The following is a 71,831-nucleotide window of genomic DNA, read 5'->3' as shown; positions in this document are numbered from 1 at the left end:
CCACCAATGCCTCAGGATGATGTCCCACCTAGGGACCCTGAGACGCAGCCTCCATCCCAGGCTGGTCAAGGCAATCCCCCGCGTCCCAGGAAGAATAGGGCCGAGCAACAGCCCCGAAGCCCTAGACGCCCAGGGGGTGAAGAGCCGCACTCACCGAGCAGGGGGCAACGTCCTTCTGCCAACAGAAGGAATTCGAAGACAGGCTCTGTGGTTAGGGACCCTCCACGGCATGACAATGCATGGGGACCCATCGACCAGCACAAGCCTCCCCATAACGCTCGGGAAGTTCCAGCCCAAGGAGGCAACAGAGGAAACAGTCGGTCCCACCATAGCCAGTTAAGGTTTAGAGATGGCCACGGCTACAATGAGGCCGACTCAGGCAGAGGGAATGCTGGTCGGAGAAACGAGGAGAGAGGTGGAGGCAGAAGCACACCACCTAGAGAAGACCAACAAGCATGACGTAATGTTGGGGGGCAGCCCAGACAAAACAACGTCTTTAGCCGGCTCGGAGACAGCGAGCAGCGGCTAAGAGGAGACGACTTGAAGGATGTACTCAACGACCGCCGAGAAAGGCACGATGAGTACATTCCCCCAGCACCAGAGGCCCCAGCAATTCCTGAAGCCGTTCAAGCTCAAATCGATGCCCTGAACCAGGCTGTGCAGCAGCAGGTCGGGGGGCAAACATCGCATATCGAGTACGATCGGAGGAGAGGTATTCCTTTCATACAAAGGATTGCTATGGCAGAAACCCCTAGTAAGTTCAAGATGCTGACTCTTCCAAACTTTGACGGGTACGGAGACCCGGTATCTCATGTAAAAAAAATTTGAGATACAAATGGATATTCAGAAAGTCTCTGAAGACGCTCGCTGCAAGATCTTCCCAGCGACTCTTTCTGATGCCGCTCAGGAGTGGTTCTTTAAGTTCCCTCCTGCAAGTATAATATCCTGGGAAATATTCGTGAATGAGTTTTACGAACAGTTCTATGCAGGTCGTGTGCACCCCACTTAGGCAAACCAACTGGTCGAGATACGCCAAAAAGAAGGAGAGCCTTTGAAGGAGTATGTTCAGCACTTCATGCGAGTCGCAACAGGAGCCAAGACTGTGGGCGATGGAGGCAAGATGATGGCCCTAACCGCTGGGGTTAGGCGCCATCTCCTCTTTGGAGTGGCCTCAGGAAGCATGGGGTTAATACTACCCAAGAGTTTTTAGATTGAGCTGATCGGTACATCAAGCTCGAGGACGCGATTGCCAACGAAGGCAAGTCACCAGCAAAGGACAAGGGGCCCAAGGAAGATCCCGCCAAAGCCGCTAATGGGTCTAAGCCCAATGGCAACGGCAAAGGCAACGGGAATGGCAACGGTAAAAATGGTGGAAATCGGGCGAATGGCGAACCCTCGACCTCCGAGAGTGAACGCCCCAAAATAATCGGTATGAACCGAAATTCACCAATTACACCGCCCTTGTCGAAAGCTGAGCAGAGGTGTTCCAAGCAACCAGCTCGAGCGTGCCCTATAGACGACCTACGCCTAGAAGAAAGGATATCTCCAAGAGAGATTCGACAAAGTTCTGTCGTTATCATAATGACTATGGGCACGACACCAATGAGTGTAACTTAAGAAGATATGTACGAGCCGCGGGAGGTTCTCAGTGAGAGGCTCAAGGTGGCAACGAGTCATCGCCTACACGCCAGTGCTCGCCACCTTTACAGCCAGCTCCCGTGGCAGGTACCCTACTCAGCATCTGCGGAGGCCCACATCTCGCAGGAGATAGTGGAAAAGTGAGGGAACGATACGCTCGAACCCTACGCCATGACCAGGACATCGAGATGATGAGTGTTGACGATCGTGCACCCAAAAAGGCTCGAACAGAGGAGGAACCGATCACCTTCTCTGATGACGACGCCCAGCATGTCCGATTCCCACACTCTGATCCGCTGGTCGTGGATGTCCAAATCGCAAATATGATGGTGAAAAGGGTGTTGGTCGATACAGGAAGTTCGGTCAGCATCCTATATAAGTCCTCGCTGGAAAGGATGAAACTGTCTATCAAGGACCTAGAGCCATGCAACTAAACTATCTATGGTTTTTCCGGAGAAGGGCTCGCCCCAGTAAGGTCAATTAGAATCCCAGTCACAGCAGGTACCGCGCCTGTTAACAGGACATTACTCACCACTTTTATAGTGGTTGATTATCCTTCGGCATATAATGCCGTGATAGGGAGACCTATTCTGGTTGACCTTCGAGCCGTCACTTCTGTATGACACCTCGCCATGAAATTCCCTACAGATGCAGGAGTGGGATGCGTACTGGGAAACCAATGAGAAGCAAGAGAGTGCTAAAATGCCTCGATCACCAAGGCAAAAAAGGGTGTATCGAGGGATGCCACCGGAAAAGAGTTGCAAATGGCGTCTGATGTTCAAGCCCGCTCAGGTGATGATCTCACCAAATAGGGCGTTGCCCAAAGTGAGGATAAAGACTTAGATCCTCGCTTTGGGGATTTCGAAGAAGAAGTAGGCCCCATCGAGGACCTTGAAGAAGTCCAACTCGATGAGAGGAATCCGACCAGAGTTGTGAAAGTCGGTAAAAACTTAGAGACAACAACAAAACAAGAACTGGTGGAGTTCTTAAAAAGGAACCGGGACGTCTTTGCCTGGTCGCATAAAGACATGGTTGGGATAGATCCTACAATCATCAGCCATGTCCTGAACATTGGCAAAAGCTTTCCACCTGTGCAGCAGAAAAGGAGGTTGCTCGACAAAGACCGATCGAAAGCTTTGAAGGAAGAAGTCGAGAAGCTGAAGGAGAATGGGTTCATCATGATGGCATTTTATCCATCATGAGTCTCCAATCCCGTACTCGTGCCCAAGCCGAATGGCAAGTGGCGTACGTGCGTGGATTTTACAGACCTCAATAAAGCCTGCCCTAAAGACTGTTTCCCACTCCCGAGGATCGACCAGCTGGTCGATGCCACTGGAGGACACGAGATCCTCTAATTTATGGATGCATACTCTGGGTATAACCAGATTAGTATGCATCCCCCTGATGAGGAACACACTAGCTTTCGAATTGATATAGGGCTCTACTGTTACAAGGTGATGCCCTTTGGTTTGAAAAACGCTAGTGCGACTTACCAGAGACTCGTCAACCACATGTTTAAGGAGCTGATCGGGGCAAACATGGAGGTTTACATCGACGACATGCTGGTTAAGTTGAAGAAAGCAGAAGGACATGTAAGGGATTTGCAGGAATGCTTCAATGTCCCTAATAAATATAGGATGAAGTTGAATCCCCTCAAATGTTCCTTCAGAGTTGGATCAGGGAAATTCTTGGGATTCATAGTTAACTCGAGAGGAATTGAAGCTAATCCCGAGAAGATAATAGCCCTGATCGAGATGAAGTCGCCAGTGAAGATTAAAGATGTCCAAAGTCTGACTGGGAGAATTGCTGTCCTTAGTAGATTTATTTCAAAATCAACGGATAAGTGTATCCCATTTTTCAATCTACTCAGAGGCAACAAGAAGTTTGAATGGACAAATGAGTGCGAACATGCCTTTCAAGCACTAAAAGCACATATGGCACAGCCACCCATTCTGTAAAAGCCAGTTGATAAAGAGACTTTGTTCATCTACCTGGCAATCACGGATTATGCTGCTAGTGTTGTTCTCGTGAGAGAAGAAGGTGTGCAGAAGGCTGTCTATTACGTAAGCAAAAGGCTGATCGGAGCAGAATTGAGATATCCCCCCATTGAAAGGTTAGCCTACTGCTTAGTATTGGCCTCTAGGAAGTTGCGGCCTTACTTCAAAGCCCATCCAATTATGGTATTAACCGACCAGCCTCTTTGGCAAGTTCTACAAAAGCCAGAGGCTGCTGGAAGATTACTAAAGTGGGCAGTCGAACTCGAACAGTTCGACATATCTTACCTACCGCGAGCAGCGATAAAGGGACAAGCCTTAGCTGACTTCATTGTCGAGTTCACAGAGCCCGCAGGTAGCGAGCAGATCGAGAATCCTAGCGAGCCTGAATGTCAAACCCAAGCACCCTCATGGAAATTGTTCACCGACGGATCATCTAACGAATCCCACGCAGGAGCAGGAGAGATATTGATAACACCAGAAGGGCATCGATTTCACTGTGCAATAAGATTTGACTTCACTGCCTCTAACAATGAGGTTGAATATGAAGCACTGCTTGCTGGACTGCGATTAGCCAAGGATATGAACATAAAAGCGCTCGACATTTACAGTGATTCTTAGCTAGTCGTGAATCAAATCTTGGGAGAGTATCAAGCGCGAGGATTAAAAATGGTCGCCTATCTGAACAAAGCAAAGGATCTGTTAGCCCAGTTTGGCAGTTACACTCTACAGCAAGTGCCTCGTGATCAGAATTCCAATGCAGATGCTTTGGCAAAGTTGGCAAGTGCAAAAGATGCTGATACTCTGACCATAGTACCAGTCGAGTGACTGCCCGCACCCAGCATCCGAGCAACAGAAACCTCCCTAGTCATTCAAATGGTGGATACATGGATGGCGCCATATGTAGAGTATCTATCAAGCGGCATGCTACCAGTGGACAGAAACAAAGCTAGGACCCTTCAGCGGTAGGCTGCTAGGTATATCCAAGTCGATGGAATTCTGTACCGAAGGGGATACTCACTGCCACTTCTCAGGTGTATTACAAAGGAGAAAGCCAAAGAGTTGATGAAGGAGGTGCACGAAGGTTTTGTTGGGGTTTTATGCCCTAATTAAAACCCAAATTTTTTGTAGTCTCATTTTATTATCAATAAAAGAATAGAAATCATTTTTTGACTTGGTCAATCACTTTGCTCACATGTTTTATTTTCATGATTATTTGTTTAATATAAACTTCTATTAAATCTCGAGCATATAGCTAATCTTATTTATAGTGACGTAATCACAGTGGAATATAAATATGATTATATGTTCAAAATAAGTTAGTCCTAAGATTAGTCAGTGCCCAAGATTTACACTGACTTTCCAATCTACGATATGATCTACTTACACATTATAGTGTTATGTTCTTTCCAGAACATTAGCAAAGTAGATAAAATCGGATGTATTTGTTACATCGGACAAGACCGATATTGACAGTTGATAAGATAAGTAAACATACCGTTATTATCTATTCTAGTCATATCATATAGTTAACCATAGGTCAATTCAATCTCAATTCTGAGTGGTTAGTATTCTAACTGATTGTATTATTTGAGTTCTTTGACTTGTTCGTTACCAGCTTACCCTACGGACTAGCCCATACTTACATCTTGGGAACTCAGTAGTATAATTGAGTGGGAGTGTTAATCATAGATATGAACATCTATAGCTTTTGATGAAGAAGTGAAACGATGGTTTCCTTTTAGTTTGGTTCAAGGTGATAAATGATAGAGAGCTCATTTCAGTAATTAAATTAGTTTACTGAAATATCATTTACAAGGAACTAAGTGTTTTAAAGATAAAATACAATGAGGGGTAAAACGGTATTTTAGTCCTATCTCATTGTAGACCGTCTATAGAGGATTGAGTGACAATTATGATTGTAACAATGGATAATTAATAGTGTATCTATATTTGTTATAGAGCGTTCTATGAATTCAAGAGTGCAATTCTAAGTCTATAGTGGAGTCACGAGGAATTAATAAGTTAGTAAATTTATTTGTTAGATTTATGATAACTTATTGGAGCTTGATTTCATAGGCCCATGGTCCCCATTGTACCTTGGATAAAATCATCTAGATAGTCTCAATTAATTGATTTAATTATCAATTAGAATTATCAAAGTTGGCCAGTTCAATTTTGGATAGTTTCACAGAGTTGTGTAATTTTGAGAAGAAAAGAGAAATTATGGCAGATTTATTAATTAAGATAAATTGGTATCTAAATTAATAAATAAATTTAAATCAAGGTTCAAATTATAAATAATTAATTTGATAAAGGATTTAAATAATTATTTAATTAATTAAATCAATAGAAAATAATACAGGCCTTGATTTTAAGTCCAATGGGCTTATAATCAAATGGGAAATTTCACGGGCCTATAGCCCATGATAATTTCGACCTAGGGCTTCAAAATGGCTGTTATTTTATTGATTTTTTAATTAAATTAAATGGCCTAATTGAGTCTATAAAAGGAGTGCTTAGAGAGAAGTCAAAAGACAAGTTTGATAAGTCACAAGTCAGATTTTCTGATAGTTTTAGACTCTCTCTAAACACAAGTCTTTTTCTAAACATCTTTGTTATTTTCTCTTCTTCTCTCTATATCGATCTCATGTGTTGAGAGTTGCCCACACTAGTCTAGGTGGTTCTAAGGATACATTGGAAGATCATGAAGAAAATAGAAGATCGGTTCAGTTTCTTGATAATACTCTGCGACAGAGAGGATACAAGAGTTAGAGAAACTGAAGGAAGGACTCTTAATTCCGCTGCGTATACTGTAAGTATTATATTATTTGTTTCTCTTTGAATTCAATTTTAGAAACATGTTTTAGGCTATCTTGTATTAATTTGTTTAATATTAGACATACATGAAAATAAATAAAGATCCTGTATAAGTTAATCCAACAGGTTTTTGTAGGGACCACGTTGGGGGGCAAAGCCTGTCGAAAAAGACCCTAAGGCAAGGATATTTCTGGCCAACAATGAATGAAGACTCCATGGAGTTCGTGCAAAAATGTGACAAGTGTCAAAGGTTTTCTAAGATCCCGCGAGTAGCTCCCAATGACTTAAAGCAGATGTAGAGTCCATGGCCCTTTGCGGTTTGAGGAATAGATCTAATCGAATCTTTGCCTATGGGGAAAGGTGGTGTAAAGTAGGCAGTGGTTACCGTTGACTACTTCACCAAATGGGCCAAATCTGAGCCACTCGTGACCATAACAACGAAGAAAGTGCTTGACTTCATGGTCAAAAACATCATCTATCGCTATGGATTGCCGAAAAAGACAGTCTCAGATAATGGCATCCAGTTCGACAGTGATCTATTCACAGACTTCTGCAAACACCACGACATTATTAAAAGCTTTTCTTCAGTTGCTCATCCCCAGGCGAATGGACAAGTCGAGGCAGTCAACAAAATGCTGAAGGATACACTGAAGAAAAGACTTGAATAAGCTAAGGAAGCATGGCCAGAACAGCTGCCTGAAGTCCTCTTGTCGTACAGAACTTCCCATCGAACAGCAACAGGTCATATCCCATATTCCTTGGCATACGGGTATGAATCCATGTTGCCTGTTGAGTTGGATCCGCCCTCTCACCGCAGATTAACATACAACCAGGAATCTAACAGCCAGTTACTCATGGAATCCTTGGACTCGATTGATGAAAGGCATGAACAAGCCCAGCTCCGAGTAGCTGCATACCAGCAGAAGGTCGCCCGGTATTTCAACTCCAAAGTTCGAGAAAGAAAATTCAGTGTTGGAGACCTTGTGCTTCGAAGAGTTTTTCTTAACACCCGCGACCAAGCTACTGGAGTACTCGGGCCAAATTGGGAAGGGCCTTACCAGATTGATGAAGTCCTTCACCCAGGCACTTATAAACTTGCCCGCTTAAACGGAGATCTCGTTCCTCGATATTGGAATGGAGAACACCTGCGCAAGTATTATCAATGAACAATTCTTCTTAAAGAATTGGCTTGTATAAATTTTAATTTTTACAAGTTTTGTGTAAGATCTTATTGATCACTCGTAAAGACATGCTTAGTCCATTTACTACGAGAATAAAAGGGACTGTGCTCAGCCAGTCATTTCTTGCAAACTATTGTATTTATTACAAGTATTTGCTCATTACGTGTGTTGTTTTGATGTATTATAATTCTAATCACATTGCTACGAGCAGTAACGTTCGGGCAGGTTCTAGTCAAGGCAAGTGACCAAGGACCTAAAGCTCCCCGATCACTTGGGGGGCATACGAGGTACAAGTAAGCAAAGCATATCATTAAAAGGCATGTAAACACATGAGCAAAATAAGGGAAAGCATGCTACGACACTTAGAGTATTTTTCAAAATTTTAATATTGTGTTAAATCAAACCAAAGTGTTGTGCTAAGTTCGGTCATGCGAACAATTAGATGTTATAATATGCAAATATATTATAATATCAAAGCGATCCTTTTACACGGCAAGCAGTAACTGCTTGGATGTAATTGTTTAAAATAAAAGTAAAAGTTGTTCGTGCAGCAAACCAAAAAAAATATATTGTCTTTACATCACGACCCGTAGGTCGTGTAATTAAAAAAGAAAAAATTATGGGGCTTGAGGAGCTGGAGGATCCTGGGGAGGGTTCTGGTCGATGGCTTCATTATCTGCACCCTCCATCCCAGCGGCCAGCGAGATTTCGGGGGAAGCAGGGACCCTCGATCCTTCTTCTTCAGCCAGTTGAGCCGCGCAACGAGCCAGCTCAGCTTCCCTTGCGTTCTCAGGAAGATAATCAAAATTGGCATCCTAATTGTGCTTCCAGAAATCATAGAAGCACCTCAGAGTGGCATTTTTTTACCTCTCTAAGTTGGCCGCATTAGTCTTCTCCAAGTCCTTAACTCGGTCCTCCATGTCTCTGGTTTCTAGCCTGCTCGCGATCAAGTCCAGCTCGAGCTGCTTAGCCACCTTATAGTTAGAGCAGTTGGACTCCTTATATTGGTCCCTCAGCTCGCGGGATTTTTCCAAAGACTTCAGCTTCTCCTCCAACTCCTTGGCCAGCTGGGCCTTTTCCGCAGTCACCACCGCCAGCTGATCAGCATGTCTGGCCTCGGCAGCTTTGAGTTCGTCCTCGTGCCATTGATCCGAGGTCCTGGCCTCCTCGGTGACAGCACCCAGGTGGATGCGGCCGGCAGTGAGGGTTAGCATGGCCTGCATTCATAACAAATATTAAACAAACAGTAAATTACTGACGACCTGATTTCACAAAGGAGACAACTTACAATGGTGAACTCATTCAGGGCTCGGTTCAAAATTGGGTCAACGCCCATCATCTCCATAGCTGCCATTGCCGCTCGGAAACAATCGTGCTTGGAAATTTTGGTAAGCCTCTCCTTGATCAGTCAAAAGGAACGGCCAACCATCAGGTTCCCGATTGAAGCAGGACCTTCCTACTGGGTTTGGTCAGATGGGGCGGCAGGAGAAGGAGTTGACCCGGCCGCAGCAGATGGAGTCTGCTGCTCGCGGGGGGAATACAGAGTCGCGGTGGTAGAAGGTCCTTCCTCCGGAGGGCCTGCATTCCGGGCCTTCTTCGCCGCAGGCGCCTTGCTGCTCTCCCCAGCATTTCTCTTGCTGGCTTTCTTTTTGCTCGGAAGGGCAGCAGCAGCCTCTGGGGTGTTGTAAAGGTTGAAGACATTGGTGGAGTCCATACCTGAAAAGCAAGAACAAAGTCGAACCATGAGATAGCATGAGTAGCCGAACACATTACATCATAAAAAGAAACAAAAAAGGATTGCAAAGTCCAATACCCGAGCTATTATTACTGGTCGCTACACTACAGACTCTACTAGTCTTACACTCATTCTTTGACATGAAGAAGTCTGGCCCTAAGTGTGGAGCATATTTAAAATTGTCGTCCCCGTCGAATAGATGACAGGGAATTGGCAAATTATTTAAAAGCAAAATTACTATACCGTTGTCATTCGACGAGTCGTCAGAGAGTTTGGCAGGCTCGGTGGCCTTCTGCTTTCCTTTCCCCTTGGGGGCCGAGGGCCTCTCTGCTCGAGGAATGCTAGCAGGTTCCCTGATCGTGACCCCAGTTGGTCTCCTCTGTGGAGGAGATGCTTGAGGTTGCTGCTCGGATTCCTCTTCGGTGCGAGCACTCTCTGCCAAAGGCCCTCTCATATCCTATTGAGGGGCCCAGAGGCCAGCCAACCTAAGGTTAGCCTCTGTAACCAAATTTTTGACACTCTTCTCAGCATCGGACATGCTGGCTAAGAGTGCTGATCTTGACTCCATTCCCGGAGTTGGGTTTGGTCGCAGCCACGGGCCTGGAAGACAGCAAAAGTTTAAGACATTGTGGAGGAAAACACTAAGTGAAGAAGTCAGCCAGCGATACGAAAGTTTTACCTCCTCGTGCGAACGCCAGGTTGTCCGCGACCAGGTCAGGCGTAAGGAAGTACTTCTGGTAGTACCTCCCCACGTTTGAGATGTGGGTCGTGTCAGTCAGGAAAGTGCGCCCGGTTTCCTGATGACAAAGATGGAAGAACCCCGTGCCTTCATGATTTGGGTTAGATTTGAGGTCGAACAAGTAATTCACCTCATGAGGCGATGGCACGGGCCATTTTTTCTGGCTGTATAGGATATAGAGTGCAGCAAGCATCCTATATCCGTTTGGGGTAATTTGGAAAGGGGCAACTCCGAAATAGTTGGCCACCCCCTGAAAGAATGGATGAAGAGGCAAGGTGGCCCCTGCCTCAACATGAAACCGCGACCAGGCGCTATAGGCGCCTCCAGGAAGATTAGCCCTTTGGTCTGGGTTGGGCTTGACTAGGGTCACCCCTGTCAGACTGTATTTTCTTAAGTAGTTGGTGATCATTCTGACCGTCACCCTACTCTCAGAGACTACATGTCACTCGACATCCGGCTGAGTAGCGTGTCGAGGGTGGGCGTGTCTTTGGATGTTTGGATCAGGGACATTTTCCTGACTACTAGTCGAGGGAGCATCAACAGCAGGCTGATGAGAAGTGTTGGAGGTTTTTCTTTTCTGAGCGTTAGTTTTGGTGCGAGCCATGTTTCAGGTCAAAACTGGGGAAGTGTTTGGACTAATGCGAGAAAAAGGAATATCGGGTATCAATATCGAGGGTTGTTCTTCGTCCTCGAGCAGTTGAGCCAACAGATCGTCGTCAATGGGTCTTTCTCCTCCCCACGGGTCTTGCATAAAAACTGCAAACAGACAAAGGAGGAGATAAGACGCACAGCTTGGGAGCTTATGTTGAAAGTTGGAATAACGTTGCTCGCGTCCATCGAACAGCAGCATTCTAATCGAAACACTAAGTTTTATGCGAGCAGTTTGAAAAATGAATCAAAAAGTGAAAGTAAAAAGTTTTTTCTGAAAAAGGCCTTTTCAACTCCGAAGGGGTGGGAAAAACCCAGTTTTTCAGCTAGCCTAAAAATCAAATTTTTACTTCGATTTTACGCCCTAAACCCATGATCCTGACTATCAAACTGATTCCTAACTTATATAGAGCAAAAGTACACTACCCTATCAAGCATCAAACGGTATATGCAAAATCTTCACAAATTTCTACCCAAGAACACGAAAGTTTCAGAGCACAGAAGCATCATGCATGGCATCTCAAAGGGTTAAACGTCGAAGAAAGTTTACCTGAGTGAAGATTGGAGATTCTGAGAAGGAAGAACTTTGAGTTTGCAGGCGAGAGATCCTCGGCAAAGCGTTTGAAAACCTTAAAGTTTAGGGCTCTGAGATATATTTCTTGGGAGTTCTTGGCAAAAAGATGGTGTGTAAAGAGTTAAAAGAAGATTGTGGAGATTATTTATAGAGCCAATATGTGCCGAAAAGGGGTAATCATGAGTTACATTTTTCAAGGCATGGGGGAGTGTAACAACCGTCGGAATGGTTTCTTGAAAACTGAAAAGGCTTGATTAGACGTTATTAGGTCACTGTTTTAAAAAACACACGAGGGCTCTCACAGATTTCATGGGGCATATGAAAATTTGTTTTCCTAAGTTTACTCATTGCTGGTCGCAATAAATAAACTTGGGGGCAAATGTTTATCCATAAATCAGTTGCTGATGACGTGGCAATGACTTTTGACACGTGGCGGACACATAGCAAAGATACGGCTCGCCTATCGACCAGCATTATTTCTGCACGACGAGATCAAGTTCTATGTATGACCAGCCTGGTCGTATATTCGTTCATTTATGTAAAAATCTGTACAGTTGTGATGATATCCGAGAATATCTCTTCATTATGACTTGCAGATCCGATCATTAAGGATATATATTATTTCCTAATTCATGTAACCCTTCCTGAGCCTATAAATACACAAGAGATAGCTCAAGGAAGGGGATCGATCTTTTTTGCTTAGAGAATTACATTACTATTATCCATCATTGTATTGTTTTCTTCTTCTAAGGACCGTGAGACTCGGGAACCCTTGTTCTTTGATCACACCTTGGGAGCTCATTATTAATAATAGTATCAAGTAGACATAGGTCATTACCAATTACTGGGGCCGAACCACTATAAATCCCTGTGTTTTTTATCTTTCCATTAGATTATTTTCAAGCTATATATCATTTTATTGTAGTTTCCTAGACTCCGTGTTGTTGACCAAAATCAGGGTCAACAACTTGCATTCAAAGATTGTCTCATGCCGAATGGCTCGAACAAATCTGCATATAATGTGGTATTACTCATAATTCTCCAACATGCATGAAAATACATAATTACACCCTCAACGAGCCAAATTACCAAAATGCCTTTATAATTAAAAATAGACCCATATGCATGCATTTATTATCATATTATAATATAATTCACATAAACATGCATATAATCATTTAATGGCATGATAAATCAATTATGGCCCTCCCGGCCTCCTAATCAAGGTCCTAAACCTTATTAGGAATTTTGGGGCATTACATCTTCCATCCCACGGGTGACTTCCACTCCCTGGGAGTCCTCACCTCTCTCATTTATGACCATTGCCTGGTGCCCGTGTTGTGATTTTCCCTTCATAGAAATGCCATAGCATTCTCTGGCGGTGGGCTGGTCTCCTCTTACTGTGAACATCCCCGATGTTGAGGGGAATTTCATTGCTAGGTGTCAGATTAAAGTGATGGCTTCAAATGCCATCAGCGCAGGTCGACCCAAAATCGTGTTATATGCGGCCGGACAATCGATTACCATGAACTCGAGTATTTTAGAGATAATTCGTGACTCTTCTCCCAATGTCACTACCAGTCCAATTTTCCCTATGATCGCCGCTCCTTCACTCGAAAACCCGTACAGAGTCATTGAGGTTGCCTTCAAATCGGTTACGAACAATCCCATCTTTTCTAGGGTGGACCTGAAAAGTAAATTTACGGAACTTCCGTTATCCACCAGTACTCTTCGTACCCTTCGATTAGCAAGCTGCACAGTTATCACCAGCAGGTCATTGTGTGAAAATTGGACGTGGCTAGCATCCTCTTCTGTGAAAATGATTGGTTGTTTTTCCAACCTTTGTTGTTTCTGTTAGGAACGAGTTTCCTAATACGTAATGGAATGGTGGTGGGTTGGCCCAGTGTACAACAAAAAAATTTGTAACATATTTAAAATACCTTTAAATATGCAGATCCATTAATATACATACATTAATCATAAGCAAGAAAATAATAGAAAACATACCTCTTGATGCCTATCAAGTGTCATTGTTATCTTTTCGTAATTTGAACGAACTTCCTATCCAAGCTGCTCCCATGTACTCACACCAAGATCTTTCACAACGTTCTCTATACCTCAAGAAGTGTGTAGACACTTAGAGAATAAATGATAGTTAATTTCTGATTCTACTTGATGTACTCAACACATGAGATCAAGAGAATAGGCTTGAGATTGGTTCTTTATCGTTTTTAGGGAGAGATAGAAAAGTATCGTTATTTTATTTAGAGCGAATAATAGAGTGTCTTTATATTTTCTGATAAGTCTAACTTAAATAGAAAATATTTTAAATTTAAAAAATAAATATATAACCAATTTACAATTTATCTTTTAATTAATTAATTATCTCATTAATGAAAATATCCAAAAAATTAACTTTTGAATTTTTCATTAATTAATTAATTAAATAAATAACATTGAAAAATCTATCTCTGAAAAATGTGTAGTACACGCCACACACAGTCTATGGACTGTGTGCGTCTTGTACCACCCTATATTTTAGGGATATTTGATTTTTCTATAATTATTTAATTATTTATTCAAACTACCTTATCAGATAAAAATTCAACAACCTGATAATTAATTCAAATTTGAATTAATTATCTTTTTAACTAATTATCAAATATAATTAATTATTTGAATAAATATCAATCTTTTAAATTTAAATCCAATTTGAACTTATCAGAGTATTATCTCTCACTCAAATAAAGATATTTAATTAATTCTACCAATTAATTAAAACCAATTTAAATTAAATAATAATTTTGAAATTAAATATTTAATTTATTATAATTTCAAAAATTATAACTAATTAATTAGTTAATATAATTTCAAAAATAAATTTAATTATTTAATATAATTTCGCAAATTACATAATAATTAAATATTAATTAATTTTTGTTAATTACAACTAATTTGTTATTAATTAATTAATCACTATTATCACATAATTGCATATTTGGCCCGAAGAACAAATTTCTTCTTAAATATGTCTTTCAACCATTTTCCCTTTATATCAACTCTTGCCTTGAACAATATTGATAGAGCTGCTATGGTGGGGACTTATGGACTTATAATTCCAAGCTCCAATAAATTTGAGATTATTAATTAAACTCTTTAATTAAATAATCTTAATTTATTAATCTCATTATTACTCCACTATAAATATGAGACTGTACTATTGTAATTATAGACATTTCATTTACTGAGTACTTTATAAAATAAAGTGTCCATTGATATAGTCATTACATACAAATTAACCCTCTAATAATGGTTCATAATTAACCAGGAATAAAATTATCGTTTTACCCTTTTAATTATATCTTGTTTCCTTAAGTACCATTGACTTTACTAGTGAAGGTTAATTCATAACTAAATTATGAATTTGAGCTCAATAACCTTTCAGTCTCAAAAGTCAACCCTTAAGAGAAACATTATTCAATCTCTTATGAGAAGGTATAGATTCCATATCTGTATACTATGTCCCCAGCCATTTACATTAATGAGTTCCTAAATTTATAGCCTGATCATTTTGACAAATCCTAACGAGTGAATCAAGAACTCATATAACATAAACAAGAGTTCATTGTAACTTCAGGATCGAGATCTATTTGTATATGATCATTAGTTGATATATTTAATTAATACTTCGAAACAGTATTTAACTAAGTATTCTGGTCCAGTTCTATATATTCTCTAATATATAAAGTACATTCACTAAAGTGTCCTACTACACTAGTAATCTGGATCTAGATCACATGTAATCATAATACTAGTGGACCGTACTTGCAGTAGTTAATCTAAAGATTCCTTAACTTTATTTTACTGCGAACTATTCAAATTCATTTATCTCAAATACAATCCTCCCTTACCAATACGTGTTTGAGATCACATATATGAACTTAGGAATTTTTTTGATATTTACATAATATTATCACAAAATAATATAGTCCATAAAATCTATGCATAACAAATTCAATTTATTTTTTTATTTCTTAAAACAATGTCTACTACATGTGCTTTCAGGGCACAATCCCCAACAGTTTCGATAACCGCTGCTCCGGGACAAACTCCACAGCGTTATAAGTTTTCAACACATTGATATACCTCTTTTGGGCCCCACTGCTCGTGCCCACCAAATGAGGTCCTCCGACAATAGTGGTTATATCTCATCCTACTATCGGGGGAGGGTCGACCTGATTCATCTGAGCTCTAGGTTGACCTATCGGAGCTTCTGGAACTGGCTGAGGGTTCTGCCCGGCAGGTTGATTGGGAACTACCCGATTTCGGGTGTACTGGGCTAATGGTCCAGCTTGAATGAGAGTCTCAATTTCATCCTTCAGCTATCGGCAATCATCAATGTTATAACCGTTTTCATTATGGAATCGGCAAAACTTTGAAGATTCTCTCTTCGCCCTCTGGTGCCTTAAAGGTTCTGGCATCTTCCATGGGAGGCGATTAGAATTAGTCAGGAAGATATGCTATCGGGTGTCTGTTAGGTTGGTGTAAGTGGCGTAAATGGGCTTGAATTTCTCCACAGACTTGTTCTTCTTCATCCCGTTCTGGTCGCCCTCACCATTCCCCTTCATCTTGTTATTTCCCCCTTGGTTATTTTGGGTAACGGGTTGAGCCATAGCTGCAACATCCGTCACCGCTCCAATGGGTTGGACAGGGGCCTGGCTGGTTCCTACGACAGAAGCTTGTGCCTTCTCCAGGTTTATCCACTCCTGAGCTCGGGCCAGAAATTCGTCTACGCTTTTAACTCCTTTTCTTTGGTGTTCTTGCCACAGGTCGCCTCCCACCAGTATTCCCATTCTCATTGCCATGAGCTTGGAGTTATCATCAATGTCCCTAGCTCGCGCTGCAACATTGGAAAATCTGCTCAAGTATGCTTTCAGTGTTTCACCAGGTTGTTGCTTTACATTGGCCAATGAATCGGCTTCAACACGAGATGGCTACGAAGCTCAGAATGCTCTTTTAAATTCAGAAGAAAATTTCTTCCACGAGCTTATCAAATGCTTCTTGTATTGTTTAAACCACTGCCTACCAAGTCCGACCAGAGTTGCATGGAACATGATACATCTTAGATCAAGCCTGACATTGTGGGCCATCATCATTGTGTTAAACATCCCGAGGTGATCGGACGGATCTGCGTTTCCATCAAATGTTGGCATGTGTGGCATCCTAAGGCCAATAGGATATGTAGTCGTTGCAATGTTTGGAGCAAAAGGTTTGAGCTCCTCATCTGAGTCGCAATTGTCCTTTCCCTTTCCAGATAAGAGTCTTTTCATTTGATCTTCCATCAAAGGCAGTCTTTCAAGGGTTTGGTCCTTTGTCCCTAGATTAGCTGGGGGCTGTTCAACAACTCCCATCCTATTATACAAGTTTGATGGGTTATTGTCCCTCCAAGTTCTAGCTTGGTTAGGTGGACATTCCCATTATCGCATACAATGGAAGGATCTCCCTCATGCCAAGTATAGCTAACATCCTCATTTCGAGCTGGATACCTTCTTTGTGAGTTCAAATGATCGCGCAGGTCAGGTTGTGGATCATATCGAGGAATTTGTGCTGAACTCATGTGATTTCTCAGGTCGCTCTCAGACCTGCCTTCACGCCGAATCTCCATCCAGTAACTTCTGTTTGCAAAACTTACGACTCGCGGTTGAGATCGAGAACCTGGGTTCTCAGCACGTGTCCGTGGGGCATAAGTATTTATAGATGGCGGAGGATTTCTCCTACTGTTCCCACGAGCTGTGGCATCTCGTTGTGGGCGAGGTGGTGTTGGATATCTTACCGGTGACAGAGGATGTAACGCCCTGAATAACCAAGACCATTACACTGTGTATTTGAAATAGTGCAAGACTTGCTAATCAAGTCGTTTGAATAAAAATGTGATCCTAAAAGTCAACTATCAGGTAAGGGTTAAAAGATTTTGGTCGTAAACACTTAATTTTCATTAAAATAGATATTTGGTACATGGGATCCCAAAAAAAAAAAAAACAGGATTTAAGAAACAATTTACAAATCTCAAAAGTTATGTACAACCAGTGGCCACTCTAATAGCAAAAAACAAATTTTAGGCTTCGTCCCTGTACTTTTCCTCGACCGTGGTGGACGAGCAGCTGACAATGTACACCTCGCCCCCAGAGCTCTCCAACTCATGGTTGGTCCAGCTTACACTTGCCTTTACCTGCACCATGTAGCACCCGTGAGCCAAGGCCTAGCAAGAAAACCATAACAACAAATACATAATCAGTGGTAGGATCAAATCAATCATAGGACAGTCATCCAGAAGTTCAACAAATCATAAGCATCAAACTATTAATAGTAAACATGTACGTTCTGAAATATATCTCAACCAAAATACAAATGCTCAGGGTCGGCGCCCTTAGGCAGAGCCCTCTGTTTACTCAACTGACTCTAGCTCGCTTTTGCCAAGTCCATTGTTTATTTAGTTGACCCCAGCTCATAGTGGACGAGCCACGTCCTGTGGCAAGTCATCAACCCCGGCTCTCTTAGGTCGTTCATTTCATGTTTCACATAATAATATCACAGTTACACAACACATATATCCATATACAGGGAATCTCAGTCCCAATACAACCACACAAGGGTGCAGTTTTCTTACCTTGAATTCCGAGCGGAGGATAAAGAACGGTCTTGAGCATGATCCTTAGTCCTGAGCCTTGGCGATAAACCTAGTCACAGTAGCCAATGGGTAAATATCATTTTCTAATCCAAATATATACTTAGGAGACAAAAATTAGCCCCCGAGACCTCGATTTCTACTAAACCGGGTAGTAGAAATTGTCCCAACCGCCTAGGTTCAAACCCTCGAGCCTTACCAATCCTAGAAACCATCCTAAGGCAAAATCCCCTAGGTGGGCCGTGACCTGGCCCTAAGGGTTGCGGCGCGCCCCCAAGTCAAAGACACAATCTTCAAGCATCAGGGGGAAGCAGGCCGCGAATTGCCCCTAGGGCCGCGACTCGCCTTCAAGACAGAGAGCACACCCATGCGTTCTGGGTATGTCGGCCGCGGCACCCAAGAGCTGGGTCACGGCACGCCCTTACAAACTCAAAATATCTGGGTATGCTCCTCATCCTTCCCAGCCGAAACCTATAAGATACAAGCCTAACAAGCTTCCCAACCAAAGCCAAACTCAACTACGAGTTTAAGACTTTTAATCACATATTTTAAACACCAAAACCTTAACAATTATACTGGAGTCACCATCCCAATTTAGTAGAAATTCATCACTCAATATCCAGCTTAATTCTACCCCAACATCCAGAATTTCCTAACATAATCAGTGACAAGAACTTACCTCAATTATGATTGAATCCTCACAAGCTTCCTGCCTTCTACCTTTGAGCTTAAACCCCCAAGTTTCCTAGCTGAATCCCCCTGGTTTCAAAGCTTTAGTTCATCCAAATTTCTTTAAGAGTGAGAGAGAGATATGGGGAATCGCATAGAAGGAAAGGGAGAGAGAGAGAAAGCGTGAGGATTCCTTGGTGTCTAGTGGGTTCAGACTTCTATTCAATATCCAATGAATCCCAAATTATTCTCTAAATTCCCAAAAATACCCCTAGGCTTCCCCCCGAGCCGAGTATTAATCCCCGCTGTGACTATTTCGCTAATTCACTCACTAGGACCGTCTCGAGCCATATGCTGCAAATATATCCACATTATAATGTGGTCTCAACCATTTATCACATATAATCACATTTATGCCCTCAACGGGAAAAAACTACAAATATGCCCTTATAAGCTATAAAGGGCCCACATGCATATCTAATACTCGTAAACATGCATATCACATATTCATATAATCATATTAATCATGCATGTCACATAGTCATGCATTTAACCATCTAAACATACATATAAACCAATTATGCCCTCCCGACACGCTAATCAAGGCCCTAAGTCCTATTAGCAATTTTGGATCGCTACAGAGGATGCCTTATTGGCGAGGCTATCCTCGTTCCATCGGGACAAACTAAATTAGCTCGCCTCGGCTCCATTCCAACGTCCCTAGTTCTCTGTGCCTGGGGCTCTGACCGTGGCATAGGAGGATTCACTGGAGCACTCTGCCTTCGTGAGCTTGTCCCAACCCTTCTTGCGGGTTGTTGTGGGCATTTCTTGGAATCTGTGAAGAAGGCACAAAGCTGGGGGTCGCTGTGACGCCCCACGTCACTATGGTTGCTTTCTAGAATGATGACTGGCCCTACAAACCAACACGAGTCTTTTCAGCATGCTGTCCTCACTCACATGCTTCCTAGGAAAGCTTCCCAGGAGGTCACCCATCCCTAGATTACCCCAGGTCAAGCACGCTTAACTTTGGAGTTCTCAAGTGATGGGCTACCGAAAAGAAGATGCATCTTGTTGATACAGGTAGTACCCATCAATCTATTTAAGCCATCTTCAACAGTGTAGTCCCATACCCACACAGTCTTAGAATCATCACACTTGACCTTTCCCAGGCGATGTGGGATTGCACAACTTACCCGGTCTTTCCCCTTACGGATCACGGGATTCTGACTGTCACAGTCGCAGTCCTTACCAACCGACTGTCATGCTGATGATGACCCCTGTGATGACTAAAGGGCTGAGCACTCTGGTGGTTTTGCTCCGTAGGCACAAAACTCGGAGTGGTGGTTTTGGCAGAACGACTTAGTTTAGACTGGTTATTCCTGTGGGACCTATGAGACCCATTTTGCCTCTTTCTGACATTAATGTCAGTTGCAAGAGGGGGTAACCGAGCCAAGACCTCTTTGATATGCCTATTTTCCCTAGCGAGATGGCTCATTAACTGGGTGTTTTCCATCTTGACGACAGTCAAGTATCTTGGATTAGGATTTGGTGGGAGTGACGCTGAGCTCACAGCGTTGTCCCGACCCACCGGTTGTATCCCAAGACGTTGTTGAACATCTAGGCCCCTTTCATTGGGAACAGTGGTATGATGGGCCTCCTGCCCACTAGGCTGTTCCATTTCATTATCATGCATCGATCGAGTGAACACCATGATGAATGTCGACTAAAACTTGTGAAACACTAATTTCCTCTCAATGAAAGCACCAAACTATTGACACAGTTTTTCGCCAACACTGTATTAAGAAATTAAACAAGTATATTAGTACTAAATTATAAATCGTAATGAAATAATTTAGACTCTCTCAAACATGCACAAATTTTACGTGATTCAGTGGTTAAAATCTACCTAGTCCTCGAGTCAATATTATTACTTTTCTCTCTCAATTTTTGCAGAGTTTTAGTAATACAAAAATGTCCCTCCCTTTCCCTGTCCATATGTAACGCTCTACTTCCTTAGAGCCGTTACTAAGTGAGTTTAAAACGTGCATTTAACTCGCTAATCGAGGTTTTAGGTCAAAAGGTGTAATTAAGCCATAAATAGAGGAAAAACTCTAGAAATAACAATTTCCATAGAAAATTGTAACGCCCTACTTCCTTAGAGCCGTTACTAAGTGAGTTTTTAAGACAAAACAGTGTGCAATGAACTCGCTAACCGAGGTTTTGAAACAAAAGTGTGACTAATTAAAAGTTAAGGCTGTAATCTTTGAAAATGCGTCGTTTCATTAAAACTTCTATTATTAAACATTTGGGATCCCAAAATAAGGTTTGAAAACTAATTACATTTTTGAAATAAGGTTACAGTTAAGAAATCATAAAATCATAGATTATTACAGCCATTTTCGAATAAACCCCGAACCAAAGCAGTCGGGCAGGGCGAACATGTACGCGCCGCTTCACGCTCTCCGTACTCATGGTTGGTTGATTCAGTCATTGCCCTTACCTGCAACACAGAGCACCCGTGAGCCGAAGCCCAGCAAGAAAACTCATGCAGAACATAACATATGCAATGTATACAGTTATCATAACAGATAATCCACAAATAAACAAGTCAATCATTAGACTAAGCAAACACGGCCAAGCCGCCCCAGAGCCTTACCAAAGCCTGGGGTATCGGTTCTCACCGCGAGGATAACTCATGTATCCCTTGGGTCCCACCCTGAATATAGCATAACACGTGTATCCACCGGGCCCCGCCCTGACTATAGCATCCCATGTGCTAGGTGTTACTTTCGGCCCACGGCCGCCCCGGCTTACGCCGTACTCGGCCCTTGCCGCTCATTTCATCATAATCACACATATAGTACATTCGAAATAATCATTCACATACATCATGATTCATTTAAGGTTTAAACATTTGCACATAATACAATCTGGGGCCATGCCCTAACCTCGGATGTTATAGTTTTCTTACCTTTCCCTTCAATAGCTTAGATCACCTGACTCCTTGAGCACGATCCCACACGAGCCTTAGCGCACACCTAGGCACAAACATAGGTCAAAGTCAACACTGAACCCCAAGTCCGAATACCTAGCCTCGGGACCAATCCCGAGCCCCCGGGAAGTCCCAAATCCCCAAAACAAAGTGGCGGAAACAAGCCCCGAACCCTAGGTCAAAATCCCTCATCAAAAACCCAAAATTCACCTTTGTGAACAGTGCAGCGCTACAGCACTCTAAAGAGGGCGCTGTAGCGCTACAAGCAGAATGCAACCCCCCAGAAACAGGGACTAGCGCTACAGCGCCCACTGACTAGCGCTGTAGCGCTAGTTGCAGCCCAGAACTCCCAAAATCGCATTTCTGCGATTTCTTCCAACCAATCTCAAACCAAACTTCCCCAAACCTTTTCCAAACCCAAAATCAAGCTGATAAACACCTCACACTCATCCCAAGCATCCCAATAACTCAATCCCAAGCCCAAGCAACCCAAAACTCAGAATCTACCATGATAAACCCTAAACTCAGAAATTCATGCAAACCACAAAGATAAAGTCTTAGAAATCATACCATTGCTGCAAATTTCGACCTTGAATCAACCCTAGACCTCCTTAGCTTGTTCCTCATCAAGGCTTGCCCAGAAATTCCCTAAAATTCCCATCAACTCAGCTCAAAACACAGCTTAAACCATCAAAACCCTTAAAACCGAAAATCTCTAAAACTTACCTCAAACATTGATGTGTTCTTGCCAAATCTTCAAGTCTAACCCAAGATCCTTGATGCTCGGCCTATCCTTGCTCTCCACTAAGCTTTGCCCCAAGAAAAATGGAGCGGAAAGGTGCAAAAATGCACAAACCGACCCTTGAGAAAACCCCCCCTGTTTTCTCTCTTTCTTTCTTTCTTTTCCTTCCTTTCTTTTCAGCCTATACCCTTTTCTACAAAACCCACTAAGTGTATAAAACCTCACTTAACCTATCTCAAAGCCAAATGACCAAAACGCCCTCCCTATAAATTCTAAATCCTTTTGTTCAAGTAGGGCCATTTTAGTCATTCACCCAATTCCCGCTAATCCTCAAGTGTCTCTAATATTTTCCCGTTGCTTCCCAATACCTGATAAATCACCAAATAATTATCCCCCATCATCAAAATAAATCTCAATCTATTTCTCTGAATTCCTGTTCATACCCCCAGGCTCGCCCCGAGCTGGGTATAAATTCCTGTCAACACTTTCCGCTAGCCTGCTCACTGGGATCGCCTCGAGTCACAAAGCACAGATACATCCACATACCACTGTGGCCTCAACAATCAACACGTATCAATACAGTTACGCCCAATCATGTCCAAAATTACAATTATGCCCTTCTAACACGATCTGGGCCTACATGCACACTAACTTACATAGTCATGCATCTCAGATAAACAAATAGTCATATAACATGCTTTAAATCATAACCATGCATTTAAATAATTAAAATCACACATAATCCCATCATGCCCTCCTGGCACGCTAATCAAGGCCCTTAAGCCTTATTAGCGAATTTGGGTCGTTACAAAAATCACAAAATTTTTACACTTGGGATCCCAGTATACAGTTTAGAAATATTTACAACATTTAAATTGAACCAAGTCGACTAAACGACAAAATTTAAGTTTATTTACAAGCATCTCCCAAAATCCTCTGGCTGTGGCAGCCAGGCTGGCCAAACATGTACACGCCGCCTCACGCCTGCCGTACTCATGGTTGGTTGACTCTCTTTTTACCCTTACCTGCACCACAGAGCATCTGTGAGCCGAAGCCCAGTAAGAAAACCCACAAACAGATAACATATGCAACACATTTATCAAGCATATAAACAGGGCACCATCGGGCTAAACGCATACGGCCTAGCCGTCCCAAGCGTTTACCAAGCCCTGGGTTCGCGGACCACGCCGTGAGGATATCCCAGGTATCCTTCTAGGGACCCGCCCTGGCATCTCGCACTCCACGTGCTCAGCGCTGCTCCCAGCCCCTTGCCGTACTCGGCCTTGCACTCAACGTGCCTAACGCCGTTCCCGGCCCCCCTGCCGATCTCGGCCTACACCGTTCCCGGCTCTTGCCGATCATTCACATAATATCACTCATAGCATAATAAACAAGTACAAAATACTAACAGATACAGTCTAGGGGTCACGACCTGCAATTCAAACATATTGGGCTCCGCCCTGCATACCAGTTCTATTCAAGCACATTGGGCTCAGCCCTGCATACAAGCTCTATGGGAACAAGGGTTTTCTTACCTGAGTCCCGAGCTCTCCAAGCACTGATGTCCCGAGCACAGTCCTCTAGCTCGAGCCTCGCTGAAACCCTAGTCACAACACAATAACCATATCCATCCATCAATTTCTAATCCATTAAATAACTTTGAGCCATAACTCTAACCTCCAGGACCTTGAATTCTATCAATCCGGGTGATAAAATCCATCCCGAGCCTTAACCATTGAGTTCCCAAGCCTAAACACCCTTAAAAACACAAGCTGGCACTAAGGGTCGCGGCTAGCCTAAAAACAGAGGCTAGCATCTCACTGACACCCACACGGGTCGCGGCGCGCCCACCAAGCGGCGCGACGCGCATGAATCCTCTCGGCCTCCCATGGCCGCGCGCGCACGCGGGCCGCGGCACACCCCTCCTAGGGCCGCGGCTCTCACCTCCAAACCCAGAATTTTCCATCTTCTTCCCTACCTTTTTCCTTAAGCTAACTCATTCAAAGCCTACTTAACAAACCCAGATAATTAACACATGCATACAAGCTCAATATCAACATTAAAACCCCATCAAAATCTGCTCCAAAATCCAACTAGAATACCCAAACACAGATTAAGCTTAACTAATATGCATACTCTAGCAAACCAGCAACAATTCTCAACATAATCCCAATAATTAGAGCTTACCTTGCTGAACTCAATCCCAGAAGTTGATCCTAAATCCTCAAGCTTTATGCTCCTAAGCTTCCTCAGCCAATTCCTTGCTTAAGCTAGTTTCCACCAAAATTTCCTTAAGTTTTGTCTTAGGGAGTGAAAGAGAAAAATAGATAAGGATTATCTTCAGCTGGGAGGATGTAAGTCGGTTCCTAAGTCTTCTAAACAATTCCTTCCTTTGTTTTATTTAACTTAGTCTATGTGGTTACCTCAAGGCTCGGGGTACCAAAACGTCCCCGAGGGCAAAATGGTAAATTTCCCCAATATTCCCGCCTAGACATTCTATCCACAAATATATCTCCAAATATTTATTTTCATGTCCCAGTAACCCCATAACACCTAGTACCCAAATTACCCCTGGACTCGCCCCGAGTCCAAATCTCAACCCTGTTGTGACTTTCTGGCTAACCGCTCCCCAGGACTGTCTCGGATCGTACTGCACAGACATATCACATATATATAACATTTATTGTATTTATGCCCCTAATATCCAGACGGAGCCCACATGCACATTTAACTCAACTAAACATGCATCATAATCATATATTCACATAAATCCACATATAAGCATATTAAATCATTTATTGCCCTCCAAGCATACTAATCAAGGCCCTAAGCCCGATTAGCAAATTCGGGTCGTTACACCATAATTCCTAGTATTTATAGGGGAATTTCATGGACAGGTTTGGGTAACCGCATGAATAAATAAGGTATCTATTTAATACAAATTATTCTCATTTACATTGGGATATGATGTGATAACATAATAGAATATACTTCTGCTATCTCGGATAATAAATGATAGATATGTGATACAACCTGGGCATTAATGAGCGTATAAGGAGTCTCTGAATCTCCTTCAGTATGCGTTATGTCCAAGTTTCCACGGGTTGAATATCTCACACGAGCTTGTGTTCAATGACTATTTGAACCCTAGCTCGTAGTAAGCCCAGAGCGCTCAAAGTTGGATTTGGTTATTATAAGTCTTGAACTCAATTGTTATCTTGAGAGGCGATATGATAATAACCTGTGTATCATGATGTCTAGCCCCCAAACTCGAGCTATTCATATCACTATTAACCAAATATTCTACTTGGCTATTTTTCCACATATTCATCTGCCAGTTGTACCCGACCTGAGTAATTGAACTCGTGCTAATTTCATGGTACAACAAAGGGGTAAAATGATAATTAGCACCCGTCTCATTAGTAGATCATCTAGAGAGGGTTGAATGACGGTAATTGTTGTAACAATTGATAATGTATTTACATTTGGTGTAAATCGTTTTATGAATTCAATAGTAGTGGAGTCACAAGGAGTTAATAATGTAGTAAAATTATTCGTAAATAAATTCACAATAACTTATTGGAGCTTAATTTCATGGATCCATGGTCCCCGCATCACCATTGAATAAATAATCTAGAATGTCTCAATTAAATGATTTAATTACCAATTTAGAATATCGAATTGACTAGGTCAATTTTGTGATATTTACGTGAATTATGAATTAGAGAAACGAAGAGAGTTATTGTAAATTATTGAGCATATTTATTAATAATGAAATATTGGTGTTAATATTATTAAATAATATTAAATCAAGTTTCAAATTATAAATAATTAATTTGAATAACTATTTAATTATTTAATTAATTAATTATAAAATGTATAAATAAAAGAGTCTTGAATTTGAGTTCATTGGGCCTTAAATTTATAACACATCATGAACCCAACCCACATGGTTTGGCCCAACCATGATAGGACTTTATTTATGTTTTATTTTTTAATTAATTTAATTAAGAAAATAAGCTCATGGATGTGTCTATAAATAGAATGTTATGGCTAGGGTTTTCAGATGACAGAAGAAAAGTTTTGGTAAGTGCTCAATCATAGAAAACCCTAGAATTACACTCTTATAGCTACTCTATATTCTTCTCTTCTAGATTTCTATCTCATGTGTTGAGAACAAGCCCACACCAATTCTAGGTTGATCAAATGCTTGGTGAAGAGGATTGTGTTGCTGATCCTGTTCAGGTTTTTGATTATACTCTGGTACTACTAGACTTCAAGAGTTAGAAATCCTCAAGGAAGTAGTTGTTCCATTTTTGCTGTGCAATGTAAGTTTCTAATAACTTTACTATGTTTTTATGTCAATTTCATAGGACCATGTTCTAGGAATTTGCATGTTTGTTTGATAATATGTGAATTATATGAAAATAAACAAGATCTTGTAATATGTATTTCCTACACTGATTTTTTTTTCTTTCCAAATCTATTTTTTTTTTCATATTTGGAAAGTAATCACTAACATGTCTAAATTTTTAAGTGCTTTAGGTAAACAATAACTCATATTATTGCAAATATAGTTTTTTCTTATCTTGTTGCAGATTAGATCTAGTTTGATTTTTTTTATTTGTTATTTTTTCTTCTTTCAATCTTCAAATATGCGATAGGTAACTGGTTACCTTCACGTTCTTTTATTTATATATATATATATATATTTATAGGTTTTTGAGGTGACCAATTACCTATGTTACATAAAATATAACTTCTTCTTCTTCCTTTTTTGATAAAGTGTTATTCTTTTTCTTCAATAGTTTATTTTTTTAGTTTTTACGATAACTTTTAAGACCAGATCATGTTTTTTCTCTCCAAATTTAAGATAAGTAACTAGTTATCATCACGTTTTAATATATGTATAATTTTAGATTTTCTAGGTAATCAATTTCCCATATTATTGTAAATATAGGAAACTGGTTACCCCTTATGATACGTCTATTATTTAACTTAGATTTAGAAAGAAACAAAAATCAGATTTGGAAACGTGAAAGGTAAAAGTAATCAAGTAACTGGTTACATCCAGACATGGAAAAAATGTATAATAAAAGCCTAAAAAAAAGAAAAAAATATATACAATAAATTAAAAAAAACTAATAAAAATAATTCATATTACGAAATAAATCTTTGCAAAAAAATCATAGTAATATTTAATATAAAAATAGTTATATAACATAATTTTAATAAAAAAAACAATTCGGTTTTATAAAAATAACAATTAAAAAAAAATTGAAATAATAAATAAATATTAAAAAACAAAAATATTTTAAAAAATAAGTAAAAAAAATATAATTATAATGACAAAATTAACCTCCCAATTTAAAAATTTTAATTAACAAAAAAACTTTAATCACCAATTTATATTAAAATTTTTAATAAAAAAGGCGTAAAATAATTATTTAAAAAAAAAAACCATATTTTTACAAAGAATATATAAAAAGCAATAAAATATGCAATTTCCTCTATTTTATTTTTTAAACCATAAGAGTACTTGCTAATATATTTGGAAAAATTACACATAACACTGTAAATTAAAAAAAAAATTGAAAAATACGAAATTTAATAGAAATTACAAAAATATGGATAACAGGTTTGTTACTGCTTGTTATAATTTTCTATTTTGTTTGTAAATGTTATTTACAAAATTATAATATTTGGTTATAAACTTGTAAACGTTGGTTACAAAAAAATATTGTTACAAATTTTGTTTACAAAAAAAAAATTGTATTTACGATTATACCCTAATGTAATTTTCTTTCGTGTTTGAAAAATAAAATCTTAGGCATTTTTATAAAGGGAATATACTCATTTGGTACCCTATGTTTTTGCAAAGTATCATTTTGGTACCCTCTGTTTTCAATAATACTCATATGGTACCCTGTATTTTAAAATCGTACATATTTGGTACCCTAAACTCAGATTTGATAGATAAAATTTTGTCAATTTAATCAAACTGCTGTCAATTATGTAAGTTACAAATTTAAATTTAATTACATAATTACATATAACTGATGATAGTTTGATCATATTGACAAAATTTTATCTATCAAATCTGAGTTTAGGGTACCAAATATGTACGATTTTAAATTATAGGGTACCATATGAGCATTATTGAAAACATAGGGTACTAAAATGATATTTTGCAAAAACACAGGGTACCAAATGAGTATATTCCCTTTTATAAACTTCCCAATATATTTTATGATAATTGTTTTACTTAAAAATATTTAAATTAAAAATATCTATAATTTCAAAGTTCTTCTCACAATGATAATATGTAAAATTTGAATAGAACAATTTTTGTGAAAATATATATTTTATTATAAAAATATAATAACTAATAATAATTTATAAAATTAGAAGAAATATGATTATAAGTTAAATGTTATAGGACATGTAACAATTTAATACTCTGTATTTTTGTAAATTATTATTTTAGTACATGTGTTTACAATAATACTCATTTGATATTTTGTATTTTGAAATCGTACATATTTAGTGAGCTATATTTTAAAATCATACATATTAAGTATCTAATATAATAAATAATTATTAATAACAAAAAGCTATATTTTAAAATAAAAAGTACATGTTTATAAAAGATTGTTTTTTTTATTGGAAAATATAATTATTTTTATTAAAACTCAAAAATAAATAATTGTTAATTACTGAGGAAATGTTTTCAAACATACTAATGCCTGGTCAGATTAAAATTTGAATGTATTAACATTAAAAACATAATTGGTTATTTTCTTAAAAAAAATATTAAAAATGTCAAAATACTCACATAATCCTTTTTAAAAATTTAGAATAATATTTTATTTTATTTTATTTTTTAAAAACTAATCCATCCAAATTTTAAAAACACATAAAGTTTGTTTTCAAGCAACATAAACCAATCACATCTTAATCATTTTTTGGAAATTCATTCAAGTAATGTTTTTTGTTAGCTTTAAAATCTATGCCCAACAAGTTGTCGTTTTGTTTGATGGGAGTATAACGATGCTCTTATCTTATGATTATATTTATGGGATATTCGAAGCAGTACATACAAATACTAAGAAAGTAAAAATACACGTGGCAAAACAAGTGAATGCATCTAAAAACGACGTCGGATGATCCAATTCTTCTTCTTTCAGCATCAGCATTAGCATTTTATTATTATAATTATAACAGTTGACATTACAACAAACCTAACTTCAATCTCCGAAATTATTTTATCTCAAAAAAAAAAAAAAAAATCTCCGAAATTATGTCATTATCCACATAATACAACAGAGTTTAATAGGAAAACTATTTATTTATTTATTGTTATATTTGACAAAAAAAAAAAAAAGAAAAAAGCATGACCTTTGCTTCATCTCTCTCCCTCGTCGTCTTCCTTAAAGTTGAAGAGAATTCACCGTGTTAAGCTCCGGCATTACCTTGGTTCTCTATCTGACTCACTTCCAACTCGGTCCGATCCGAGCCACTCATTCGATGGGGCGGTCTCCGAGTCATCTCACCACCACCCTCCTCCTTCTATTCCTCTCTCTCCTTCGACTCGCTCGCATCTCCGCCATCCCCGCCACTCCGCGCCTCCTCCGTCCACCTAACGCGCAGGCACGCACTGCCTTCCTCTTACCTCTCCATCACCACTATTCTTCTTCTTCTGATTCTCCCCAGAACTCCTCCTCCTCGTCTTCCTTCAATCCACATCGCCACCTCCAGAGATCCGGTGCCAGTAACCGTTCCAATGCTCGCATGAGCCTCCACGACGACCTCCTCCTTAATGGGTATATCACTTTTTACGTAATTTTTTCATGTTAGGAAATAAAATAGAAAAAACTAAATTTGGTAATGAAAACTGTGGTTTTGAGATTTGTTTCGTGACTTTGGTTCTGAAAGGTACTACACCACGCGGCTTTGGATCGGAACGCCACCTCAGAAATTTGCTCTCATTGTCGATACGGGAAGCTCTGTTACGTACGTACCCTGTTCCACTTGCGATCAGTGTGGAAGACACCAGGTGAAATTTCAAATTATGGGTCCTCTTCCTTTCGCCCATTTGATTTTTATTTATTGTTATTTTTGTAAAAATGTTATTTCTTGTTTGTTTTTACCAGGACCCCAGATTCGATCCGGAGCTTTCGACCACTTATCAAGCGGTGAAGTGCAATATCGACTGTACTTGTGACAATGATCAAACGCAATGCATTTACGAGAGGCAATACGCCGAGATGAGTACAAGCAGTGGGGTGCTTGGTGAGGATGTACTATCCTTTGGGAACCTGAGTGCGCTTGCTCCTCAAAGAGCTGTTTTTGGCTGTGAAAACTTGGAAACTGGCGACCTTTACAGCCAACGTGCCGATGGTATAATGGGCTTGGGCCGCGGTGACCTTAGTGTTGTGGACCAACTCGTGGATAGAGGTGTGATTAGTGACTCATTCTCATTGTGTTATGGTGGGATGGATATTGGTGGAGGTTCCATGGTTCTGGGCGGTATCACTCCACCTCCGGGCATGGTTTTTGCTGATTCTGATGCTGTACGAAGGTATGTATTTTACCAACGATTTTCTTCATGTAGATGAAAAAAAAGCAATTTTTTTTTCTCTACTGAATAGTAATACCATTGAAACATGTCACGCATTTACTCTAGTTTCGGGATGGCAACAGTCCATATTACAACATAGATTTGAAGGAGATTCATGTTGCGGGAAAGCAATTGCCTATAAATCCAGTGGTGTTTGATGGGAAACATGGGACGATCCTGGATAGTGGTACCACGTATGCTTACCTGCCTGATGCAGCATTTATACCATTTAAAGATGCTGTAAGTTTCTTCCTCTTCCTCTGTTTTCTTTTGGTATAGTTTATTTTTTCTTTCTAAGTTGCCTTTGTATGTGGTATAACATAATAAGGCATTTAAGGATTAATCATGAGGGGTAGGTCATTTGCTAGAAGTTTTAGGCTCCCAAAGACTATGCTTTCTCTTCTCTTAAATCTCTTGGGGGGTGTTTTGTGGATGGTCTATTTTCACCAATTACTATAAGTCTATAATTTATCCTGCTTAAATCTCGAATTTTATGATTTTAAATACTGTAGCGACTCTTGTTCTGAGTTTTGTACTAATGAGGTTGTGGTTGATGAAATTTTGATTAATAGAGGAAAATGTATGTCCTGTGACTCTGCTGGTTTAAAACCACTGTGTATAGACCAAATAGAGACTAGCTTTGTCTTAGTAGTAAAAGTAGTTCGAGAGGTATCATTGAAAACTTTTCAATTCACGAATCAAACTCTCACATTTTAAGCGTTTTCTTTTCCTTCTCCTTGTTTGGCTTGGTGTAGATCATAAAGGAACTGCAATCTTTCAAGAAGATTCGTGGCCCTGACCCAAATTATAATGATATATGTTTTTCTGGCGCTGGAAGGTATTATCAAAAGCACACAAAAGTACTTCTATCAATTGTAAAAATAATTCTATGGTGTGATTAACAGCTTTAACAAACTCTTTTTTCAGCGATGTCTCCCAACTTACAAAAAATTTTCCTGCGGTTGGTATGGTATTTGGCAATGGACAAAAACTGTCACTATCCCCTGAAAATTATTTGTTCCAGGTAATTGATAGACCTTTTCTGTTATCATTTTCAATTTACTGCAAGAAAGCTTAATAGGGAAGTTTCTGTAAACAACTATGTGCTACATCCGGTGATCTTAATCAGAAATAAGTGCAGTTCTGATAATTTTATCATTCCTTAATTAAAATTCATAGGTATTTTTTCTTTTGTAATCTTATTTTGATGGTTATTTGTTGTATAGCATTCAAAGGTCCGTGGTGCATATTGCTTGGGTATATTTCCAAATGGAAGAGATCCAACCACTCTTATAGGGGGTATGTTGTTCTTTTTAAAGACGCCTTCTGATTTTTTTCTCTGGTGTCCTATTTTTTATTGAAATAAATTTGTTATATACTTATGCCAAGTGAACTTTTTGTGTCGATTCTAATCCTTGCTACGAATATTTTCTTCTTTTTTGGAAAACTTTTCTAAATACCAAAGTCCTGGTATGTACTTTTAGCAATACTATTGGTCATCTTGATGTTAATTATTTGTTTATAATAGGAATCATTGTCCGAAATACCCTTGTGATGTATGACCGTGAGCGTTCGAAGATTGGTTTCTGGAAAACTAATTGTTCTGAGTTATGGGAAAGGCTTCACATCTCTGGCTCTCCTCCAGCAATGGGGCCAACTCCTAATGAGAAGAATTCAAGTACAGAATTATCACCTACATTGGCTCCCAATGAGGCACCAGATTATGTCCTTCCAGGTTTGTCAGCTGCAAACTTCTTTTCTGTTTGGAAATAATCCCCATCTCTGAGTCAAAACAAAATTTAGTTTCTTTAATTTCTGAGGTGTTTGATTTGGCATATTGTATTGTCACAAAAATCTTTATTTATCCTACATTTTGCTTTTAAAATATATCCTCTCATCCATTTGGATGGAAAATTTCTCACCTTCTGATATATCTATAACTTTGGTCGGCAGAGGATCAACAAATTGGAAAAATAACATTCGAGATGTCATTCAACATTAGCTACACTGATTTAAAGCCTCACATCACAGAACTGGCTGAATACATCGCTCCTGCTTTAGATGTTAATATTTCACAGGTTAGACAGACACCATACTGGATCAGGGTGCATGATAAAATTCAGAAACTAATGTATACAAGTGCTGTTTTGTGAAAATGTTGAGTAATTTACTTTGCCTGATTTTAGGTCCGAGTATTGAACTTTACATCCAGTGCAAATTATACCCTCGTTAGATTGGCCATTGTCCCAGCAGGGTCTGCTGATTTCATCTCTAATACGGCTGCAGTGGTAAGTTAAAATCTTTGGAGTTGTTACTTGTAATTGCAGAAGATTTAACTATTTTTTTAATAATATAATTCTTCCTGCAGACTATCATTGCTCATCTTGCTGAACATGGTATACAACTTCCTGCTACCTTTTCCAGTTATAAGTTTGTTGGATGGAATGTTGTACCGAAGGTAAAACGGTATGTTAACAACCTTCTTGAAGCAATTTTATGAAAATCAAATTGAATATCAGGTTGCAATTTTTTATTTTGGGTGACTGAAGACACTGAAGCACCTTCTGTCTTGTCATTCTATGATTCAGGAAATGGTGGCATCAAGAGTATCTGGTGGTCATCTTAGCAATTTTTGTTACTCTATTTATTGGATTATCAGCTTTTGGTATGTGGTTTATTTGGAGACGCCGACAACAGGCTTTCATTTCCTATAAGGCTGTCAATTCAGCTGTTCTGGAGCAAGAACTCCAACTCCAGCCACTGTGAACTTAGTAGCTACCTTTGCTTGGTGGGCACATTTTCATTTTTTGATTCATATATGTAAGTCATTCAATATTTTTGTTTGGTCAATACTAATCATTCTTTAGTTCCATTGCTTTGAGATGTTTGTTCAACCAAGATAGGAGTAGTAGTATGTCATGGAAAAAAAAAGCACATGATGAATTTGTAAGCATTACCAAATGTGTATGTGAATATTCTTGTAACATACAGGTGAGTCAACAGTTTGCTCAATAAGGCCACTTATTATCCCTGGTTTTACTTATTACTTTATTGTAAATACTATGAGTGTGTATGGTACCTTAACTAAAAAATTGTTTTTTGTTTTTAAAAGCTAAAAATTGTTTTTTGAAAACAAGTGTAGGTGTTTGGTATTGTTTTCAAAAAACAATTTTTAAAAATAAAGTTACAAAAAACAGAAAATTTTAAGAACAATAAAAAGTTATTTTATGTTGTTCTCAAATTTTTTTTCCTTACTTTCTCACTTTTTATTTTTCATAATTTTTTCTTTTAAATTATTTTATCTTATTATTTATTACAAAATTTTAAAATATTTTTGTCTTTGTAAATATATTTGTTAATTTTTTATTTAATATTTAAAAAAAATAAAACTAAAAAATTATTTTTAGAAAACATTAACCAAACACTTCTTATTTATTTAAAACTACCAAAATAGTTTTTTGTTCTCATTTCTGAGAACACAATTTTGAAAACAAAAAGCACAAAATAATTACAAACATGCCCATGTTTCTTTTAAATTTATTGTCACTTTTAAATTTTATGATGGAATGGTTTTGTAACCCAAAAAAGGCAGTTGTTGTAGGTTGGTGGGTGGTGTTGTTGATGTTGTCAAACCCCTTAAACCCAAAACAAAAGTCAACTGGGTTATGAAAACGAGCACATTGTGCTCGGCAAAAGCTGCTACGTGACCCAACCAGCCATTTGCTCGTTGACTCTGCTTTTGATTGCATGTGACTTGTATAAGCTTTTTGATTTTGGTTCACAGCCTTTGACGCTTTGTTGTTCTTTGATTTTTCAATGTCTAGTTGGGTATATATGTTTGGCTTCGATAAATTCTAGTATTATGTTATTAATTTCTGAATATGAACAAAAAATGCATCTTCTCCGAAACTATGTAGGAGAGTTTGACATTTTAAAAATCTAAATTCATTTGCAGCCGTGGAAGAATCTGAAAAATGGCCGTTGAAGTGTGAAATGCTTTTGATATCAATACCAATCGTAATTAAATTGAATAATGCAGTGATTAGTTTAGTACATCTTTTTCAATTCACTTAATTTTTAAATAGTTCCAATTCGCATATTTGGGATTGGGTTAAATTTGGTTGTGTTTCATCTTGAGTCAAATATTCAAAATAACTAGACCCACCTAATGCAAGAAAAAGAAAAAGGTTAAAGTTAAGTAATTGGGTACAACCATATTATAGTCTAGACACAGTCATTTAAAAGGGGTTGGGATAAAAGTGAAACCAAGTAATTTACCACCTTATTAAAGAGCAAATTTATTACTATATCAACAAGATTAGGTTTAATTAAAAATCCAACAACAGCTATATATATAGTAGTTGCCATTAGTGAATCATTTTTCTTTAACAGATGTTTATTGACCAGTTAAATTAAAGTCTTCAAAATTTGTCAATACTATAATCTCTAATCAAAGTTTCCTATTAAAAGATAAAAAAACATTATTAAAAAAAAAGATGAACAAATAAAAATACCATGAATTTTATTGAACTATGACAGTTAATGTTATTTTAAACTATACTTACTTTTATAACGACTCCATTTATTAGTTGAAATATAAAGGTCCAACCGGCCTTTTGGCGGCTACCTAATAAATCCGAAACTTTTTTTCAATAGTAAAAAATAACAGAAAAAGCACCCTATAATTATTTTTAATAATTATTATTACAAAATAAAAGCTACATAATGACGAGAATGTCCCTGTATTCGGCCTGTACTAGTACTGCCCGGCGTGGCATATAATGCCCAATATATAATTTTTATAATTTTTTCTTTTCTGTTTTTCCTTTCTAGAATAACTTAATATTTTTTAGTATATATTTATATAAAATTAAAATCAAAATGAAAAGAATGATCCTCTGAGAATTTGTGGAAAAATCAAAATTAAAAAAGTAAAAATAAGGAGGAAAACTTAGCTGAGAATAAGCGAAATCTAGTTATCTTTGGTCTCAGAGAACAGATTGCCTAAAACGACTTCTTCTTAGCTTCGTTTGCTTCCGTTTTCTTCCCTACATTCAGGTACTTTATCTTATTCAGCTTGATCGGATTAGGGTTTTGATTTCCTCTTAATCTTTGCTGTGGATTTTTCTTCTCCTCCTCCTTTTGTTTGCTCAATTTATTTTTGACTTTTGTTTCTACGCTTTCAATACTTTCTTTTTTGGCTCAGAATGATCGAGTTTTTTTTTTTTGGTCAATTTTTGTTTTTCAAATTTTAATTGTGAATCAATTTGGTTTGAATTTGTAGATGTATGGTAGGTTACATGTGCTTTAGTTTGAATCTCATTAAGGGTTAGTCGGAATTAGAACTTTGAACAATCCCTCTTGATTGTTTTGGGTTAGAAATGTTACATTTGATTCAAATAATGAATTTAGTATTTGGGAAATTTCTATAACATGGGTTTGTAGTGAATTTGCTCGGTTGGGTTTTGCATAAAAGAGTTTCTTTTGTCATGCCCGTGAATCGTGGTTTTTTTGAGATCCTATGCTCCAATTTTTGGATACAATAATTGGAACTGGAGCATGTTACTTGGGTTAGAAATGAATTATGAAGAATCTACAGCACATGCCATTTGCGGTTCATAAATGTTTGTCTTTTACTTTTTAACTGCAAGAGATTTCTCAAATGTACTAAATTGCAGTTAAATAAAGGAAATGGGAAATTAAAAAAAAAAGGTAAAAAAGCTTGTTTATATGATACACAAAAGGAATCTTTCTTAGGGGTGAAGTTACATATTGTTGCATGGAAGCTTAGACGATTTTACAGAGAGAGAAGAATAATTTGTGAGTTAAGAGAGGATTTCATTTGTTCTCAAATAGATTGCTACACAAAGTAGTGGTTTGCCTTAATTGTTAGAGATTACTGACAATATTTTCACCTTCACCTTCAATTATTTAACTTTATTCTTAAAAGAGATTAGATAATTTGTCAGTGTAGTTAGTTCGGTAAGATACTAGTTGTTCTCACTTTTCTTCACTAAGCAACATTCTGTAAGCAGGCACTGTCCTGGTTGGAACTTAAGATCAAGCTGCTTAGAGAATAGTGGATATTCTACTGGCTGTCTTCAAATGGACAAACCAAATATTCTCATTTCTTATTGAAATCTCAAACATGTTTTTTTTCAAGCTTTTATTTATAACATGAAATCTTTACCATATACAGTTCCAAGGTATGTTTGGTAATTCATAAGTTGATGTTTTGGTTTGTGCAGGATTTGCACTAATAGATCTTAGACTTCAGGAATTTTAGTGTGGGAGATATCTTGGTAGCCACGATTCATTATTTTGTCTTGGGGGATTCTGAATAGAGTTTTTCTTCTTTTGTATATTGTTTTTGTATTTCTCAAGGATAAGGATGAGAGAAGATTTCTCTGGTTTCTAAAGCTATAGGTTTGGGCTGAAGAAAGGTACAATTCATTCCTTTGTTACCTGAAAAACTTGTTGTAAATTCCTTTGAATGTACTATTTTCTCTTATTGAACTTGTCAGATAGTGATATGACAAGATTTAGTAGTCAGTATTTCACGAAAATGCTTTAGTCAGTTTTTAATGATTGACATGGGTGATGCATTTTCATTAGTGCTACCCCCCCACCCAAACTCTTCCAACAGTTGTTATGTTTTGTAGATATTTTCAGTTTGACCTTTTGTTGTTTTAGTGTGATATGGTCATTATAATTATATGCTATGTTTTTTTTTTTGCTATTTTTGTAAAGCATTATTGATATTACTTTTTCTTTTATGGGTCATTTACGTCTCTGATATATTGACGCAGGTGTGATGGAGATATCATTGTTAAAAGCGCTTCTTAATAATATCTCTTCATTTTTTCATTTATCATCTCGTGATAACATACACTCAGAACCAATTCTGAAGTATCACCAAAGGGCAGAAGAGATATTAAAGTTGCTGAAGACAATACTTGATGCAATTATCGACTCTGAAGTAACTTCTAATGAAATACTTAAAAAGTCATTCGAAGACCTGAATTGCTTGGTTGATGATTTGAGGGAACAGTTTGAGAACTGGCAATCATTGTCAAGTAAAGTTTATTTTGTAAGTTGCAACTTTTGTTTGGCAATTGGAATGGTTCAGTTAACGTACTCATTCATTTAAGGAAAATTAGACATAATAGTGACAGCATTCTCATGGTTAGTTTATGCTTAAGCACCATGGGTTTGATTATGTGCTTGGTCAGAGTAGGTGTTTTTCATGCTTAGGAACCAGCAAATATCTTGGGCTTCTAATCTGATCTTGAAACTTCTTATTTCTTCACTTTTAATTTGTCTTTTATAATGTATATTTTATTAGTTTGTTTCTGTTTTTATTTGTCTCTTTCCATTCTTGTATTTGTTGTTCATGTTTTTTAATCTCGGAGCTCCCATTTTACTAAATAGATGCTGAACATGACATAGTGGTGGTGCCAATAGCTGACAAGAAATTGTGGTATATTGAAGTGAAGGTTGTTTGTGACAGTATTAGATGGTTACTGAAAGTAGCAGTTGTGGAGAAATGACTGCACTATAATAGTGGGGATTTTCAATTACTGTGTTCTTAGTGACTGTATAATTCTACTTGACACTTTCTCAGGGTTCTAATTTAGGAAGCACTGCTTTAGGAATAAAGAACTTGACTTAATCGTAGTGTCAAACTGTCAATTACACTTATTTCTCCATCTCTAAAGCAATTTATCAGTTGCATGCAATCATTATATGTTGTTCTATACTAATAGAGATGGAGAAAGCTACATTTTGTTTAAAGCTTCAAGCTACATCATATGACCATTTTCTCTTTCAAATGATTATTTAGGTACTACAAATTGAATCAATAATATTAAAGATTCGCACGTCTAGCTTGGACATCTTCCAGCTGCTGAAGTCTTCTCATCAAGGTCTCCCTGATGAATTGGATTCAATGTCTCTTGAGGTAGCAGACTAGATATTAATTGTGCTATTTATATTTGAATATCTTAACGTGGCATGGCTAGTGCATAACTTTCAATTTCTCTGGCTTGTTGCCCGTTTAGTTACATTAAGATGAAAATTCGTTCTGTTTGATTGTTAAACTATCAAGCCCATACGTTTTGGGATGTTAAAGAAATTCTTTTTAGCCTATTCAGTGGACTTTTAAGTTTCAAGGTGAGGATCAATCTCTCTTATAATATCTAATTCTGTATGATTTTGATTGCAGCACTGCATACAGAAAATTAAGCATATAGGAAATGAACAAATGTCAAAAGTTTTTAAAGAAGCTATAAAGGATCAAGTGGAGAATGGCGGACCCAGCTCAGAGATCCTAGTTAAGATCGCTGAGAGCCTTAGCTTGAGGTCAAACCAAGATATTCTTATAGAGGCTGTAGCACTTGAAAAGTTGAAGGAGAATGCTGAGCAATCTGAAAAGACTGATGAAGTCGAGTTTATTGATCAGATGATTGCTCTTGTAACCCGCATGCATGAGCGATTAATTACCATAAAGCAGTCCCAGAGCTGCAGCCCAGTTCCAATACCTCCTGATTTCTGCTGTCCTCTCTCACTTGAGCTAATGACAGATCCTGTGATTGTGGCATCAGGTCAAACCTATGAGCGGGCTTTTATTAAGAATTGGATTGATCTTGGTCTAACAGTATGTCCTAAGACCAGGCAAACTCTAGCTCACACCAATTTGATAACCAACTATACTGTCAAGGCTCTAATAGTAAATTGGTGCGAATCAAATCATGTTAAGCTGCCTGATCCTGTAAGATCTATGGGTCTAAATCAACCATCACATCTTCTGGGGCATGCAGAGTCTGGTTCAACCAAAGAAACACCTGTTTTTTCTCATCCAAGGGGCAACCAACCAACGTCACCTGAGTTAACTCGGCCTGTGGGATCACCTAGTGGAAACGTAAGCTCATCTGGTATATATAATCGAGAAGGAAGTTCTCCATTGCATCCCCGTTCTACATCTGAAGGTTCCTTGCCCAGTATCACTGGAAATGGGCAGGTTTTAGATATTTCAAGAATGTCACTGACTAGTTCTGAGGACAGGTCCACAAACTCGGAAGAAAAGAGCCCAGATTCAGTTGGCCAACCTTCTACGTCGCCATCTAGAAAAGAATTTAGCAATTCTGTTGGAGCTGGAGAGCCATCTCAGAGACATAATAGAACTGTGTCAGCTTCCAGCACAATTTCTAATTCCAATTTTTCACAAGAAAGACCAGGTGATGCTAGTGAGACTCTACACGATTCAACAAATATGACAGGGTACAGCAGTGATGCTTCTGGGGATGTGAACCGAGAGCAACAGGCTGCTCCTCAGCTTCCAGTGAGATCTAGAAGCCAAACAATATGGCGCCGGCCATCTGAGAGGTTTGCACCAAGAATAGTTTCTTCTCCTGTTGCTGAAACAAGAGCTGATCTCTCTGGCCTTGAAACTCAAGTTCGGAAGCTTGTTGAGGATCTACAAGGCAATTCAGTTGATACTCAAAGAGATGCAACAGCAGAACTTCGATTACTTGCCAGAAATAATATGGACAATCGAATTGTTATTGCAAATTGTGGTGCCATTAACTTGTTGGTTGAGTTGCTCCGTTCGGCAGATGCAAAAATTCAGGAAAATGCAGTTACAGCACTTCTGAATTTGTCAATTAATGACAACAACAAAACTGCGATTGCTAGTGCCAATGCAATTGAACCTTTAATTCATGTCCTAGAAACTGGGAGCCCCGAGGCAAAGGAGAACTCAGCTGCCACGCTATTTAGTCTTTCAGTGATCGAGGATAACAAGGTTAGGATTGGAAGGTCTGGAGCTATTAGGCCTTTGGTTGATTTATTGGGGAATGGAACTCCCAGAGGAAAGAAAGACGCAGCCACAGCTTTATTTAATTTGTCAATATTTCATGAGAACAAGGCTCGGATTGTTCAAGCTGGTGCTGTAAAGTACCTAGTGGAGCTGATGGATCCAGCGGCTGGCATGGTGGACAAAGCAGTTGCTGTTTTGGCGAATCTCGCAACAATCCCCGAAGGAAGAACCGCAATCGGTCAGGAAGGTGGGATCCCTGTTTTGGTTGAGGTTGTTGAGTTGGGCTCTGCTAGAGGGAAGGAGAATGCAGCAGCTGCTCTTTTACAACTCTGCACAAATAGTGGTCGGTATTGTAACATGGTACTGCAAGAAGGAGCAGTTCCTCCTTTGGTGGCATTGTCACAGTCTGGCACTCCAAGGGCCAAAGAAAAGGTATGCTGCTCCTTGTAACATTTGTACTTATATTATTTATATATATGTATATATTGTATAATACATAGCTTTATACATTTTTGGACCGTTTTGTCTTATTACATAGCTTTATACATTTTTGTCTTATTACCTGTTTGGACCTTGTGTTTTGACAAATTACTTTTTGGACCTGTGCTTTGTAAAATGGTTAAAATAAAACCAAAAACTCAATTTTGATTAAGAAAAAATTAAATATAACAATATAGTTTTAAGCAGAATGATTTTATTTTTGTTTTGAATTGTTAGTTTGGTAAATTATTTGTGATTTTAGTTGAGAAAACATTGATCAAAATCGGATTTAGGGTTCTATTTTAACTATTTTACAAAATATAGGATCTAAAAAATAATTTGTCAAAACACATTGTCTAAACAGGTAATGGGACAAAACACATAGTTCAAAAAAGTATAAACCTTACGACATATGTATGCATGTATATAGGTTGGTAGGCATTACCCAGTTACTTTCTTTTCATGATTTTTTAAAAAAATTTATTACTAATACTTTTTTCTTGTTGCTTACAGGCGCAGGCACTTCTAAGCTACTTTAGAAACAATCGACATGGTAATGCAGGAAGAGGTTGAGTACTTTTTCTACGGTCCTTGGTGTAACCAGAGGTTTTGACTTAAGTTCCATAAAACTGTGTACATTTGACAGTGCAAATAAGTCGTATGGAAGTGTTCTTATTTTGTGTAATTTACATGATTTGTTAAGTGAAAGAAAAAAAAATTATTTATGACCTGATGTGATTGAGTCTTGTAAAATACTTTATTATATATTAATGAAGGTGGGAGTAAATCTTATACCGAGTCTAGTCTTAGTCTTCTAGTGAGCTTTGTCTAGGTGATTAGTCTATTGTATGCGTTAACGAAGTAGGGCTTCATTTATTGATTATTGAGATTTTACATTTATGGCAGTTTAATTAATCATGCTTCCCTTCTTTTTTTTTTTCTTTTTTTTTATTGGGGAATCCTGAACATTTTTATTACGCCAATACCAAATATCACAGTATTTTGCCAGTCAATGACTTAAATGTTCCTATCTTTATTATCAATCCTTTATTATTTTTTAGTTCATTATTATCTTCAATATCAAACAATCGTTTAATTTTTGGGTGTTAATAATTATAGGTATCTTTACAATAATATGCATGTAATATAAATTACTTACAAAAAAATTTATTTACAAAAAAATATTATAACGTCGTCAAAATATATCTAATTCTAAAAATAATATATCTGAATTTGAAACTTTCTCAAAATTTTTAACTAAAATTTATTTTTTATTTTTAAAAGCTAAAAACTGTTTTTTGAAAATAAGTTGGGATGCTTGGCGTTATTTTCAGAAAACAATTTTTAAAAACAAAGTTACAAAAAACATAAAATTTTGAGAACATCACTTTTTAATAATTTTCTATTGTTCTCAAATTTTTTTTTTTTTTTTCCTGACATTATTTTTTTAATTATTATTATCTAATATCATTTATTATCACATCATTCGCTCTCTTCACTTTCTCTCACATTACTTTCTCTCTCCTTATTTTTTCTCTCATTACTTTCTCTCTAGCTATTTTCTCTTTTCTCACTTTCTATCTTTTCATTTTCTCTTTCATCACTTAATATAATCATTTTCTCTCTCATTATTTAATATATCCCAATTTTCTCTCTCATCATTTTTTCTCTCTCGTCATTTCTTCTCTCATCACTTTCCCTCTACCCACTTCTTTCTCTTCATTTTCTTTCTCATCACATTCTCTCTCATTTTTTTTTGGATCAATTTCTCTCTTCTCAATTTCTATTTCTTCAAATTTTCTCACCTTACTTTCTTACTATTTATTTTTCATCATTTTTCTTTCAAATTATTTTATTTAATTATTTATTACAAACTTTTAAAAGATTTTTCTCTTTGTAAATATATTTGTTAATTTTTATTTAAGATTTAAAAAAAATAAAACTAAAAAATTATTTTTAGAAAACATTAACCAAACACCTCTTGTTTTTTTAAAACTACAAAAACAATTTTCTGTTTGCATTTATGAGAACACAACTTTGAAAACAAAAAACTGAAAACAATGCCAAATAGACCCTTAATTTTCTCGTTTTTTTAGGTTTAAACAAGTAATATTTTGGTTACTTAAAATGTTAATAAATTAACAATTAGTTACTTTTTTCACCGTTTTTTATACCACTTTTTTTTAACTTTTTTTTTTTCCATTTTTTTATGGTATAGCCCCTCTCTCTCCACTATACTCTTCTTTTATTATTAGTTTCTTACATTCTCTCTTATTTTTAATTTCAAAAATCTTTTCTGGTCACATCGCTAGTCTGTTGGGCTCAAAAGTGGTATCATCGTCACCTACTCTTCAAGGTGATCATTTTAATATGTGGGAAGCATATATTTTTTCGCTATCGCCGGAGAAGAAGACTAAAATAAAAAACAACCTTTTAGTTTCTTTTTTATATTGTGTTGACCAAAAAGTAACTAAATTATAAACTTCATAAAAATTTAATATACTAAAATTTGTATTCTTATTATACATTTAAAAGATACTATATTATATTCTAAGCAACTTAAATTTATTTAAAAATATTCCAAGTAACTTTTTTAAAATAGATTATTTAGGATATTGTTTGGTAACTTTTAAATAAAATATAAAAAAAATTATTGTATAGTATACTAAAAGTAACTTTTAATAATAAGCTATAGTAATTTGTTATATTTTATTGTAACTTATTAGTTTCTAAAAAATGATTAATTGACAACGTAAATGTATCTTAAGTAATAATACACTATAATATAACTTCAAAATGACTAATCAGTGTCTTAAGATAAAAAAGTTTTAAAAAATAAGTATTGGAGATAACCAAAATGTATATAAAATAATATGTTATAAAAATAAAAAATTTCATGAAAAAAGTAACTAATTGGTATCTTATTAATATTTTAAGTAGCCAAAAAATTACTTTTTTTAACTCAGAAAAACGGAAAAATCGGGATTTCGAGAAAGTTTCAAATTCAGACATATTATTTTTAGAATCCGGTATTTTTTGATGACGTGACAAAGTATTTTTGTAAATAAAATTTTGTAGGTGATTTTTGTAATTAAATTATAAAAAACAGTAAAAAAATGTAAATTTCTCATAATTCTAAGCACTCTGTTGGCATCTATTTATTATTATTTTTTTTAAAAAAAAAAGAACAAAGAAAACCTCAAATTCTAGTTTATACAAGGAAAAATCTCGAAGACTTCTAAAATGCTTCAAGGGTTCCCATATCATCATTTATGAATTTGTTTTTATTTTGAATAATTATAATAAATTGATTTAATACGGTGTCCTTTTAGTTGTTTGGTACTTGTGGAAAAAAAAAAGGCATTGTAAATCACAATCACAGCACCTAGCAAAATTATTATTAAATATTGTATGATTTTCCAACCAAAAAAAAAAATCAAATACTTCTAAAAGACTTTAAAGGCTACCAGATATGATGATCAAATATGAAATTGGCTTTCTTTTATTCTAACAGATGCAAAACAGTTGTTTGGTACATAAAAAAGTAAGAGCATTAGTCATGACAACACCTGACGTTACAATTTATGATCATCTTTAGTCTAGTTTGGTATAGAATATTTTACAGAAATGTGACGACAAGAAGAAATAAAAATAATATATCTAACTAAAATCACAATAAGTTTTACAGGGATGGAAGGGCCAAATTCATAATTCTTAAATATTGTAAACAATCTATATAAAAAACAAAAAAAAACTACAAAGACAATAAAATAAAGACCCCCTTCCCTCCTTCTTGGCTACATCCGTGAAGTCGTACAAAACATCGATACATTATCACAATAAAGAGTAGCAAAGAGAAAATTATTACCAACAGCCCTTATTACCATGACCACGGGTGATAGTGACAGTGAAAAATGATGATTTATCAAGACTTTTATTCAGACCATCCAAGGGTCGATTCCCACTTGTTATGGTAAGATTGATATTATTACCTCTCATGTTGACCTAGTGCTGGGTCTAGGGCGTGAAGATACCACCGATTCTTTTTATTTTGACAGAATAAAAAACTCTTCTCATGATAAATTCAAGCAATCATTTTTTAGATTCTTCATAAATTAGCATGGGACTAGAATCCTAAATTAGTCTTTGCATTTGTTGGGTTTTTAAATATGAGTAATATTAAAAACAAGCTTATTATATACACTCTAAACACACACCATGATGTGCATGTATTTTAACTTAAGTCAATCAAATTTATTAAGGTGTGACCATATTGATTTTATGTGTGATTTAATATGCATATTTTGTGTAAAATAAATGGGCTTAAGTTTTGTGAACCAAGATTACAAACCCAAGATTATTTTTAATAATGATAAAATAAAAGTATATGATAATAATTACAACCTAAATGTAGGACACTATCGAGAAATATGAGATAAAAAAGATTGAAATTTTTCTTCAAGTATCAGAAGCTTCCATGCTAATCCCCTTTTGACATATAAATGACTATCAATGTGGGAATGGTCTATTATAGTCTCTTTGGCATTAAAGCATAATATATTCATATATGATATGGGGTTTGTAATCTTGTCAATCTAAAATAATAAGCTGTGGCTGCTTTAGCAGGTTTAAGGTGTCAAGTTTTTCATGGGCGAAAATTGTTATATTATTTTATAATATGATATGTAGATTAAATAATGTGTCAATGAGTGTCACATATTGTAATACATAAAAGAGAGTTACAATATTTGGATATATGTGAATATTCAAGTATGTAACATATTTGGTGTTACAAATTCAATTACAAATTTGTATCTCCAAAATATTACTCAATAATGTGTGGATTTGATGTTACACATTTTGATTTGAATTTCTCAAAGCCATAAGATATATGGCTGATAGAGATGTGATTTTAACCCAAATAATGTGTTTGGGGGTTACAAAATCAATTGGGAGTGATTTGGAACCGTTTGGAAAAAACAACACAAAGTTGTGTGCTGAAAATGGCTAGTGGTCGTGGCCAGGAAGGTTGACTGCTAAAATTTCAGTTTTTTCCAATTTTCTTGAACAACTCTAACAACACAAATAACTCCCAAATCTAATTTTTAATTCCATAAACATCCAATTAATCATTGTTAATAACCGTGGGGGTTGGTGGAATTTGAAATTCACATGGTGTCTCTAAACTCTATAAATAGGAGTCTATTGCTCACTTGTAAGACACAATTTTTTCTATCCATTAGAACACTTCCCTAGAAAACACCTAGAGACTTGATAATTCTATAAAGTTATTTCCAAAATTGTGAGAGTTCCCTTAGTGCTTGAGTTAGGGGGAAATAAGCTCTTGGACAAATGTTTCAAACCTTGTTCAAGTTGGTGATCCCCAACACTCTTCACTTTGATTGTGTGAGTGAGAGTTCTTTGTTCATTGTTCTTTTCTTTTTATACTATTGCTTTCATCTTCTTCTCATATTCCCTATTTACTCTTTTACTTGTATTTGTTGTTTTAGAGTTGTAATCTCAACTATATCTTTCATTCTACTACTTCTAGTTTATTTTTATCATTTTGTCATAGAGTTGTATTTTCATTACTATCTTATTTTACAATTTTCCATATTTACATGTATCTTTTGTTATAGAGTTGTAACTTTATTTAATCAATCCTTGTTCATTTGTATATTTTGCTTAGAGTTGTAAAGGTTTTTTTACCATTTCCATTGAGCCAGCTTATATTTTCCTAACATTAAAAAACTTACCCCTTTGTTTGTTTCAATGGAAGGTGAGATTATCAAAATCATGAACTAAGACCTAGTGAGGTTGGATAGGTTTGATGGATCCAATTTCACTAGGTGGCAAGACAAGGTGTGGTTTCTCTTGACCACTCTCAAGATTGTCTACATCCTAAAGTCCACACTTGAACCTCTCCCAACGCTATCCGACAATGACACTCCCGAGGTGGTGGAGAAAAAAAGGAAGAGGGAGGAGGACAATCTCCTTTGTAGGGTTCATATCCCCAACGCCCTATCCGATAGGCTCTATGACCTTTACATCGAGACCAAGTCGGCAAAGAAGATATGAGATGCACTTGAGACAAAATTCAAGGCAGAAGATGAAAGTACCAAAAAGGCTTTGATTTCTCAATATATCGATTTCAAATTTTTTGGTGATAAACTTATTCTTCCTCAAATACATGAGCTACAAATAATTGTTAACAAATTGAAAGTTTTGAAGATTGAGCTTCCCGAGGCCTTTCAAGTTGGTGCTATAGTGGAAAAATTACCACCAACTTGGAGTATAGGAAAAGAATCCTTCATAAAAATGAGGATTATTCTTTGGAGGAAATCTAAAAGCATATTCGAATTGAGGAAGAATCAATCTATAGAGACAAATTTGTGGAGGGGTCTAATGGAGAGACTTTCAAAGCAAATGCGGTGTCACAACCAAAACATCCCAAAAACAAAGGGAAAGGCAAGAAGGGTAATGAGACATCTTTGGGTCCAAAAACCAACCCAAACAAGTTTAAGGGCTGAAAAGTCCTTGCTTTGTATGTGGGAAAAAGGTTCACTATGCAAGAGAGTGTAGGCATAGAGCAGACCAACAATGACCTAAGGTAAATGCAACTCAAGAGGAGAATATAGTTGCTACCCTTAGTGAGGTGAATGCGGTCCAAGGCAAGGTGAAATGATGGTGGTATGACACATGTGCCACCGTCCATGGTACCTATGACAAATCATTGTTCAAGATCTTTGAAGATTCAAAGGGCAACCATGAGATTCAAATGGGCATGAGGGCAAATCCAAGGTACTTGGCAAATGTATCATTGAAGTCTTTTTCACCCCCGACAATAAAGTCACATTAGTGAATGTGCTTTATGTTCCCGAAATGAGTAGAAACTTGGTAAGTGGTGATTTTCTTGGCAAACCTGGCATTAAATCCGTTTTTGAGTCCAGTAAACTTATTCTTACCAAATCCCATGTATTTTTTGGAAAAGGGAACTCTTGTGAGGGAATGATTAAGTTGTACACCAATGATGTAACTTTCAATGTTATCAATAAAAATGTTAATTCCGCTTATATTGTTGAGTATGATTCTTTATTTTTGTGGCATCTTAAACTATCTCATATAGGTTTTTCAACCATGAAAAGAGTAGTAAAATGTGGTATGATTGCATGCAATATTAAAACTATGGAAAATGTGAAACATGTGCTAAGGAAAAAATGATTAAGAAATCATTTCCTAGTGTAGAAAGATCATCTAATTTACAAGATTTAATCCATAGTGATCTTTGTGAATTAAATGGTGTTTTAACTAGAGGTGGTAAAATGTATTTTCTTACTTTTATAGATGAATTTCGTAGATATACCTATGTGTTTCTTTTAAAACATTAAGATGATACTTTTGATGCTTTTAAAGTATATAAATTAGAAGTTGAAAATCAACTCAATAAAAAGATTAAGGTGCTAATAAGTGATAGAGGAGGAGAGTACTTCTCTAATGAATTCAATGCATTTTGTGAAGAAAATTACATAATTCATGAGTGCACCGACACCTTAACACAATAGTGTTGCCGAAAGGAAAAATAGGACTTATCTAGAGATGATAAATTCTATGTCGGTGTTTTCTAAGTTGAACTTCAACTTATGGGGTGAAGCATTGTTAATCGCTTGTCACATTCTTAATTAAATACCAATGAAGAAAAATGAGATATATGCATATGAGTTATGGAAAGGAAGAAAACCCAACATAGGGTACTTCAAAATGTGGGGGTGTCTTGCATATTGCAAGAAAATTGAACCTAATAGAACAAAGTTAGGTTCAAGAGCCATAAAGTGTGCTTTTGTTGGTTATTCCAACTATAGTAAAGCTTATAGGCTATTAGACTTAGAGTCTAATGTTGTGATTTGTAATGACCCAACTATTTTTAAGACTTAGACCATTAAAACTACTAGACATAACTACTACTTTTAAGAGAACATACATGAGAAATATTCATAACTTTATTGAATCTTTAAAATAATATCTGTAATACAAAAGTGAGCTCATTATTTTAAAATAAAACATAACTTTAAATGAAATTGTTTACAAAGCTAAATGCGGAAAATACATAAAAACGTAATTTAAAGAGACTAAAGAAAATAACGTCGTCCTCGAATCGACACGCAGCCCATTCACTCCATTAACCTCAACACACATGCCAAGCTTCCAAGAATCCTTCCGCCTTTGTATCTATTTTCCTGCATCACACTAAAAGTAAAGGAGTGAGCCTAATGCCCAGCAAGGAAAAACTACTAACAACATAAAACATATACATAAATTATATCATAAACACATATACTAAAAACATATGTCATATAATACTACAATGACCATTATACTACTTGGGGCTTGTTAACTGGGCAAGTCATATGTCCAATAGATTTGTGGGGCTTGCTAGCCAAACAAGTCATATGCCCATAAATTATTAGGGCTTGCTAGCTAGACAAGTCATATGCCCAAAGTCTATAAACATACTATAATGTAAACATTATATAACATAAGATAACATAACATTAGATAATATAACATATCATATAAACATATAAAGTTCTATCATATTTTCCTTACCAAAACTGGGATATTTGAGAACAAATGTGGGACTTGGAACACTCCTAAAACCAACAATAAGAATGGTGAGTATTTCTAAAGAGTAAAGAATAAATGTGGAACTAAACCTTCAAGAAGAAACTAACCAAGAAAGATCTTTAAGTTTCAAGAACCTAATAAAAACCAATATCAAAAGTTAGGATCTGAATAAAAGGAACTAAAGAAAAACTAAAGTAGTTTAAAGAACTGGACTTAGAGAATATAATACCTTAGTTGACCTTATGGATTGGTCTAACTTCAATATTGAAATACACTAAACCTCACTTCCTAAGTATTTTATAAAGCTTAAGAATGACAAAGCTTTTTCCTAACCTAAGTGTTTATCACTCTATGGTAGCACTAGCACCTTGGAGTCTCTGATCACAACTTGAAGAATGAGAGGAAGGGCTGGGTATTAGGTCCTATTTATAGAGGTAAATAGTGAAACTAATCCCATTTGATTTGAATAAAAATAATGAATATAATTGAAAAATATTTGAATACTCGTCAATCAGAGGCTTAAGACTCAGTCAAAACGTTCAGAGGCAGGTCTAAGTAGTTATGGTTTATTTTTAAATTAAAAAAACAAAGAAATTAGAAATTAACCCACCAAGGGCGATATATCGCCCCTATATGGCGATATATTGGCTCTGCCCTAGTCCTGAGCCTCCGTTCGTACATTCGTGCAACGTCAACGTGTTTTCCATATCCTCCGTCAGGCGATATATCGGCTCCCATGTTGCGATATATCGGCATGTGAATATTTTAAACATGTAATTGCACTTTTTCAGCATAATTTGAATGGAATAACTGCTTTCACTGAGTCATAATACGACCCTAACAATTTCTGGTAGGTGCTAAAGCTTCTATTTCTTTATTTTATCATCAAAATACTTAATTCCTTAATAATCATTCTTATGACAAGTGTCATGTTCTTATTGGCTCTATCTAAACCTTATGTTATAATGAATAATATATTTAGGACCAGCAATATTTATCAAACCTTATGTTATAATTAATATTCTTAAACTATAGGTTAAACTTATAAAATCCATAATTGTTGTTATGAGTTTCCAACTAAGTCCCGGTTTGAACCAAAATCCACAAATACTATAACTATTACTAACTATCTAGCTAACTAAGTAAACATTATGGGATTCTACAATTCTCCCCTACAACAAAGAATTTCTTCCCCGAAATTTACTTACCAAACAATTCCGGATACCGAGCTTGCATGTCCTCCTCCAACTCCCACGTTGCCTCCCGTTAAAAACTATTACTCCATAGGACTTTGACTATCGGAAAACTCTTGGACCGTAATTCTTTCACCCCTCTATCTAGGATGCTAACTGGTCGTTCCTCGTAACTCAAGTCTTTCTGGAGTGCTATCGTATCATACTTGAGGACGTGAGATGGGTCTGACACATATCGGCGCAACATCGAGATGTGGAACACATTGTGGATATCTGCTAATGCTGGCGGTAGGCCTAATCTATATGCAACTGCTCCCACTTTGTCCAATATCTCAAAAGGACCTATAAACCTGGGACTAAGCTTTCCTTTCTTCCCAAACTATTTCACACCTTTCATAGGAGATATCTTTAGGAAGACTTGATCTCCAACTTTGAATTCCACATTACGTTGCTTGGCATTCGCATAACTTTTCTGATGGCTTTGAGCAGCGAGCATACGTTTTCTAATCAGTGCTACTACTTCCTGAGCTTCTCTAACAGCTTCGGGTCCAAGTAGTTTCCTTTCTCCTACCTCGTCCCAATGTAACAGCGATCGACACCTCCTTCCATAAAGTAGCTCGTAAGGTGCCATCCCGATCGTTGACTGGTAGCTATTATTATAGGAGAATTCTATTAGCGGCAAATACTTACTCCATGATCCTCTGAAATCAAGTACACAAGCACGCAACATATCTTCTAAAATATGTATGGTACACTCGGACTGACCATCTGTCTGAGGATGAAATGTTGTACTAAGACTTAACTTGGTACACATGGCCTGCTCCAAACTTCCCCAAAATCTCGATGTAAACATCGATCCTCTATCAGATACTATTGTTTTAGGGATTCCATGAAGTCGTACTATGTCTTGGACATAAACGTCTGTGTATTGATCTGTTGTGAACGTAGTTTTGACAGGCAGGAACCTATAGTAATCTCAAGATGGGTGACCTCCTGGGAAGTTTTCCTAGGAAGCGTGCGAATGAGGACAAAGCACGCTGAAAAGACTCGTGTTGGTTTGTAGGGCCAGTCGTCATTCCAGAAAGCAACCATAGTGACGTGGGGCATTACATGATTGAATCTAGAGAAGTTGAATTCTTTGAGAACATGTTATGTGACAATAATTTTCAAGCTTCAACATCTCTAAAGGAGAATTCGTTATAAGAAAATAATTCTCAAGCATCTACATCCAAAAATGATTCTCAAGAGGAGAATCCGTAAAGGAATGTAGAGCAACCCATTGACCTTAGAAGGAGTCAAAGGGCTAGAAAGGAGAAAAGACTAGGATTGGATGAGATAGATTCTCAACATATTTCTTTCTACATGGTAGAAGGAAATAGAGAGGAAGTCATTAGGACAATTCCAATTTTACTTCTCGTTGATGATGATCCTAAGACTTATAGAGAAGTCATGCAATCAAGAGATAGTGCATTTTGGAAAGAAGCCATCAATGATGAGATGAATTCCATTCTTTCCAACAACACTTGGGAATTGGTAGACCTCCTACCGGGGTCTAAGCCAATTGGGTGTAAGTTGGTATTTAGGAGAAAATACCACACTGACGGCACTATCCAAACCTTTAAAGCTAGATTATTAGCTAAAGGGTTTAGGCAAAAGGAGGGTATCGATTATTTCGATACCTATGCGCCTGTTGCAAGAACAACTCTTATAAGAATTTTGTTCGCTTTGGCTTCTATACACAACTTGTATGTTCATCAAATGGATGCGAATACAACATTCCTTAATGGTGACCTCAATGAGGAGGTCTATATGGAACAACCCGAAGGGTTTTTCCTACCAAGATATAAACATAAAGTATGTAGACTTGTAAAATCCTTATATGGATTGAAACAAGCTCCTAAGCAATGGCATGAGAAATTTGATCAAGTCATTGTGTCTAATGGGTTTAGGCATAACAATGGAGACAAGTGTTTGTGTTGACCCAGATTTTGGCCAACTGACACGGAGTCAGAATACGCTTGACGTGGATGAATACGTTGAAACGAATGTGATGACGAAAATAATAAGAACACAAGATTTTATAGTGGTTCAGCCCCAGGATCTGGTAATAACCTACGTCCACTTGAATTGTTATTGAAATGAGATTCAAAGGGGTGATCAAAGAACTAGGGTTCAATGAGTTTCACGGACCTCTGAAGAAGAAAATACAATTATTCTCGTGTAATCTCTCTCTAATCTCAATAGATCTTTTTTGCTCAAAAGAAAGAGGATCGGCCCTTTCTTCCCTGAGCCCTCTTCTTCTATTTATAAGCTTAAGGAAGATTTACATTGATTTGTTACAGATATTCTTTCCTAAATAATCGGATACTCAGGAAATCATGGGAGATAATTTCGGATTCCGTCATAACTTCTTAAGATTTCCTCCACGTATAATGTGTGTACGACCAGGCTGGTCGTACGACGAAACCGATCGCAGGACACTGGATGTCTTCCTGGTCGATAGTCGAGCATAGATTCTGCCAGATGCCAGCCATGTGTAATTAATGCCTGCCATGTCATTCACTTCTGATTTTAGGGATAACATTTGCCCCCCAAGTTTGTTTAGTGCGACCAGCAATAAAGAAACTTAAGGGAACAACCGTTCACATCCCCATGATGTCTGTCAGAACCCCCGTGCGTTTTCGAAAATCGTGACATAATTATGTCTAATCAAGCCTTTTCTGTTTCCAAAAAGACACTTTTGAAAGCTTATACACTTCCCCACATTTCAAAAGTGGGAAGTGATGATTACTGCTTTTTGGCCATACCTTCGATCCCTATAAGTAAGCTTTTCTTCCCCTTTAAGAAATTTTTACTCACCATCCTTGCCAATATTTTCAAGAACTTGCACCAGAGTTTAAAGCTTCGAAAACCAGTCTGACGTCTAGCCGAAGGTCTTCCGGTTCGAGTTTTTCATCTTCTTCCGAATCTTCATCTTCGCCCAGGTAAGAACTTCGTTCTTTAAGCTTTCTATTACGCCATGCATGCCGTTTTTATGCTCTGCGACTTCTGTGTTCTTGAATAGGGTTTTAAGGGTTTTTTGGTATAAACCATCTATTGCTTGGTAAAAGTGCGTTTTTATGCTCTGTATAGGTTAAGACTATAGTTTGATAGTTAGGATCTCTGGTTTGGGACGTTAGGTTGACGAAAGATTCAACCTTTAAGCCAGGTGAAAAAACCGAAATTTTTTCCCGCCCCTCAGGAGTCGAAAAAGTTCTCTTTTCAGAAAACAATTTACTTTCCTTTTTGTTTTTATCCGTCTTTCAAACTACCCGCGTTGAAGTTAGCGTAGGATTAGGATGCTGCTGGTTATTTAGGCACGAGCAACGTTATCCCAATCTTCCACACTACTTCGCGGATTGTGTCTTATCTCCTCCATTGTTTGTTTGCAGTTCATATGCAAGACCCTTGGGGGGGGAGAAAGACCTATTGAAGACGAACTCTTGGCCCAACTACTCGAAGGCGAAGAGAATCCATCCACGATGATTCCAGAAATCCCCTTTTCACGTCCTAACCCAAATCCTCCACCAGTTCCCAATCAGAAAATGGCTAGAACAAAAACCAAAGCTAGAAAAAGATGCAACCTTAACTCTCCAAGTCAGCCTCCTGCTGATGCCCCCTTGACCAGTGGTCGAGGTGAATTCCCCCCTGAAACCGAAGTTCAGAGGCATGCCCGTCCTCGCCATGCCGACCAGCCGGCTGTCGAGTGGCAAGTCGTTTCCCCAAGTTCGGTGACACTTCGCATAATCACCAACTATTTAAACAAATACAATCTGACGGGGGTGACCCTGGTCAGACCTTCCATCGACCAGCGAGCCAACCTGCCAGGGGGGGCTTATAGCGCCTGGTCCAGGTACCATATCGAGGCGGGTGCCACCCTGCCTCTTCATTCATTCTTTCAAGGGGTGGCAAACTACTTTGGGGTGGCCCCCTTTCAAATCACCCCGAATGGGTATAGGATGCTAGCCGCACTCTATATCCTCTACAAACTCAAGAAATGGCCAGCTCCTTCTCCTCATGAGGTCAATTTTCTGTTCGACCTCAAGTCCAACCCCAACCAGGATGGTACGAGGTTCTTTCACTTCTGCCACCAGGAGACCGGACGCACCTTTCTGTCCGACACCACTCACATCTCCAACGTGGGGAAGTACCATAAAGAGTACTTCCTTATGCCCGACATTTCCGTGGATAATTTGGCCTTCACTCGAGGAGGTAAACAAAATAATAATCCTTGAACCAGTAGTTCCTGTACTTTAATTCTTTCTCGTCGTAATACTTCGCTGATCCATTGTGTTCCAGGTCCATGGTTACGCTCGGCCCCCACTCCAGGAATGGAGTCGAGGGCAGCACTCTTAGCCGGTATTTCAAATGCTGCTAAGAGTGTAAAGAACTTAATTAATGAGGGTAACCTTAAGTTGGCTGGCCTTTGGGGCTCCCATTCTGCGACTAACGAACCCGCGGCGGGTGGTGTCCATGCTGATGTGGAACCTGAGCAGGGACCCGAGCAGCAACCTCAAGCACCCCTTCCTCGGAGGAGGCCAACTGGGGTTACAATCAGGGAACCTGCTGTTCCCCACCGAGCAACGGAATCATCGGTCCCCAAGGGCAAGGGGAAACAAAAGGTTGCTGAGCCTACCGAACTATCTGATGACTCATCGGATATAAACGGTACATCATTCTCGTTTTTAAATAATTTGCCAATTCCCCTCCACCTATTTGATGGGGATGGCAACTTTAGGAACGCCCCTTCTTTAAATTCAGATTTCTTCCAGGAACTAGGTAGTTCAGTAGATAATGTTACGACCAGTAGGTGTAGCTCAGGTACCTTACTTTTGTAATCCTTCTACTCTAATCTCTGTTTTCCCGCGACCCTTTAATCTCATTGTTTGAATTGTTTCTCTTTGTGCAGGTATGGACTCCGGGGACTTCTTTGGCCATTACCAAGCTGCCGCTGACTCTTCTGTCCCGAAGAAGGACAGTAAAAGGGCTCGAGGGGAAAGTAGCAAGACCCCTTTGAAGAAGGCCCGGACAGAAGATGCTCCTGCCACAGCCCCTTCCAAGGAGGACTTACCATCTCCGCCTCCCTCTGAACAGACGACCCCCGCGCCCGTCAATCCTCAGCCTTCCTCAAAGGCCGCAGACAAAGAGACTTTGGACCACTTGTCCGAAGGCTCCCTGTCCAGCCACATAGTTGGCATGGCCAGGGAGAGAATATATCGGCTCTCGAAGCATAGACGCACCCAGACCGCCATCAATGACACTGCCACTATGGACGTCGACCAAGTCATCAACAGAGGGTTGAATGAGATAGCCAGCGTAAGTCATCTTTTGATGCGTTGTCGTTTATGTTAGACTTCCTTTCCTAACTATCTCATTTTTTCTTCAGGGGTTGCTGTCTTTGACTGCTAGTTGGCGTCATGCTGGGGCGCTGGTCTCCCAAGAAAAGAACTATGACTCCAGGCTGGCCCAGGCCAATCAAGCGCTTGAGGCTGATAACACTAAGCTACTCGAGGAGAACAAGGAGCTGTCCAAGCTGAACGAGCAACTGTGCGAGGACCAAGCCACTCTCACCCAAGAGCTTCAGGAGTCCCAAGAGACATTAAAGAAGGCCAACGAGGAGCGTAAGACATGGAGGGAGAGTGTTGTACTCGTCACCCAAGAATGTAAGCAGGCCAAACTTGACCTGACTGGCAGCAGGGAGGAGACAAAGAGGCTCGAGGGACGAGTGCAGGAGCTTGAGGGGCGCGTTCAGGAGCTCGAGGAGGACGGGGCCAGAAATCTAAAGAAGTATAAGGAAGCCACCTTCCTCAGTTTCTACGATTTTTGGAAGCACAACCGGGGGGCCAAAATTAACTATCTCTCCGAGCGGTTGCAAAGGACGCTGATGGCGCAGTGCACTGCTCGGTTGGAGGCAGAGGAGAGAGCTAAGGCCAAGACCCCTGCTGCTGATGCTAAGGCTGATCCTCCGGCTGATAAGAGCGTCCCTAATCCAGAAAACCCTCCTGCTCCCCAGTAATTATCTTTTTATCTTTCACAATTTTTATGGCCCACGGGCCTACTTGTAAAGACAATTTATTTTTTATTGTTGCGAGAGCAGCTTTTTACTTACAATTGAACGATTACATCCGAGCAGTACTGCTCGCGGTGTAAAAGGTTTTTCCTTTTAATTACATATTTACATCTGAGCACTAATGCTCGCAGTGTAAACGATTGCCTTACTGATATTATAATGTTTCTTTTATTATAATACCTGTTCGCATGACCGAACTTAGCATAGTACTTTGCTTTGATTTTACAAAACATAAATTTTGAAAAATGCTTAAGTACCGTAGCATGCTTTCACTCATTTTGTTCATGTGTTTACATACCTCATGGTACGCTTTGCTATCGATGTACCTTATATGCCCCCCCAAGTGATCGAGGAGCTTTAGGTCCTTAGTCACTTGCCCTGACCACGACCTGTTCGAACATTACTGCTCGTTATAAAATTCAACACTTGTAATACAGCAAAACAACACACGTAATGAACAAATACTTGTAAAAATAAATTTACAAAGGTTGGCAAGAATGACTGGCTGCGCACAGTCCCTTATAATCTCGTATTAAAATGGACTAAACATGTCTATACGAGGGATCTTAAAAAAGATCTTACACTTATAAGTGATTAGCCATATAACATGGCTAACCTTTTTTCGAAACTTGTAAGAAGTAAGAATTAATACAAGCCAGTCCTTTAAGAAGGATTGTTCATTGGTAGTACTTGCGCAGGTGTTCTCCATTCCAGTAGCGTGGAACGAGATCTCCATTGAAGCGTGCAAGTTTGTAGGTGCCCGGGTGAAGGACTTCTTCGATCTGGTACGATCCTTCCCAGTTTGGTCAGAGTATTCCAGCAGTGGGGTCGCGGGTATTCAAGAAAACTCGTCGTAGCACTAGATCTCTGACGTTGAATTTTCTTTCTTTACTTTTGAATTAAAGCACCGGGCGACTTTTTGCTGGTACGCAGCTACTCGGAGTTGGGCTTTTTCTCGTTTTTCTTCTATTAAGTCTAGGGACTCCATCATCGATTGGCTGTTCTGATCCTGCTCGTATGTAATTCGTCAATGTGAGGGCGGATCTAACTCGACTGGCAACATGGCTTCATAACTGTATGTTAAGGAAAATGGAGTATGACCTATCGCTGTTCGGTGAGAAGTTCTATACGACCATAGGACTTCAGGCAGCTGTTCTGTCCACTCTCCTTTTGCGTCTTCTAGCCTTTTTTTCATGGTAGATTTAAGCGTCTTATTCACGGCTTCTACTTGCCCATTTTCTTGCGAATGCACAACTGAAGAAAAGCTTTTAATAATTCCGTGTCTTTCGCAGAAGTCTGTGAATAAGTCACTGTCAAACTGGGTTCCGTTGTCTGAGACAATCTTTCGAGGCAGACCATATCGACAAATAATGTTCTTGATGACAAAATCAAGAACTTTCTTGGTCGTTATGGTAGCAAGCGGCTCAGCTTCGGCCCACTTGGTGAAGTAGTCGACTGCTACAATCGCGTATTTCACCCCACCTTTTCTTGTTGGCAGTGATCCGATCAAATATATGCCCCATACTGTGAAAGGCCACGGACTCTGCATCTGCTTTAAATCGTTTGGAGCTGCACGTGGAATTTTGGAAAATCTTTGACACTTATCGCACTTCCGCACGTACTCCGCAGAGTCTTCGTTCATAGTTGGCCAGAAATAGCCCTGCCTTAGAATCTTTTTCGCCAAACTTTGCCCCCCAGCATTACCTCTGCAAAAGCCTTCATGTACTTCCTTCATCAATTCCTTAGCTTTCTCGGGCGTAATACATCTGAGCAGTGGCATGGAATATCCCCTTCGGTACAAAACACCATCGATTAGTATATATCTCGCAACTTGCCTTTGAAGAGCTCTGGCTTTGTTCCTATCTGTCGGCAATGTACCGCTGGTCAGATACTCCAAGTATGGTACCATCCATGTGTCTTCCATCCAGATTTCCATGCTAGTCACATATGCTCATATGCTTGGCTCGCTCAATCTTTCTACTGACACAATATTCAAAGTGTCAGCATCTTTCGCACTTGCGAGTTTGGCCAAGGCATCTGCATTCGAATTTTGGTCTCGAGGTATCTATTGGAGGGTATACTTCTGGAACTGTGCCAACAGATCTCTAGTTTTGTTCAAGTAGGCTCCCATCTTGAGACCCCGTGCTTGATATTCCCCCATAACCTGATTCACTACCAGATGTGAATCACTGTAAATATCGAGCACCTTTATATTCATGTCTTTTGCCAATCATAATCCAGCGAGGAAGGCCTCGTATTCTGCTTCATTGTTTGACGCTACGAAGTTAAACCTAATGGCGCAGTGAAATTGATGCCCTTCTGGCGTTATCAATATCACCCCTGCTCCCGCGCGAGATTCGTTTGATGACCCATCCGTAAACAACTTCCACGAGGGCCCTCAACCAACAGACAAAGACCAAGCTTGTACACATCTTCCACAACAGTACAAGTCTTGAGAACATTGTTCACCTGTGAGAGTTGTACTTTCTCAGCATCATTGAAATACTATGTTATCAAGCGGCCGCTGAGATTACGCTCCTCCAACTCTTCTAGCGACGGGAAGCGACTGAAATTCAACCTTGTCACTAGGAAAAACCCTCCCATGCTGAATCTACAAGACTTCGACCCCATAAAGAAATGCACCTCGTCTTCTTTAGTACTGACAATTTTCCTCAAAAGCAGCTGATGCACCAAAACTCTTGAGAAATTTAATACCGAAGCCAAAAAAAACTATTTGAAAGGGGATTCCTTAGCCCTTTCTATCAGTCCGAGTTGCACAAACCTACTCTTAATGTCCTTTAAAGTGCTACTACCCCGATATGTGACTCGTCTAGGAAATTGATCACTAAACGGAACAAGCAACTTAGGCATCTGCAACAACACATGAAAAAAAATTGGTAAGAAAATAGAATGTCAAACAGAATCTAGAAAAAATTAAAAAAAAAAATCATCAAGCATCTGTAATAAACAGGGTTATCGAGCTTCTGTCGAGTTTTATCAAGCTGGTATCGGGCCTATCGAGTACTAGTATCAAGTCACAATCAAGCTCATATCGAGCTAACTTATATAACAAATTCTAATCTACCTTAATAAGAACAATCGAATCGAGCCTAACCAATTAGTTTCCTGTCGAGCTTATATCGAGCTCCTAACTGCAGATCCCATCGAGCCTAACCATCAACCCATTGAGTTTCCATCGAACTGCAATCTATAGTGACCATCGAGCTATAATCGAGCCTAACCATACCCCATCGATCCCTATCGAGCCTATCTATTGATCCCTATTGATCTCTATTGAGCTCTAATCTAACTGAATGTTAGGCTAATGTTTCATCCCATCGAGCTCACATCAAGGTTGCATCGAACCCATCGAGCTTCATGGGAAAAACCAGAGAAAAACTCAGCCTTAAGAACTTCCATAGCCATTCCACACCACCAGATTAAAAGGAATCAAAATAACAATAATCATCACGAGGGTTTAAGAATTTACCTTAAAATTGATGGGTTCGATTGATGGCTTCGACGGGTTCGATGGGTTCGTGGGTTTCGAGCTTCGTGGGTTTTCGAGTTTTGTGGGTTGCGACGGTTGCCGACGTCGGAGAAGAGAAAGAGAGAGGGTGAGATCGATTCTGGGTTTTGGTTTTGGGCTTTTGGCTTTCGGTTTGGGTTTTTGGGGTTTGAGAGCAACAGAGAGATAGAGAGAGAGAGAGAGAGTTTATGGGGGAAAATTTTTTGGTGGGAAAAAATGAGATGAGTGTTTTTGGTACATAGTGAAAGTTTAACACCAATTAAAAAAAGTTAAGTACCGGTATTATTATTTAGTTATTAGACACATTATTATGCATAAATAATAAAATTTCTCTTTTCATTACCATCTTTTTTTTTACCATTTTTCATATTTACATATATATTTTGTTATAGAATTGTTACTTTGTTTAATAATTCGTATTCATTTTGTATATTTTGCTTCGAATTGTAAACCTAGTTTAACCGTTTACATTCAGTCCACTTATATTTTCCTGACAAAAATAACAATAAGAGCATACATAGGTTATTTTTAACTCTTTGCAATTAATGCGAATTCAGTAGTCTACAATGACTCCAAAGACGAGGAGTCCTCTATGAAAACAGTGTGATCTTATCAAATTTAATAGCAAAAGAACAAAGTTACGACATGGGGTCCATCCATTGATTAGATCAAACTTCACATCTAATCAAACACTTGGCATAGTACAGATTAACCCTGCCCTGCTAGCTGGTCTTCTCAATATTCAGATACGCTCCACAAAATCAAAATCTATACTACTAATCAAAGAATTTTTGTATTTGTTCATTATATTTTTTTTGTTAGATATTTAATGGAAACTGTCGAAGATTTAAAAAAAAAAATTATGAAAAATTAAATTAAATTATTTAAGTATGACTTAAAAAGAATAACTAATAGCAATGATAATAATGTAAGGGCCAAAATGAAATATATTGTAAAGCTTAGAGTTTGAGACTTTATCAATAGTTTAAGGGACTAAAATCATTAATCATTGGACAATTTGTTAGAAACTCAAAACTAGTATGCAAATGTATCATTGGCAAACATAGTCAAAATCACAGCATCGCTTCTATTTTTAATTATTTATATTTGCTCATAGAGGAAGCATAGCTAGCTAGCTCAATTAGTTTATATATATAGGGGAATTTGTTCTCGATCCGTGAACAGTTTTCGGCGCGATTTTTTTTTATAACCATGTATATTGTAGCTATTTAGAGTATCTGTAAATTTTCAGAAAATTCTGAATAGTTTACAGTCTCAAAAACTAGGTTTAAACATGTTGTTGCACGCGTAACTAATTTTTTTTATGCGCGTAGAAAGCAACATGTTTGAACCTAGTTTTCGGTACTGTAAACTATTCGGAATTTTCTGAAAATTTGCAGGATGCTCTAAATAGCTACAATATACATGGTCATAAAAAAAAAAAACTGCGCCGAAAACTATTCAGGGGTCAAGAAACAGTGAGAGTCCTACCAGTAAGACTTAAAGTGAAGCTCCTATAAGAGAATTGTCCTATATATATATACATATATCAGAATATTGGCCCAATTTACGATTTTCATGAAACTCACATTACCTAGCATTTTTTGGATTTTTATTTTTTTGGACCCTGTATTTTTTCTGATTATTTGTTTGGACCCTGTGTTTTAAAAAATTTATTTTTGGACCCTATATTTTGTAAAATTGTTCAAATAGGCCCCTAAATTCAATTTTTATGAAGAAAAAATTGAATATAACAACACAATTTTTAAGTAGAATGATTTTATTTTTGTTCTTAATTGTTTAATTTAGTGAATTATTTGTGATTTCAGTTGAGAAAACTTTGATCAAAATCGGGTTTAAGATTCTATTTGAACTATTTTACAAAACATAGGATCCAAAAAGTAATTTGTCAAAACACAGGGTCCAAACAAATAATGTGATAAAACACAGGGTCTAAAAAAATATAAACCTTTTTTTTTTCTTGAAAATAATATATATTTTTTGTTCCCATAAATTTTATGTACGTTTTGCCATTGCAATACAACTTTACAAGCTACTTCCGTCCGTGATTGTAACCCTAAGCCATTTTATAATGGAGCACTAAATTCCATAAGCTATTTTTATTTAATATGTATTTATCTTAATGTTTATTTAATATGATACTTATTCCCAAATTCATGAATACATTATCAACAAAAAAAAATCATGTAATAATCGCTTTAAATAACAGCATGAGAGGGATAGAAATAACGGGTGTTTTATCTTTCTTATTACAAACAGCCCCATATATCTCCACTACACACATAAGTCTATACATTATATATATATATTTATAGTTCTTATGGCTTATAGCTTTGAATATGGTACTTGAACACAAAAATAAAGTGCTAATGTACGTATTTATTAGTGAAAAAAGGGAGTGATTTGATCAATGATGATAGTAAAGATTGAATAATCAAGGACACTTGGGGGTGCCTTTAGAGCTCAACTTGTCACGGTAGCAAGGGCATTCTGACTTGTTACCGTAAGTCCCAGAAGGAACACAACTGCACTCTTGGCAGCATATACCACAGTACCTCATGCATCGATCTTTCATTCCTGCACTTCCACACCTCACCTCACATTTTGAATCACAACTGCCTATACATATATATAAAACATAATATATTATTTCATTATTCCAAACACAAAAACAAAAACATGTGTATATTTATATATATATATATGATCTTACTCGGAGTTGGAGCAACCACGGTGGTTGGATCAGCCATTGTGAACTGAAGGAAACAAGAGCTCAAACAAAGTGACACAAGTAGCAGCACTCCAACAAGCTTCATTTTGTACTTACTATAGCTAGTATTATAACTAGACTTAAAACCTCAGCTTATATTTATAGTGGCTATTTAAAAGTAAGAATAGGCTACTACTAGTGAACGTTTGAGTTTGAAAGTGAGGTTACTAAAACGGGCCTTTCCTTCCTGGAAAGTGTCCTATATATTTTTAATAATAATATAACATATAACAGCTTTACAGCTTAATACAGAGTGTTAAATGAAAATGTGGGGTTGGTGTGGAACATATAGATCATGTTGACTTAAATTCCATGGTAGGTCTACTTTTCTATTTATATTTTTGTTTGGGGCTTTGTAATTATTTAAAACCCAATTGGAATAAACAAGTTGCATATTATTCTAATTTCCATGGCTCACACTAACCTAACGTCCTTTATTATATTGTTTAAAACATTTGATGCCCACTGATTAGTTTGTCTACTTCTTCCAAATTGACATTATTAACTAATGTTTTCTACTTTTATATGATTTTCTTGCCAGCTTCAACATCTATAATGGTGAAGAATATTTATATATATATACTATAGTACGTACTGTCAACGATTTATAAGTAAAACAAATATATAAATGGAAACAAAGATAGAATCGAATATTCTGAGTACGAGATCAACATCCAACAAGTTGTACGGGTCTTTGCTAGGGCTAAACTTACACTCGTGCATCGTACGTTTGTGTATATTGGGAGGGGGGGTGGCATTTGCTTCTATTGCTCATTTTAATGGGTCCAAACTATATACCAAAAGAAATAATCATCCATTTTATAATTATGTTTAAATGTGAGCTGTTATTAATGTAAGTCGGCAACGACACCTTTCTGTCCTATCAACAAGTTTCCTGTTGTGAGATGCAAACAACACTTTCATCGTCGTTTGGTCTTTCAACCAAAGTTTGTTGGTTTGTTAGTGTTAATGTTAAGGCGCAACTACAAGTAAATAAACGACATTTTTATCGACTACGAACGGCATGTCCTGTTCTTATAATTACGTGTCGTTTCTTAAACTTCTATTGTCCTCGTATCGTCCTACTACATACTATGATACCAGTACTACCAGACCATAGCAGACTAGCTAGACACAGAGAGCATCAGCGTGGCCAAGTTTGTGCTTCATCATCAAATGTCGTTTAAATGAACGATACGTCAACCAATCCTAAAAAAACCTTGTTGTTTTTCTCGTTTTAAAGGCACAATACCAAAAACAAATTATGCAATTTACATCATTGGCATGTATATATGTACTTTGACAACATATATGCCAACCTCCCAGACTGTAGCAACTAGAAAAAAAATGCTTCCTGTTCCTCAGAATTGGATGATGCCAGCATATTGACCTGAAATTTAGTAGTTTTGGTACAGATTTACATGTTTAATCTTCGTACTTTTATGACATACGACAAACAATCACAAAAAACGACAATGCATATTAGTTACCTTGATGATCTCCCACTTCGAGCTTGGGCGGGTAGATGCTGCCAACACACTCAAGTTGAAATCCTGTTTTTTATAGTTTCCAAAAACACATCAAAAGAAAACAATCATGTTTTTTTTTTTTTGCATATTTATTATGCTTAATGAAAGCATAATACTAGAATGAAGAAAACAAACTCACTCTAAATGGATCGCTTCTTAATGACTGTACGAACATTGAGTGTCCTGACTCCGAATCCTACAAACAGGAATGAATTATAGTACACAACAAATCAGCTAAGTGACTACTTAGCAAAGCAAAACTTAAAGTACCTCCAAGTAGACATCCCTGAGTCGCTTTCCGGTTTGAGAGCAGCAAATGCGAATGACATGTTCATCACAACTACCACTAATAATGTAATCCCCTCCATTCATATAATATGAACGAGTATAGTTATAAGCACTTCCTGTTGAAGCTATCTCAAGAATCATCAAGAGCCTCCCATCAGCTGCTGAGAGTTGTTTAACCTGCCAACTCTCAAAACTTAGTAACAAAATTGGATTATATTGCAATTTCATCATGTCCATAATCCATAAATCATACGATTGTCTATCAAAATTTTGAGTAAGATCATCACAAGATTGTGTATTTATTACTTATAGGCATACCTCATTGTCAACAGCAGACACTAGTAAAGACAGGTCATCTGGAGAAAAGCAAACCATGACATTTCCTGTCGAGCTTGAAGATGTATAGCAAGGCTGCAAAGGGTTCTGTCTCAAATCCCACATCTTCACATCATGGTCAAAGGATGAAGTAGCAAATAGGTGAGGGGAATGGTGAGCAAATTTAGCAACATTGATTGGTTCTCGGTGAATGTTAGTGAACAACTGTAAACGTTTTTCGCTGTCAATGTCGTATAGAGCAACGTTCTTTGAGTATCCACTAGCCAGAAACTTGTCGTCTGTTGAGTTTACATGAAGAGAAGTCAATTGCTCAAAGCTTGTGAATGTTATATTTGAGGAGCCACAACTGGACTCTGCACGTTCTTGAGGTGTATGTTTGATGTCAAACAACTTCAAAGAGCCATTATCAGATCCTGCTATGAGCTACATGTTCATAAAAAAAAATAAAAAAAATGAATAAAGAAAAGAAAGCAGAAAGCAAATCAGTTTAGTGTAACAAGAATGAATAGGGTTGTTTTAGCATCTGTGTACTGCTTGAGCGCATCTGAGTAATTTGCACGCCATATGCAATTATAAATATTCAGATTAGTGTCCTTTCACTCACACATCTGAAATTTCAAGGCTTAAGTAAGAAGAAACTCAAGACAACATTTAGTCATTTAGTTGAGAGAAACGATCACGGTTATCTCTAAGGAAACATTTATTTGGCAAACAACTGTGATAAACTACATAAAATCAGTTCATAATACTAGGCAACGTAATTTCCTGAGGATATACAATATAAATGAAGTCAGAGAGAGAAATATGTACTAATAACACAAATTCAACATACAATAAAGTATAACAGGATAAGGCTTACCTTTGATGGATACTTCTTGAGCCAACAGAGTCCCAAAACACTGCTCATTGCTCCCATGGATGGGATATAACTAATGGTCCTCCCACTTTCATGGTTGATTACAATGACTTCACCACTCAAGGTTCCAAAAACCATAAGACTAGGATCTGAAGGATGATACTCAAATTGCCTCGGACGAGGCCTTTTATTTTCTTCTTTAAATTTTTCACTAAAGTTGGATACTGGGCGCAAGAGTGGCCATTCAGAAGATCCGAGTTTGGCAGCACAAAGAGACCTTGAGAAAAACAACTGGTTATTGTGATAAGGGTGAAGCTGTTTTGGCATGGACTTTTTCTGGTTGCGTGTCTTACTTCCCCCCATCTCACGCTTATGCAAAAGACTAACAACACTTTCTTTTGGCTGTCTTTTATAAGGTAAGTACTCAAAGTACTTTTGACTAGTAGTCTTGGCAGCTAATCTGTCTAGCTTTGTAACAGGCAAATTATCTAGTACTTCTAGATGAGGCAATGAAGCAACCATGTAGTCTCGATAATGCTTCTCAAAGCATATTGGTGAGGGGTGATGAGATATATACTTCCTTAATGTAATGGCAGGATTCTTCAAGTCTTGCTTGTGAAAATTTGCAGAAAAATCACCTTGTTCCCAAATCTACATTTTGCCAAACTAAATGTTAGATACAACTTTCTAATCATAATCTTTTTTTTTCAAGCTCAAGCACACATCAATTTTAGTCACCTAATTCTTACCTCATTTTGAAAATCTTTGCTTCCATCCAAATCAGGAAGATCAGTAGATAGTTTGAACAAATCAATTTCTTGAAGGTTTTTCGAAAGCTTTTCTTTCATGGTGTTCTCAGTGCTACCAAACTCACTCATTAATGTTGAATCGTCTTTACAAATCAGGTCCCTAACTGCTTCGCCTGCAGTAGAAGAATGAAATATATCATCACTATCAGCAGACTGTGCTTGACCATAGCAACAAAGGCTGGACTGACTCTTAGTGCCATGAAACCTTGCTTTCTCACGAGATGATGGACATGCCCCTGTGTCCTTGCAGCATAGACAATTTTGAAACCGCAGTTCTTTTAAAGAAGGAAGTTTCAATAAAGCAGCAGAAGTTGTCCAGAGATTTGTGATTCTTGTCTCGCACATTGAGAGACGTAACAAATTTGGCATGCAAGAGAAACAGCTCTGCTGCAAACTGGTGAGTGCAGTGCAAAAGTCCAGATTAAGGGTGTGTAGCTGTATAAATTTTCCAGACATGGCGAGCTTTTGAATATGATTAGTCCTTAAGTTTAAAACTTGACAAGCCAAGCCTCCCTGACAGAGATCCCTAAGGAGAACAAAATCAGTTGAAGTTAGAGAAAATTTTGATGCCATAAAACACCAATAGATAGACATCACATTAGCATTATTTCCAGAAACAAAGATGTGAAACACATGAACATATTTTGAAATGACAATCACACTAAAGCATATGCTGTTTTATAGTTATCTAAACTACCCTTTTTTCATAATTGTCTATCTTTATTTCCTTGAACTATATGTATGTGTGTCTTTACATATATGTATTTTGAATCTTCTAAAACATACCTCAAGAACTCTTTGGTCAATGACATATCCTGTAGATCAACAACTCGAAGCTTAAAGTCAACTGCACGCATCAAAGCCATAAGGTGTTCTTCACTGAGGCGACCTTGTGATTCTTGAAGTAAGTCAACTGCATCCATATCAGAGCTCTCAAAGGCCATTATTACATCTACTAGTGGAGATATATCAGCATCCCTTAGCTGGTCCAGTATAACAGCTATGCTATACTTCTCATTCTTTGGTTTATGAACTTTGGCCTCAGAAAACCATGATTTCACTGCTGAGTTTGGAATTACCGAATGCTTCTTGCAGGAACTAAGATAACTATCACACACGCAAAATGAAAAAGAGAGAGATAGAATATAAGTCAACAAAACAAGATAAAGTATCAAAACAGTAAATTTTTATTAAATTTGTTTATAAAAAGAACAGATCTTGCTTCAATCTGAAGAAGCATTAAATAATGCTTTGCGGACAAAATGGACCGAAAGAAATGTATATTCAATTGAGACCACATCAGGCTCATTGGAACTAAGAGGTTGTTCAATTAATACAGATAAATCTTTTAGGTATGTCTTCTTAAACAAATATTAAAAACTTTTCCACTAATATTATTCTAGGCAGTCATTATCCTGAGAAATTGACTGCTCACTTATCTCTTTTCAGAAATTTCATGGCTCAGATTCTAGAATATATTTCAATAAGAGAACTTCAAAATCTTATTTCCAATTTTCTTAGCACCAAAACTAAAGGAAACCCAGGAAAAGGGAGAATTCAGTGATCAAATACTGAAACCGTATGGTTCAAATAAATGAAGTTCACAAGTCTCCACCAAGAAAAATGAGAATTTTTCTAAATATCCCACTTCACAAAATATATGTAATTATAATCATACTAAGCAAAGTCGCTAGACCACCACCACTATATATAAGCACTGTAATTTATATAAGCACTGTAATTTATATCATAGTACCTCTTCCCAGTTCCAAACCATGAACAACTACAAGTCTTTTAACACCAAAAGTTCTAGCACTTCACTGCTAAATCCAACAATTACACTTCAGCAAAAAACACAGATACAAACAATGAAATCAAAGTAAAGAGAGAGAATTAAGAAACATACCGAGCTTCTAAGCTGGGAAAATTCATGGGCATGGTGGCTTGTCTTCTTCTTCTTTTCTTAAGTATATAATTTAATCATTCTTCATTAAGGGAAACATGGTAGCAATAAGAAGTAGGAACAAAAGAGCAGGGAACTTGTGGTGAAGAGTACCGTACAGTAATGGCAGGTGGAGGTTGAAGAGTGTACGGTACAAGGAAACTGACTTTTAGGTGTGCAAGTATTGAGTATATAAATAAATAAATAAAAAAGGAATTTTTATAAATGGGGTGCTTTGAAAGTGAGTGTGAAACACATGTATAAGAGATAAACACGAGCTACATTGACTAATCGACAATGCTTGCTTCTAGTTTTTATTTCCTCTTGGGGTTTTAGAGTTGGAGTGTTCCTTGAAAAGACTGAAATAATAAGATAAGTTAATTGATAAAAGTTCAAAGCTTTAATGCACCACATGCTTTGTGGGACTCCTAAATGACTGATACAATCAATAACACAAGTTAGCTACATGTGAATGTGCTGGGATATTTTGAACATGATAAACTATACTACGTAGCACATACAAAGACAATTTATGTCTGATTTCTGATTTGAGATTTTTATTTTTATTTTTTGTACTCCATTTATTTGCATTTGAATTTTGGAGTAAAGACAGAAATCAATTTGAGCAAAAAAAAATTGTAATAGAAGAAAAAATTTGTTAGTCTTGACATTCAGGAAAAAAAATAATTGTTAGTCTTGAGTCTTCACTCTAGCAAAAATAAATAAATGGGGCAACGAGCAAAATAGTCTCAAAAACAACTATTATTTAGATAAATATCTCAATTTTTAAAAAAATCAACAAACGGCCTAATACAACAAATTAGTATAGCGAAATTCTATATTTACCCTTACCATCTTTAACCTCTTTAGTCTTAGGTAAACTCTAATATTCACTTGGAGTTTGGTACAAAATGATAATTTAGATAATCAATAATATAAAATGATTATTTTTCTATAATTTTAAAATTGAGGACATTAGCTTTTTCATGTCATTATTTTGAGTCATTTATTATAATTTCTCTAAATTAAATTATGGTCCACCGACAGTGAGAAAAAGGCTAGGCGGGCTAACAATGCCAGTAATCCCCTTAAAAGCCGATAGGTTGCATAGGCAGTAATTTTAACGGGCCTCCAACCCAGTTAGACATGATATGAAGTGAAAGGGATCCAGAAGTTACATAATTTTTTAAGGGATCTTTAATAATTAGAGGACAATTATTTTATAGGGGCTTTACTGTAAGCTTTATTAGTGGGCTCTTCACTGTTCTCGACTCGTTAATATTTTTCGGTACGAATTTTTTTTATGACCGTGTATATTGTAGTTGTTTATATCTTCCTGCAAATTTTTAGAAAATTCTGAATAGTTTATAGTACCGAAAACTAGATTCAAACATGTTTTCCACGCGCATAAAAAAAATTAGTCACGCATGCAACAACATGTTTGAGCCTAATTTTCGGTACTGTAAACTATTCAGAATTTTCTGAAAATTTGCAAGATGCTCTAAATAGATACAATATATACGGTCATAAAAAAAATCACGCCGAAAACTGTTCAAGGGTCAAGAATACTGAGAGCTCCACCGATAGGGCTTAAAATAAAGCCCCTATAGGAGAATTCCCCTATAATTTTATACATATAACATAAAATAATTACAAAAATCACCTACATTATTTTATTTACAAAATTATATTGCCACATCATCAAAAAATACCAAATTTAAAAAATAATATGCCTAAATTAGAAATATTTTTTAAATCTCAAATTTCTCATTTTTTTGGGTTTTCAAAAGTAACATTGTGGTTACTTATAATAGTAATAAGTTACCAATTGGTTACTTTTTCACAAAAAGATTATTTTTAGGGCATATTATTTCATATACATTTTGGTTACCTCCAAAATTTATTTGTTGAAACTTTTTTATCTTAAAATAATGATTAGTTTTTTTTGGTTATATTATTTCAGATATTTTTATGTTACATTCAAACTTGTTTTTGGAACTAATGAGTTACAATAAAGTATAAAAAATTACTATATAATTTATTATCAAAAGTTATTTTTAGTATATTATATAGTAACTTTTTTTTAATGGAAAGTTTTAATTCTTTTTTTAGTCACTAATGTAATTTACATGTAAATAATAGTATTTCTTTTATTAATCAAACAAAAAATAAACTTAGAAGTTGACTTCGTATTATAAAAAAAACATATTGGATTTTTATTATGAATTTTTGTTTAACCAAACTATAAAGCAACTACATAGTTATTTTTCAAATACAACAAAGTATAAAAGAAATTTTGTGGTTAACTAAATATAAAATAAACTAAAATATTACTTTTAATTCAAGTCATCTTCTTCGGCGACCGCAAAAAAAACTTATGCTTCCCACATATCAAAATGACTACATTGAAGAGTAGGTCGCAATGATACCACCCGTGAGCCAAAACGACTAGCAGTGTGACCATAATTTTATTTTTAAGTTTTGAGGAAGAGA

General features: G+C 37.3%; 4 protein-coding genes across 10 annotated transcripts; 2 read left to right on the top strand and 2 right to left on the bottom strand.

Annotated features, from left to right (window-relative positions):
• The first annotated feature begins 29,713 nt into the window (after positions 1–29,713).
• Positions 29,714–35,031, top strand: LOC133808682 (aspartic proteinase CDR1-like). 3 transcript variants are annotated; one of them, XR_009880506.1, is made up of 13 exons: positions 29,714–30,240; positions 30,353–30,473; positions 30,571–30,998; positions 31,121–31,277; positions 31,793–31,875; positions 31,965–32,061; positions 32,264–32,336; positions 32,566–32,772; positions 32,991–33,115; positions 33,224–33,325; positions 33,406–33,503; positions 33,626–33,857; positions 34,639–35,031. XR_009880506.1 is itself a non-coding variant. In XM_062245888.1 (12 exons), exons 1-12 carry the CDS (start codon positions 29,945–29,947, stop codon positions 33,801–33,803), a joined length of 1,965 nt encoding a protein of 654 aa, XP_062101872.1. In that variant the 5' UTR covers positions 29,715–29,944; the 3' UTR covers positions 33,804–34,064. The 3 variants fall into 3 exon arrangements, 1 of the variants encoding a protein (XP_062101872.1); XR_009880500.1 differs by having other exon boundaries at positions 34,630–35,031; XM_062245888.1 differs by lacking the exon at positions 34,639–35,031 and having other exon boundaries at positions 29,715–30,240; positions 33,626–34,064.
• Positions 35,032–35,885: 854 nt separating this feature from the next.
• LOC133808646 (U-box domain-containing protein 4) lies at positions 35,886–42,132 on the top strand. 3 transcript variants are annotated; one of them, XM_062245886.1, is made up of 6 exons: positions 35,886–36,095; positions 37,422–37,480; positions 37,847–38,127; positions 38,881–38,997; positions 39,262–41,286; positions 41,848–42,132. In XM_062245886.1, the coding sequence occupies exons 3-6, from the start codon at positions 37,852–37,854 to the stop codon at positions 41,905–41,907; spliced, it is 2,478 nt and encodes an 825-aa protein (XP_062101870.1). In that variant the 5' UTR covers positions 35,886–36,095; positions 37,422–37,480; positions 37,847–37,851; the 3' UTR covers positions 41,908–42,132. The 3 variants fall into 3 exon arrangements, with proteins under 3 accessions (XP_062101870.1, XP_062101871.1, XP_062101869.1); XM_062245885.1 differs by having other exon boundaries at positions 35,887–36,095; positions 37,286–37,480; XM_062245887.1 differs by lacking the exon at positions 37,422–37,480.
• Positions 42,133–63,024: 20,892 nt separating this feature from the next.
• LOC133808630 (peamaclein-like) lies at positions 63,025–64,583 on the bottom strand. The gene is made up of 2 exons (XM_062245884.1): positions 63,522–64,583; positions 63,025–63,427 (listed from the first exon to the last, which is right to left on the bottom strand). Exons 1-2 carry the CDS (start codon positions 63,622–63,624, stop codon positions 63,243–63,245), a joined length of 288 nt encoding a protein of 95 aa, XP_062101868.1. The 5' UTR covers positions 63,625–64,583; the 3' UTR covers positions 63,025–63,242.
• A 139-nt stretch (positions 64,584–64,722) lies between these two features.
• On the bottom strand, positions 64,723–69,550 carry LOC133808594 (protein DWD HYPERSENSITIVE TO UV-B 1). Of its 3 annotated transcripts, none has more exons than XM_062245883.1 (10): positions 69,303–69,546; positions 69,153–69,219; positions 68,183–68,503; positions 67,337–67,922; positions 66,591–67,238; positions 65,714–66,154; positions 65,378–65,572; positions 65,247–65,303; positions 65,069–65,131; positions 64,723–64,968 (listed from the first exon to the last, which is right to left on the bottom strand). In XM_062245883.1, the coding sequence occupies exons 3-10, from the start codon at positions 68,338–68,340 to the stop codon at positions 64,915–64,917; spliced, it is 2,202 nt and encodes a 733-aa protein (XP_062101867.1). In that variant the 5' UTR covers positions 68,341–68,503; positions 69,153–69,219; positions 69,303–69,546; the 3' UTR covers positions 64,723–64,914. The 3 variants fall into 3 exon arrangements, with proteins under 3 accessions (XP_062101867.1, XP_062101866.1, XP_062101865.1); XM_062245882.1 differs by having other exon boundaries at positions 69,153–69,216; XM_062245881.1 differs by lacking the exon at positions 69,153–69,219 and having other exon boundaries at positions 69,303–69,550.
• Positions 69,551–71,831: the final 2,281 nt, after the last annotated feature.

Source organism: Humulus lupulus, chromosome 1 (assembly GCF_963169125.1).
Source record: "Humulus lupulus chromosome 1, drHumLupu1.1, whole genome shotgun sequence".
Lineage (NCBI taxonomy): Eukaryota > Viridiplantae > Streptophyta > Magnoliopsida > Rosales > Cannabaceae > Humulus > Humulus lupulus.
Note: the sequence above shows the minus strand (reverse complement) of the source record. Positions and strands in the feature narration are given on the sequence as shown.

Excerpts from the sequence above, each read along its gene's own strand:
- LOC133808682 (XM_062245888.1), top strand. The coding sequence starts at position 29,945 with ATGGGGCGGTCTCCGAGTCATCTCACCACCACCCTCCTCCTTCTATTC. Across the intron at positions 31,876-31,964 it reads TGTTTTTCTGGCGCTGGAAG|CGATGTCTCCCAACTTACAA; the intron begins GTATTATCAAAA and ends CTCTTTTTTCAG. Across the intron at positions 32,337-32,565 it reads TCCAACCACTCTTATAGGGG|GAATCATTGTCCGAAATACC; the intron begins GTATGTTGTTCT and ends TGTTTATAATAG.
- LOC133808646 (XM_062245887.1), top strand. The coding sequence starts at position 37,852 with ATGGAGATATCATTGTTAAAAGCGCTTCTTAATAATATCTCTTCATTT. Across the intron at positions 38,998-39,261 it reads TGGATTCAATGTCTCTTGAG|CACTGCATACAGAAAATTAA; the intron begins GTAGCAGACTAG and ends TTTTGATTGCAG. Across the intron at positions 41,287-41,847 it reads CTCCAAGGGCCAAAGAAAAG|GCGCAGGCACTTCTAAGCTA; the intron begins GTATGCTGCTCC and ends TGTTGCTTACAG.
- LOC133808630 (XM_062245884.1), bottom strand. The coding sequence starts at position 63,624 with ATGAAGCTTGTTGGAGTGCTGCTACTTGTGTCACTTTGTTTGAGCTCT. Across the intron at positions 63,428-63,521 it reads CGTGGTTGCTCCAACTCCGA|GCAGTTGTGATTCAAAATGT; the intron begins GTAAGATCATAT and ends ATATATGTATAG.
- LOC133808594 (XM_062245881.1), bottom strand. The coding sequence starts at position 69,334 with ATGCCCATGAATTTTCCCAGCTTAGAAGCTCG. Across the intron at positions 66,155-66,590 it reads TCAAGAAGTATCCATCAAAG|CTCATAGCAGGATCTGATAA; the intron begins GTAAGCCTTATC and ends ATGAACATGTAG. Across the intron at positions 65,132-65,246 it reads TAAGAAGCGATCCATTTAGA|GATTTCAACTTGAGTGTGTT; the intron begins GTGAGTTTGTTT and ends TATAAAAAACAG.